This window comes from Propithecus coquereli, unplaced genomic scaffold (genome assembly GCF_000956105.1).
Source record: "Propithecus coquereli isolate 6110/MARCELLA unplaced genomic scaffold, Pcoq_1.0 Scaffold131, whole genome shotgun sequence".
In the NCBI taxonomy this organism is placed as follows: Eukaryota; Metazoa; Chordata; class Mammalia; order Primates; family Indriidae; genus Propithecus; species Propithecus coquereli.
This window is the reverse complement of record NW_012137303.1, coordinates 380,654-452,742: the sequence shown is the minus strand read 5'-3', so window position 1 is coordinate 452,742 and position 72,089 is coordinate 380,654. Positions and strand designations below refer to the sequence as shown.

Sequence of the window (72,089 nt, the reverse complement as noted above, 5' to 3'; positions counted from 1 at the left end):
TATTTCTAAGTGAAAAAATTAAATTCAAATCAATAATGTCTACAGTATATATACTCTCTTTAGTCTAAGAAAGTAGAGGACATTTAAAAAAATATGTATCTGCTTGTTTATTTTAAAAAGAGGCACAGAAAGAATAAACCAGAAACTGGTGAGATTGATTACCTATAGGGGGTAGATGGGAATGAGTTGAAAAAGATGGAGAGAAGGAAAGGGAAAGAACCAGAAAGAACCAATGAGGGGAAGTGACACTTATTTGAGTGTATCTCTTTGTGTAGTTTTGACTTTTAAAATGATGTTATGCTTCATGTACATACAAAAATAAATAAATAAAATAAACAAAATCAGGGAAAAAGTCAAGACCACCCAAACTGCTTCCCCTATGCCCAGATTAACTATTTCTAGGGAGCAGTTTATTATTTTTATATGAAGTTTTTTTCCACTCCCCCTGGAAAGGTGGTTAAGTGTTTCAGTTAATATTGGGAAAGGATAATTAACGAAGAAGGCCGTGCTTTTTGTCCATTTTGGCTTTTATGTTATTTCCCCCTACTCCCAAGATGTTCCTAAATGGGACCTGCTATCCTGCCCTACCTGAAGTAAAACTACTACCGCGACGCCTGAACAGGGACTTGAACCCTGGACCCTCAGATTAAAAGTCTGATGCTCTACCAACTGAGCTATCCAGGCCCCGTGATACACCGTTTTAATTCACAATAAAAAATGACTAATTGATCACCAAGATGTGCTCTTGAAGTTCATAATTTTGAGAATTACTGTGGTTTTCCAAGGGTTCTGGTCACGTGCCCCATGTCTCAGTGTTGCAGCCGAGCTTTAGTATATTAAGCCTCCATTTAACCCCCAAATCGCTTATGCGTTACACAATTACTATGTGGTATTTATTGCAAGATTAATGACGAAGACAGTAGGGCTCAGAATAGAGTGGGACTATTCCCACAAACAGGAAGGAACTCTTAGAGGTAGCATCTGCTCGTTAGAGGCAGCTTTATAGTGGACTCCACCGGCTTACCAGAGGACTGGAGGTCGGAGGTATCGATTTCACCAATGACTTCAGTAAGTGGGAAGAAACTTCAGCAGAATCAAAATTAGGTAAGGAAGGATAAAGGTTATGGCACAAGGCAGTTGATTCAATTCCCATTGTTTCCTCCGGCGTTTTCCTAGCTTTCTCAGAGTTGGAGTTTCCTGGATATTTTTTTTTTTTTTTGAGAGAGAGAGTTTTGCGCTGTCGCCCCAGCTAGAGTGCAGTGGTGTGATCATAGCTCACAGCAACCTCAAATTCCTTGCCTCAAGCGATACCCCTGCCTCGGCCTCCCCAGCAGCTGGGACTACAGGCGCGCGCCACGACACTCGGCTAATTTTTCTATTTTTAGTAGAGACGGGTCTCGCTCTTGCTCAGGCTGGTCTTCAAATCCTGATCTGAAGGGATCCCCCTCCCTACACCGCCCCCCCCACACACAGCGTCGCGGCCTTCCTGGAATCTTAAAGCCAGAGAAACCAACAAATGTGACAACCGCTTCTGTCCAATCTCGCCCAACCTAGTCCACACCTTTTTTCGCTCTGCTTTTCTTCACCTCCTCCCCAGTCTCTTCTCCCCTCTTTCTCCACGCTCCGCTCTGCTCCTCTAGCCCTAAAGTCTCCTACCTCCCATTTGCAGAATCAGCCATTTCTCCGCCTATGCTTCGGTCCTTTAATGAAGGTGGAACCACTAGGTAATTCACTGCCCCGCTCCTCACTGACAGGCGGAGAGCCCACATTTTCCCTTGTCCTATTCTATTTTCTAATTCCAGATTTTATTTTGAGCTCTATCTTGTTTAAAAACCGGCAGTTAAAAGAGTTTTAGCTGCCTCGGTCACAGTAGGTCTTCAAAGATTCACGATGTGTTCAGGCACTTCACCAGAGAAGCAGTGCAGAGAATTAATTAGTTGTGCGCAGATCTATTACTGCGGAGAAAAAGGAGAACACCAACTTAGCAGAGGATGGTTTCGATCCATCGACCTCTGGGTTATGGGCCCAGCACGCTTCCGCTGCGCCACTCTGCTGCTCGGAGAAGCACCTCTCCTTGTTAGTAATTTATACGTCTCTTAACACAGCTGTACCTTTAGTCTGTCACTATTTCCTTCTTTCTTCCATTCATCTCCTCGGTCTTTCATCCTGGATCTGCTGCATCTTTCCTTCTCAAAATTGTCGCCTACAAACAATCTCTAAGACATTGTCTTTACAACTTACTTCAGAAAGCCGAAACTCTGAAACCTTTTCTCAGTAACTTAATATTCAACCCGTTAGGGTCTCATATGCTGATTTGTAGGGACGGATTTAGGACTCAGATTTTTTTTTTCTTTTCCCCTGCGCCTTTCATACTGCACTTAGTCTGCAGTTGGAAAGCCTTGACTCTTCCGCGTCCTTGGTAAGACCGAAGACAGGGTGGGGACATTGTGTGGTTGTGTGGTTGTGTGGTCTTGTCCTCGGCCAGGCTGGAACCACCAAGGAAAAACTGAAGATGTAGCTAGCAGAAGAGAAGGAGGAAAGGCAAACTCCTGAAAATCGTCGCACGCAAAATTGAGGGAGACGTGGAGATTACATGCTGACTCGAGTGGTTCAGTTCTCCGTGCCCCTCACCACAATGAAACTTCTTTCACAAAGATTGTAATGGGTTTTCCTATTTACAAGACTGAGTGTGTGTGTGTTGAACACTTGGTCTTTGGACGCTGGATGAGAAAACTGGGGCTCAGATCGCTTTCTAGTTATGTCTGTGGACCCGTTTTTGTCAGCGAGACTTGCTTCTTCCAGACAAGAAAGCGCTCAAAGCCGTTTTAAAGCTTGTCCATCTTGCCATTTTTTAGGCAGCACCTCTCTCTCTTCTTTCTCCCACATTTCACGGATGCTCATAGGCGCATCCTTAAAAAAGCTGCTACCTCTTACTCAGACGTACTTGAAGCCTCCTCTCATTTCTCGCTGGAAGGTTAAAGCCCAAGCATAAAGCCTGAGGCGCTACTGAAGAGCTGAAACTTTTTACTGACGTTTTACAAAGACAGGTTATCAATACTCCAAAATGCTTAAGGAACCAGATTTTTTTTCGAGGGCAGAGAGAACGCCAGTTTCTTGAGATGAATCTGGCCACCAATATTCTGGATCCAGAAGAGTGCTGATTTTTGATGTATAAAGTCCAAAAGTCCAACTTCAGGATATGTCGACTGATCCTTTTTTTTTTTTTTAACACTGTAATTTCACTGTAACTTTGAACTCCTGGACTCAAGAGATCCTCCTGCCTCCAGAGTAGCTTGGAGTAGCTTTTTTTTTTTTTTTTTTTTTTTTTTTTGGTAGAGACCGGTCGGTGCGGGAGGGTCTCACTGTATTGCTCAGGCTGGTCTCGAATTCCTGGCCTCCAGCTATCCTCCCGTCTCCAAAGAGTGCTTGAATTGCAGGGGTGAGCCACCACTCCCCGGCCTGATCTCTTTTCTGAGCTGTTTTTCCTTCTCAATTTCGTCTAGAATTCTGCAGGTGATGGTTCTACGCTTTCTTACCTCTGCTGCAGAAGCTGTAGACTTTGTGTTGACCTACTGGTCATGGGAGTCATCAATTCCCCAGCTGGTTTTACTCACAGTAACCTACCCGTTGCATTAATAGAATAACATTTTCACTTTCCCAAAAAAGAATCGCTGATCTCTGGTCTCCTAAGCCAGTAACTTTTAGACCTAAGTGAGTGCTTCCCCAGGAAAACCTTAAGAGAAGCATTTGGAAATGTGATGAGGTATAGTTGTGGGCCCGGTCTTTGCGTTGTTAGTGCTATAAAATTTCTTAAAAGCTCAATGTAAATATTCTTATTCCAGCAAAACTAATCTGAGTCTGGTGTGTTGCTCCCTCCTTGTGGGCATTTATTTAGCTTTGATTTCCAGAGGATATGGCATTCCAGATGTAATTTCATTTCTATCACTCACTCCTTACTGTCTCATCTTTAGCTTCAAAATTATCTCTCAATTTCTACCCGGCTGCCTAAGAGTTCATATCTAGAAGCCCCATGTTGCAGTTGCAGTTCAGCCACAGCTTGTAGGTGCTAGAGGAACTGCTGATGACATTTTTCATCATCAGAGGAACCACGCCAGTATGTTCCATGAGATTCTGAGTATGATTTAAGCTTCCCGGCAGGGTAGGCTTCATGGGCCTGCGGTCTATGCAGTTGCACAGCTTATCACACCCCCACCCACACACACACTTAGAAGGGCCCTGTTCTTGGAGTTTAATGCTTGGCCATTGCTCTCTTGAAATTAGTAATAGTTTTATCTTTTAAACTTGTATTTTGTAAGTGAAGTCCATGTGGGACAATAGAGCATGCACAGGCATGGGGGTTAGTTGGAGCCTTGGCTCCTAAGGTCAGGACTCCCCAGGGGGGTTTTCAGCAACCAAATTGCCCTGCCCCTAACGCCCTGCCCCACTCTTTTTCACCCCAACTCCTCTACCCCACTTGCCTTCAGTAATAAGCCCCCAAGAGCTGCGGTCCCCAACTCCTGGGCTGCAGCCCGGTACCTGTCCGTAGCCTGTTAGGAACCCGGCCTTACATCACCGCCTGAGCTCCATCTCTCCTCTTCGTGCCCCACCTCCCACAAGTCATGTGGAAAATTGTCTTCCATGAAACTTAGGAACTAAGCCACAGCAGGCGGTGAGCGATGGTGCGCGGGCAAAGTTTCATCTGTATTTACAGCCTCTCCCTAAGCTCCTCTTCCTGTCAGATCCGCGGGGGCATTAGATTCTTACAGGACCATGAACCCTACTGTAAACTGCGCATGCGAGGGATCTAGGTTGAGAGCTCCTTCGGAGAATCTAATGCCTGAGGATCTGAGGTGCAGCTGAGACAGTGGTGCTAGCGCTGGGGAGCGGCAGCAAATACAGATTATCATTAGCAGAGAGGTTTGACTGCACAATAAATGTAATGCCCTTAAATCATCCCAAATCACCCTCCCCCACCAACGTCCGTGGAAAAATTGTCTTCCATGACACTTGTCCCTGGTGCCAAAAAGGCTGGGGACCGCTGCTCTAGCCCACACCTATCGGTATACAGCCATAATTTTAACAGCACTTTCTCCCTGTTTTTTGAACAAGTGCTTCCCCATTTTCATTTTTCACTGGGGCCCACAAAGTACATAGCTGGTCCTGCTCCGCAAATTCTGTTAGTGTTTGGTTCCCTTTCCTGGGCTCCCCCACAACCCGCCCCCCCCCCCACACACACTGTTTACTATGTTGCTCTAACTTGAAAAATCAGGCACTGGATTCTCAAAGGTGGAGCTTGGGGTCCTCAAGGGGAGAATTCAGAGCCCTTACTTTGGTATCCCAATGCTTAACACTGCTGTAAGTTTCTATTTTTACATTATCTAGATTTTATAAAATTCAAGTCAGCAAAGATGCCAATCCATTTTAAATTATTAACACATTTATATAACATATCAACTAGCGTCTAATAACTTGATTAGTTATCAGATATTTTTTGACCAATGACAAAGAGTCTCTCCATGACACAACTCTAGTCAGGTTCCTCCAAACTCTCTTCCTGACTAAGCCCTGACTTTTGAGCTGACAAATTTGTCTCTGCATTGCCCACTTTTAGCAAGAATCCCCCTTTCTTTATATCTGATCATTCTAGATATCCAATTAGGTTCCTCATCCTCCACTATGCCCCAGGTGATGTGATCACCCTGGCCTACCTTCAAGAATCCTGTCAGGTCCTTTTAGCCAGAATCCCCTTACCAGTGATTCCTCTTAGTAATTTTCCATCCACTGATCTCGTTCCCGCCCCCTCCCCCATGTGTGGCTATAAAATCTCACTTTCCCTTGTAGTATTTGGAGTTGAGCCTGGTCTCTCTCACCTATTGCAAAACACCATTGTAGTAACCCCCCTTAAATAAAGTCTTCCTTACCATCTTCAACAAATGACATGAATAATTTTTTCTTAACCTCAACATCACATATTCTGCTTTCTGCATATGAATGACATAATTTAATAAATTTGAGCTATGAAAGATGTCACTGAAAATATTCATATTTTTATAAGACCATTTTAACCACACATTTTGGCATTCTGTGGTGACTACAGGATGTGGAGGAGAAACACGGTTATCTTAATTATTGTTACAGGGAAGTGTTAAATATGATTTATGCTATATGATGAGGGGTTTTCTTTGCACTATAAAAGCTGATTTTGATTTTTTATATATCATGAAAAACAGTGAGCATGTAAGTAGCATAATTGGAGTAATCAATGACACAAAAATGGCCTAGAGCAGTGGTTCTCAAACTTTGCACATTAGAATTACTTCAGGATCTTTACAAATATAGTTGTCCCTTGGTATCCATAAGGGATCGGTTCCAGGACCCCCCATGGATACCAAAATCCATGAATGCTTAAGTCCCTCATATAAAATGATATTGTATTTACATATAACCTATACATATCCTCCCTCATACTTTAAATCATCTCTAGATTACATATAATACCTAATAGAATGTAAATTCTATGTAAATAGTTGGTATACTGTATTGTTTGAGGAATAATAACAAGAAAATCAAAGTCTGTACATACACAGATGCAACCATCCTTTTCTTAAAAAAGACATTTTTGATCTGCAGTTGGGTTAATCAACAAATGTGAAAACTGCAGATATGGAGGGCCAACTGTACTAATTTTCGTAGGCTCCCACCCTTCAGACAATCTGATTCAATTGGTATGGGGTGCCAATAGGCATCAGAGTTTTTAAAAGCTCCCCTGGTGATGCTAATGTGCAGCAAAATGTGGGAACCATTAAGAGCTTTCAGTTCCAAGTGTGGTTCCTGTACAAGCAACATCTACATCACCAGAAAGCTTGTTAGAAGTACAGAATCTCCAGATATACCCAAGATCTACTGACAGAGAATCTGCATTTTAACAAAATGCCCAGGTGAAGTGCTGGTTTAGAGCAGTATTACTCAAAGGATAGTTCTCTGATCAGCAGTATCAGTGACACCCAGGAGCCAACCAAAGCTGCAATTTCTTGGGCCATATCCCAGACCTACTCAATTTGTATCTTTAGGTGGAGCCAGAAATCTATGTTTTAACAATTGCTCCAGGTGATTCTTATGCACGTTAGACATACTAAGTAAGAATCTGCACTTCAATCAGACTTCTAGGTGATTTACAAATTCATTAAAGTGAGGGAAGAACTGGCCTAGAGAGCTTAAGAACAAAAGGAATGCTAGTGCTCCATACTGCTTCAAGGAATATAACTTAGACTTGAAAATATTAATTCCATATTATTTATTTCAGAAAATGCTCTCCTTCCAAGCCAATTTCTAATGACTTTGAGTAAGTAGAAATCACTTACAGAAGAATTTTTATTCCATTGACCTCCAGCTTATGAGACAATTATGTGATTTTTCTGTAAAGAGCTGCCATCACAAACTACGTTCCTTATGGTCTAAGGGATGTCTGTTCATGTGCTCTTAGAACAACTTCTTTCAAGTGCATATATGTAGTTTGTGGAAAATCTATTGTTACTGTTCTCTATCTTAAAAGACATATTTACAAGTCAAAACTTCAAAAAATTCCCAGAAGAGATTAATATGCAGTTAGTTACTTCAATAAAATTGTGTAGTCTTTCATGACCTTGGCTATATCTTTGGTGTGCCAGATTTTGACCATCTCAACTGACAGGCCTATTGTATCAATACCAGGCATAAGAAACAAAAATAACATGCTTCTTCAGACCTTGCTGACTTGGGGATTCCTTCACACTATGTATGTCTGACAGTTGAAATAATCAAGTAGGGAGGTATAGAAGAAAGATTCAGAATAAAAGTGAAATAATACATTTGTTTTTATTCATGTTGGAAACATAAGAAGAATCCATTAGAAAGAATGTAAACCAAGGAAAGCAAAAAAGATTCTAAAATGTTTCACCTGACCACAGACTAAAATTAAATATATACAACCCCAGTGTTATAAATGGGCACACTGAAGACCAGGGTCAGAACTAAATGACCTCATCAAATATGACTCCATCTCCATTAACACCCTTCCATGTTTCCTTTTAAACCACTTATAAAAGGTATTATTTGTGTCAGGAAAAATTACCAAACATTTAAATATTGACAACATAAATTACTGGGTCTGTCCTTTCAGTGAAGTGCTGGGCATTGTCTGGCAGATCCTCTAGGAATTATCTGATTTTGCAATGGTAGACAACTTTGACTGAGTTTCTACTCACTAGGCTATTCTAGAACTCTGTGACAGTAGACGTTAACTTACAGAAAAGTGATAATAAGGTGAGTAATTTTTGTCTATATCAGTGCAAAGAATTTTGTTAAGTTGAGATACAATATTGCCCAGTAGAAGAGATAACCTCAAATATTAAGTTTTATTGTCCTATAGGATATAAATCAGTTTTGCATCTGTTAGCAAATTTAGCCTTTTCATTATGTGTTGTCTGTTCTTCAAATTCACCTTTGAAGCAATTTTCTCAGTTTACTCATTAATTGGTGAAATATATGAAATCTTTGACACTGTGTTCATGTTATATTTGTATGAAAATCAGGTTTTCAGCTTTTCATGTGACTGATAACACCAATATGTTTGGGGAGTTCAAAAGAGGGAGAGAGAAGTCCTAACAGTGATGTCATGAGCTGAATGGTGGAGCACTTTGAAAGATTTTAATTGTCAGGAAAGGACTTGGAGTACATTTTTGTGGGGAACATGGCCAGTGTTCCCTGCAAAAAACCGGTTCCCTCTGGTAGAGTTACAAGGGATAAGAAAATAATAGAGAGAAATGGAAAATGGAAGAAATAAAAGAATACACTGAGACAAAGATATAGTTTTATAAGTTTATAAAGATTATAGGCAAAGCGGGAGCTCAGGGGGCTTAGACCTCTCCGTTGGTCTCAAAAGCCCCGAATGAGGTCTTACATGGTAACTTATAGGAAATAGTGAACAATTGTCAGGGGTAACAGATTTACATAACAACAGGTAGTTCCTCTCAGGTTAACAGATTTTCAAAAGGCTTCTACAGATTCTTTAACTAATTCTATTTACGTGAGCAAACGGTTACAAACTCTTTCAAAGGTTAATTTCTAAATTCTAAGGTAAGGTTATCGTTTAAACAGAGAGGTTAAACAGAGATATGTAAGCTCCATGTTTATTAGGTTATTGTGAATGGAGACAGGTAGTCTAGAGTGGTTTAAACAAAAGCTTTGCTTTTAGCCATTCGGGAAGCTGTCGTTTCTGGGAAGCTGTTTGTTCCGGAGGGCACTCCATTGTCAGCTCTCAGTCTATAGTTTTTAACAGATTCGCTTGTGCTTTACAAAGCAAATCCAATTCTTTAGGTCTGAGAAATGCGGCGCCTCATGGGATACAGCCGCTACTGCCTTTCAGAGATGCCCTTCCAAGTGTAACAGCATTCGAAATGCAAACCAACGCGTTCACATATTCTTTCAGGGCAAAGCTCTGTAAAACTCTTAAGACAAATCCTGTCCCAAAACACATTTAATACTAATTCATGGAGCGACACATTTTCTAAAGAGTTTGGAAGGTAGAACACCATAGTCCAGGAATAATGGAGCAGGGAATTTCAGTTTTCGTGAAACCATCCAAATGTCAGAGGCAGTAAATAGTCCTGTGAAGGTGAATGATCTCTTGAACAACCCCTACTTGTCAGGAGGTTTGCTGAAAGTAAAGTATCTGCATAAATTCTTTTTAATCCTTAAAGAATCTTGGGATAGGATTTTTTTCCCCTAAATTTGCAGATGAAGAAAAGGTTCACAGATGGTCAAAATAATATAAAACATCACACATTTCACTTCTGTAAGTTATGGAGCTTGAATTCAAGCACACATATCTGATTCAAGATCTTCATGTTTTCTACTATTCTACATTGCCTTTAAAACAGAATTGAAGTTCTCTATTAAAGACCGAAAGCAAAAACAAAAACAAAACAAAAGAACAACTCATGCTTGATTGTTGAGTGCACAAAATTGGATTTTGCAACAGCTGTCTACTGGTGTACATGTGCATATGTTTGGATTGTCTTTGCAGGAAAGAAAACGTTTCTGAAAGCTGTTAATTCAGAGTAGTAACTGAAAAAGTTACTATAGGATAGAATGGAAAGTAAACATTGAATGAATACCTCTCACCTTCACCAAAGAAGGAGGGATTATTATTTTTTTTTTTTTAACTCAGCAGAGGTTTTAAACTAAGGGAAGATCTATCTTCCTGTTAGTCCTCCATGTTCTCATATTTCTCTTTTATATGTCCCATCATAATGAACCACATCCTGTCTTCTTCATTTCACATCCCTTCTCCAAAGGCCTGCAGGAAGGATTGAAAGAGTTAGATGAACCAGGGAGAGGAAAAACAAGGAACCGCGAGGCTATAAGGTGGGAAGAGGGGGTGATGGTGGGACCCTGGGGAAGGAAACTGGAGGATTGTGCAATAATAGTCAAGCCTGCCTCATGCCCTTGCAGGAACCGTTGAGATGCTGAAAATAATTGTACAGAGAATATTTAAGTCCCAGTCACGGGCCCAGTCCCCACTAATAAAACTCAAATAATAAAAGATAAAATGTGGATGAGAGAGACTATGAACATTGGGGGAAACTCCTGAAAGACAGTAGGTGCACAATGATGTGGATAAAAATCTACGTCCCACGTCCCCTATAAGGTCGGTGGTGTAACTCATGGCCAGCAGGAGTGGGCTAGGGCGAGGTCAGTAGGAGAAAAAGACCTCAGGTGGGTGGCGCGTGCTCCCCGTCTTCAGAGATGTAGTCATTCTGTCTCCCAGTACAGCTCCTGGATTCACAGTAAAACTCATCCTTTCCTGCCGTTCGGTTTTGCGGATAGTGCCGAATAATTGTTTGTTCCGGCAACTTCTATAAAGAATTTTTCCTCTTTTTCCTGGATCGAACTGTCTTCAGTCTTTGACACGGCTGTTACCTTTTACAAACCTTACTGGCAGTGTCAGGATGGTCGCGGGGTCTAAGGTTCCAGATTCAAGCCTTAACTTTCTGGGTTTTGGCTCTGCGGTCTCCGGACGGACACGGGTTCCATTCCCACTTCCGGCCTCAGCTAATTTTTTTCCTTCCATACTCGACTGAAATTTTCACCTTTTGGTCTTCTCTAGTCCCCTCAACTCTCCTCCCGCTCTTGCAATCACAATCTCTTGCCCTGGCTCCGGTACAGTACTTCGTAGTTAGGTCTTTTCTGCCCCCAAAACTCCCTCCCACCCCCAGCCCAGTTGCCAACGCCCCGAGAGCCTGAAATACACTACAGAAAACACAGGCGTCTCTCGCACCTTCGACCAGGCACTTGACAAATGGAAGTTACCAATTAGAGATCCTGGAGTGTTACTAGAGTCAACTGGACAAATTTAAATCCCGACGCCATCGGTGACCCCCTCTCCCAGCGAGAAGGCGGAACTGGGTTTCCATGAGAAGGACATGCCTTGTTCCCACAGCCTGTTGACTGTAACGAAACCCGGGAACTTGCCTTAAAAACAAATAAAACAAAAACAAAATACAAACTAGCCAGAAAGACACCACCACCATCACCACCACCACCACCACCCCTTTTCCGGGGAGAAACCTCCAGATTGCTGTGAACAGGAAGAAAATACTATGTTGCCTGCCTCTCTTGACCCGCAGGGACACTCTAAGACTTTCCTTAGTGGTAGCTCAGCTGAAGGGGCTCCCACACATCTGTACTGGGCTTTTCCAGTGGAGGAATTACTGGGAAATTCACTGCATTTCTCAATTGAATTGAAAGAAAGAAAATGAAAGCAATAACACAATTGTTCAAATAGATTTGCAACCACTGTATATTTTTGTATTAGTGAGAAATATATACCATCAGAGTAAATACATACATATTCTGCTTTTGCCTTTACATTTAAAAATGCCTTATGATGCCATCTTCCAAGTTAAGTAAGAAATGAAAAAATGAGGAAAGTGGCAAATACTCAGATCACTGCTCCCTAAGTTTCTACCAAGCTCCCTAACAGTTTCTGAGCTAGAGAGATGCTCGGAGCTCAGTACTCAGCATCCCGAGCAGGTACTGGGGACTTTGTAGAGAGAAACAAACCTGGTAAAACGTTTTTTTTTTTTTAATTTTACTTTTCAGGGTTACCTACTTAGCCCAAAATATACTCTGCATGCTTTGAAGCAGAAAATAAATTCAGTAACAGAAAATTGAACAGTCCTGAATCAAAAGAATGGTTGGAAAAGATGAAAGTAGAAAATGGAGAAAAATAATTCAGAATTTGATTTCAAGGGGAAATTTAGAGCAAGAAAGAGTGATAGGTGCTTATGATGATGTAAGGGTGAAAAGGAGGGTAGAAAAAGTGGAATTAATCATGGGGGCAGAAAGAGAGGAAGGGGAAACTTTGGGTTCAAAGAGGTGTGAATCACATTGGCTGCCCCCATGGCTCAGTCTCTCTCTCTCTCTCTCCCCTCTCTCCCTTTCACTGTTTCATTGTTTTTCTCTGTCATGCCTGGTATACAGCCCTTTTCTTTCTTCCAACACATATAATAGATATCCTCTCTAAAGTATTTAAAATTATTCTTTAGAAAATAAACTATCCATGAAAAATGTGTTGTTGACTTGTGTAGTTTTAATCTTGACTTTTTTTTTCTTTTACTCAACAGAATTTGACAAATCTACCCATCTTTCTACATTTGTACCTGCTTGGTTACTTGTGACTACTGCATAGTACAAAAATCACAGGTAGCCACTGCAGTACACTTAATGAACATCTAGATTGCCTCTAACAATCTTCTACCTCAAAATGCCACAAAGACTGTACTAGGTAAGGCCAACCATGGACCTGAGCTGGAATTTCACTGAGGTAGATTCCTAGGAGGGGAACTGCTGGGTAGTAATTTAAAAGCTATATAGGAAGAAAACTCATTTAATGCAAATCCTGCAAAAATGGAAGAGACCTTAAGACCAAGATTTTAAGACCAAAATTTCAGTCTATGTAGAACTTTATAGAATGCTATTTTCACCTTCAAAAATTAAGAGACAGAAAGGACATCCAAATCTCATAATTCTGAGAAGAAATCTCAGAGGGAGATTTTACTTTTTTAAAAATTTTAACAGCGTGAGCATTTCTTTGCTATTGATGACTCAAACACGTTTTCAGTAGTGTCATAATCTTGAGAGGGCCTTTCCTCCTAGGGTTTAGAGGCAACATAGGAAACTTTCTGATAGAATTTTATAATATATTCTTTTCCATATGTGGAAAAGCAGTGAAAATTGTAGTAATTTCCTCCACAGTAAAAACCCAGTACTTGACGTGTGAATGACTGATCAGTTGAATGACTAAGGATAGAAGAACAGGTTGTTAACAGTTTGTACAGCGGTAGGTGTTCGTGTGGATTGTTGGTTGGATTAATTCCCCTATCAAAGAGACAGATGATATTCAAGGAATCAGCAATCTTCCTGAAGGGATTTCTCTAAGAACAGAGACTATTTTCTTGGTCTCTGAGAATGGAGATCTGCCTGCCTTCCTGCCCTTTTCCCCTTTCATATCAGTTGGCTCAAGGAGCAAGTGATGACCTTCTGATGGAAATCTACTGCTTGCTTTCTTCTGAGAGAAAGTGATCCCTCATGGCGCCGAGGACTGTGTCCAAATGACACTGAAAATACCCAGGCATTCTCTAAATCAGGAATTTTCGTTCGCTGGCTGGTTTGAGGTGCGAGGTACCTCTTACCGTTTGTTTCAGGAGGGTCGAGTTGTTGAAGAGCTTCGGTGGGGGCGGGAAATCTTTGGGGTATAAAGGGTTGGACTATCATGAGTGGTTCGAAAAAAACTCGCGTTATGTCAGAAATGGGATTCGAACCCACACCTGACTTTGGAGGCCAGAAACCCCTAGGAAGGGAAGCCAAAGCTTCAGTCTGGCACCTTAGACCACTTGGCCATCCTGACACAGGTGCAACCACTTTTGAAAGTGTTTACTGTAGGCTCTGATACATTGCAGATTAGCATTTAGCTCAACATAAACAAAAAAAATTATCTCTGGAATTTGACAAATTAAAAGGGAGCTCTGAATTCACAGAATGGAAAGGTAGGAGAGCACAAGTGTTAAGGCAGAACTGAATAATTCTTACATCCCTGGAGACCGGGGTTGCGGTGGGAGAGCAGGCCATTGAGGGACGCTCCCTCATCGTTTCTCCTCTTCCCTGACTAACTCCAGGCTCAGTGCTCTGCCCTAGGCCCTGTCCTCTCCCATAACCCGGGCCTCCCACCCCACATAGATCTCTTCCTATGGCCCTGACCCTACCTACAACCCAGACCCCGGGCTCACTCTGGTCTTTGTTTACTTAAGTCCTGATTCAGCAGTTCTAGCTCGATGTGGCCCCTGGGGCCGGTGGAAATTTTCGGTGGACAAATGACCATCCCTATTGCTCTGGACAAGAGGTGGTGATACCAGGACAGTGGGGCTGTTCTTTACATGGATTTCTAGGCATTTGCCCTTATTCTCAACCTATCCAGATTTATTTCACGGCCAGAAGTCATCCTTACATCTTTCATTTCACTACATAATTCAGTAGACTTCACTGTCTTTTACCCTGCCAGGTCACATGTGCTCTGTAGCAGTAATCTTGTCTTTCCTCTCTTCTAGAGCTCTCACATGCTTTTCAGCAAATGTTACCCACCTTGGGTGGTAGTATTTTTTCAATATCTTTTCAGCTGTGCTGAAAGATAATGTTTACCTTTTATGACTGAAAAATACGTTTCAATGACTGTGAAAATGAAATAGCCAAAAAAAAGAAAGAAAGAAAGAAAGAAAAGAAAGAACTTTGTTGGAATGAATATTCTAGGATTAAACTGTTAAGGAGAGAAACAATTTAAAATTCTGGTGGAGTAATCCTAGCACTCTGGGAGGCCAAGGCAAGAGGATCGTTTGAGCTCAGGAGTTCGAGACCAGCCTGAACAAGAGCGAGACCCCGTCTCTACTAAAAATACCAAGAAATTAGCTGGACAACTAAAAATATGTAGAAAAAATTAGCCGGGCATGGTGGCTCATGCCTGTAGTCCCAGCTACTCGGGGGGGCTGAGGCAGAAGGATTGCTTGAGCCCAGGAGTTTGAGGTTGCTGTGAGCTAAACTGACGCCACAGCACTCTAGCTCCGGCAGCAGAACGAGACTCTGTCTCAAAAAAATAAATAAATAAAAATAAAATAAAAATAAAATAAAATTCTGGTGGAGAGCAGCCCACTGAGTTTCCATAATTACATTGTAAGGGCCTAAATTCTCAGTACACTTAAATTTGGAGAGTTACCACTCTAAAATCTGTAATTCCTCATCTATTACTCTAAATTTAAATGGGAAACATCTGTTTTTAAAGTTAGGCTACTATTTGTAGATTTTATCTTTTTAATGCAACTATATTTTTCTGTATACTAACAGTACAATTACAACCATATGCAAAATTAGCAGTGTATGTTTTTACATATGTTGAATTTTGGCATTAATAACTTCCTATACCTATTGAAGTCTATATTTATGTTTTCTGTAGAAATGAAAACCTCTAAATATGAGTTAAAAATATTTGGGATATGTGGGCATTATCAAAAGGCAATGTGAATACAGAATTGCAACTGAAAAATATCTTAACTCTATCTTTTATAGTATAGATTGGCTCTTTTGGGGCACAGCACAGTCAATATTTCATGAACTTCTGGGTAGCATATTTCCTAGACACTTCCTTAGTATTAATTTATTTTATTTTCTCAAATTTTTCTTTATAAGTTTGGGGGAAATTGGATAAGTGGAATCTGAGGTAATAGAGGCTTCTGAGTGGTTAGAATTCAACCACAAAAAATGCCTGTGACAGACAGTATTTTCCAAAGATGGTCACACCAATATATTTTATTACATGTGCTCTTCTTTTAATATAATGTTGACACATTTCCTTCCAGAGGTGAGGGTCTACATTCCCTCCCCTTGAATTGGCCCGTGGCTAGGATGAAAGTGATACTTACTCCAAGACTTCCAATGCTAGGTCATAAAAAGTAATAGAAACTTCTACCAGCTTTCTCTCAATACATTTGCCCACAGAATCCAGCCATCATGCTGTGAGGAAGCCCAAACTAGGCCACAGGGACAGATCACATGGAGAAGAATTGAGGCCTCTATTCCACAGCCAGCAGCAACTGTCAGGCATGTGAGTGAACGAGTCTTCAGATAAACCAAGAAATCTGTGTGAGAGAATATATGATAATTGTTGTTTAAGTTAAGCCATTACATTTTAGTATGATTTGTTATGCAGCAATCATTAGATATGTATCAGTCTTGGTCCAATCAGAAGAGAAATAACAGTAATTTGAACAGGGAAAGTTTAATATGAAGCATTATGGGGTTGGGGATGGTGACTCACAACTGTAATCCTAGCACTTTAGAAGGCAGAGGCGGAAGGATCACTTGAGGCCAAGAGCTCAAGACCAGCTTCAGCAATATAGTGAGACCTATGTCTCTACAAAAAAACAGAAAACTTAGCTGGGCATGGTGGGACACACCTATAGTGTCACCTACTTGGAAGCCTGAGGCAGGAGGATTGCTTGATCCCAGGAGTTTGAAGTTAGAGTGAGCTACAATGATGGCATTGTACTCTAGCCTGTGCAACAGAGCAAGACCCTGCCTGAAAAACAAAACAAAATAAACAAAAACAAAACAACCACAAAAACAAATGAAAGAATTATTAGCTAAACAGGGGACTGGAAAAATAAGAAATCGGCTAGTTAAAAAGTAAAGAGAATTCTAAAGAACACAGAAATAGCAGATATCAGAGATAAGAAACAGTCACTACCAACGAGGGCTGAGATAGAGCACCAAAGGAAGTGACCTCCCCCAGGGCTGATAGGAAGCACTGAAGGAATAGCCCTCTACCTCTCACCCCATCCTGAACTAAAATCAGAACCTTGTTGAAGACAGCATGGCTGTGGCACACCTGGTCTGAATAGCAGAGAAAGGGCTGTGGTGCTGTGACAGCAGAACTTGCTTGAAATCTGCCCTGCTGGAACTTGCTGGAATGCAGGAAATCCACCTTCTAGGGTTTCTTGGAAAGGTCTTCCTTTCCTTTGCACTCTACTACAAAACACTCAAGGAAGTTGCCAGGGAAAATTAGTGGCTGCTGGGCTGCAGGAGTCCGATGCAGGGAAAAGCCATGGGCATTGGGGAAGCAGCAGGCCAAGTGATACATGAGAACCAGAAAACAGAACCCACTTCCTCCTACAATTCTCCTCAGCACCCGCTACTGACAAAGTTTCAGTGCCAACTGGCAAAAGAAAACCATTTAAGGACTCAGATCCATTTCCACAGAGCAGGCAGACAGGGTGAATTTGGAACTGAGAGGCAATAAATCCATAATGGATACAAACTAATGCAACTTTTGTTACCTAAATATGGGATACTGCTGTAATAAGTTCTCAATCGTGTCACTTTGGGACTGGACAGCAGGTGGGAACTGGAAAGAACTTGAGGAGAATATGAGTAAAAAGACCTAAAAACAGTTTCTGCTTCTCACCCAGTCCCAAAGTCAGTGAGGCTTAAAGGAGAGTGTAGAATATGTTACTAGAAGCTGGAGGAAAGTGGACGTTTGTTATCTAGTGGCAGGAAGTTTAGCAACACTGTTGCTGTGATAATGAGGAAAGTAGAAAATATACTTAATGAATTTGGTGATTTAGCTAAGGTTATTTTCAGGCAATGTATTGGAGGGTTCACCTGGCTTTTTCCAGCTGCCTATTGTAATATAAGAGAGTAAAGAGATACACTAAAGAAAGAATAGTTAATTATAAAGGAACCAGGACTTGCTGGATATTAAAAAATAAAACTGTTTCTCATTACCAGCCTCTTGAGATGATGACAATGCCACAATTAAGAAAAGCCTTCTGGGAAAACATCAGACCCAAGGTATTTTCAGGAAAACATGGTCTAAAGATGAAACCAAGGGCATGACTTTATTGCTCTATTCTGTTCTGTATATTTTATTCTGGATTCACTGACAACTTTGGATTCTTTGTTGTTCTTCTGGAGTAGTGTGGGATATAAACCTGGGCTTTAGAGATCTACAGAAAGCAGAGAGCTGGGCATACTTTCTTCCACCGTAGTCTTATGCAGAAGGCTCCATCACCATTCTCTTTGCACGCTGGTGTACTTCTTTCCCTTTCTTTTCCGAAGTGAGTGATAAAAACAAACTCTTTCCCACACAGGTGAGCTTCATGGCCTGATGAGCTCCTCTGTTCTGAATCTTCTTGGAATTGGAATAAAATGGCTCATTTATAGAATCCCTGACATTCTTGCCAATGGAATTCCCTAACCACCTTACTTCTTAAGCTCTGTGAGCCCAGTTGCAGTTACTTATGCCTGGCTAGCAATGTGTCTATGCCTTTTCAGCTCCTGCTGCCTCCTTCCCCTCCTACAAAGGAAGAGAGGCAAGAACGTTTATTTCATAAAGAATTACCTGTTAGGTATTTCAAAGGCCAACATCTGCTAGGACCACAGCAGCCACATTGGGCATTAGCTTTAAGGAAAAATGTTACAAATTCCAGTTGAGCCCTGTTTATCAGGCTCTTGTCTGTAAAAGAAAATATTACAAAACCAGAATCTTTTCTTTGCTTTCTATATAAACTTTAGTCCAACAGAACCAGCTAGCTACCTACTGATCCAAGATCATACCAATGTGTGTGGATGCCGTCAGTGGATACTTTATTTGGGGGTAATTGACTATGAGGACATTAAACTGTGTATCACACAGCCACTCAATGTGTGGTCTGCAGCCCAGTGCTAATTCCAAATGTTTGTTACAAGTCTGCTCTGTTTCAAAGTCTGAAGCTTGTGCTGAATGCAAATCAACCAAATCACTAACCTTCTTTAGTTCCGTTGATTGATTGATTGATTGATTGTAGGAAGAGTTCCTCAGTGAAGGCAGCAATGCATTTCATTATATTATGGTGCAAATTTCTCTCTCTGCAGGCCAGTTTCCTGACTGGCGACTTCGCACAGAATTAGTATTAGAGGGGCATTCCCACACTTGTGTATGGTCAGTATTATGTATTTTAAAAAGATAATTCATTCTATGAGTATAATTAGAAAAAGATTTATAAAACAGTATTTATGTAGCTCTAAAGTTCCCAAGAGAAACAGACTGGGTGACCCCTCCAACAGAAATAATGGAGCCAGGAAATACCATGGTAGCCTTAGCAGACTGCTTAGAATAAACCTATTGCTTGAAGCCAAAGCTCCACCAAAGCCCTGGACCAGATAGATATCTCCTCACCCTTTTTTGGCAGAAGGTGTGCCTTCCACAAACCAGTCTTACTGAGGTGCATCTGTTGGAAAGTACCTATACTTCACATCTGTGTCCTTGCTTCATAATACTTTATGGCAAACTTATTCATGTTCCTCCTTGCAATGGCTGTGCTCCCAGTGTAAGAAAATAAAAAATGTCTAGAGGTTTGGTGTCATTGCATAGGTTTTTGTCCACAGTTCCTTGCTTATAACTTCCATAGCCCTTGTTAGAGTCTTTTGTTACAATGTTGGCTGCTTTAGGCCTCAGGAAACAGAATCTCTTTGGTCTTCTCCTGCCTTTCTTTCACCTGCCTCAAGGCAGGAATCTAATCTTCCTGGCCTTTCTGTTGAGTCATAAGATCCTTATTCCAGGCTGGGCATGGTGGCTCATGCCTGTAATCCTAGCACTCTGGCAGGCCGAGGCAGGAGAATCATTTGAGCTCAGGAGTTCAAGACCAGCCTGAGCAAGAGTGAGACCCCCATCCTAGAAAAAACAGAAAAAATTAGCCGGGCATGGTGGCGCATGCCTGTAGTCCCAGCTACTTGGGAGGCTGAGGCAGAAGGATTGCTTGAGCCCAGGAGTTTGAGGTTGCTGTGAGCTAGGCTGATGTCACGACACTCTAGCCCGGGCAATAGAGTGAGATTCCGTCTCAAAAAAAAAAAAAAAAAAAAAGACCCTTATTCCAGAGAGGGTCCTGCCCCATGCCCTGGAGGAAGGATTGCTGATATAATGAAGCTTCCATAAAAACCCAAGAGGACTGAGTTCAGGGAGCTTCCGGATAACTGTACTCATGGACATTCCTGGAGGGTGGGACACCCAGGGAGGGCATGGAAGCTCCACACTCCTTCCCTCTTATTTTGCCCTATACATTTCTGCATTTGTATCCTTTGTAATATCCTTTATATTATAATAAGCTGGTAAATGTAAATAAGTGTTTTTCTGAGTTCTGTGAGCTGCTCTAGCATATTAATCAAACCCAAAGAGGGGGTTGTGGGAACCTCAACTTGAAGCCAGTTGGTCAGAAGTTCCAGAGTCCTGGACTTGCAACTGGAGTCTGAAGGGGGCTGCAGTTTGGGGGACTGAGCCCTCAACTACCTCTAGGTGTCCACTGTAGAATTGATTGCTTGCTTGGTAGTGGGGAGAAATCCCTCCCCTCACCATGTGGTCACAGAAGTCTTCTGTATTGATGATTATTGTGGGGTTTGAAAAACATTTGAATTTTTCTTAAACAAAAGGCAAATACTATTTCTCATCAGCTGCTTAAGCTCCAACTTATCCTATCATCCTAGGTTTAAACAGGATAGAAATTCATGACCCAACAAACTCCCAGAAAGTATCACTGTAATTATAGCAATAGCGGTATGTTGATTATTCTCTAGTTGCCCTTCTAGATTCATTCTCTACCGTAATTTCTCCCTGGAAGGCTGCATCACTTGGACTCTCCTGGCTCCTGGCTCCTGTTTGCACTCAGCCAATGGAGGGTGCTGGTAGGAGATGAGATGGCAGGAAGAGAGAGAGGCAGATGCATATGTAATATTTCCTCCACTTTCTCCCTGACAGGCTGTGTGCCTCTCATGGGCACAGCAGCCAGGCTGCCATTCCTCTCCCATAGCTGGAATTCTTTTCACCTCTCACGAAAATGTGCACCTCTCATCTCTGAGGGTCATCAACTCAAACACAAGACTGACACAGGACCTGCAGTCCCCACCTCTAATGAAAAACGGTTCCAACAAGGGATTCATCCAATAATGGTGAAATATCCAGTTAGCAGGGCCTCAGCATAGATTTGCCTGACAAAACCCTTTCTTGCTAAGAGATGATGACACAAATCACATTGAAATGATGGGGAAAAGTGCTACAGTCCCTTAAAATGGTGAAATACTGGTGAAATAATTCTTAAAATCACGCTTATTTCAAAATTTTCCTACCTCCTCCTTGGAAATCTCCAGTCTCCTGGGGCGAAACATAGATTTGTCTGCCAGAAACTATCTCCATCAAAACAGCCGTTTGGGCATTCGGCTCAGACAAGCGACAACTGTAATGTAAGGAGGCTGGGGTAAAAAAGAAAACTAAACCACAAATCATAGGTATCCTGGCCCAAGTTGGGGGTCCTGTGCTCATAAAGAAACAGTAGATATTAATTTTTAAATAAAAATCCTCTATTGTTAAGGAATATAAACAACTTTTAAAACAACTCAGAAAAATAAGAGCCTCGGGTTGGGAAATGGGAAATCCAGGCTCTGTGCATCTGTCCCATCCATGGGATACAGCTCTCCCACCTTCCAGAAGAAGGGCCACAGGCCCTTCTCTAGCCCACTGGCCAAGCAGCATGGGTAGCATAAAGTCCAGAAAGTGACCTAGAACCCACAGGAGTAGTTAAGGCTCAGGTCATGTGACTTCCAACTGTCTAATCAAAGAGGTTCTGTGATGACCTCTGAACCATGAGGAAGGTCTTTATCCAGGCAATATAAAATAAGATGCAGACCATAGTCAATCTCTCTCTTTTGCACCCTTCCTTCTACTCTCCCTTTGCTGTGACAATGGGCCCATTCATCATCTGTGGAGTACGTACCATGCTCTGTAAACCGTCTTGCTCTTGCCCTGTAATTCTATCTTTCTTTCCTCAATAAACCTCATTTTTGTGCTTGCCTAACTTTGGTGTGTCTGGTCATTCATTGGCCATGGGTGCTCCAAGAACCAACATTTGACTGAAACCTGACAATGTCTTATTTGATATTGTGTCTTAGAGCCTTGTAGAGTATGAACTCTAGTCCCTTCTAAGTAACAGTTTGTTGAATGAAGCACAGCTTAAGAAATACAAATAGATTGTAATGAGTTTGTAAATACCATAGCAGGTAGAAAAATTACCTGGAAACCAAGAAACCAAAGTCAACAAATGGAGAAGAGCAAAGAAAGTATTAGCAACACGGAAAGTCCTGACAAAGACTCTTCCTAAATATTAGGCAGCCAATATTCCTGGTCTCAATTTATCACATCATAATTGGAATTGAACTGCCCACAAAAACAATCACCCAATGATAACATCTGAATGGCTTACATAAATTGTTAAAATCAATAATCTATAACAAAGATTTTAAATAATGGGTTTTTTTCTCTACCACATTTGTACCAAACACTAAATAATACAGTATGTCTACAAGCCACCAATAGACTTCTCAAAAAAGTACTTTGGATTCTCAAAAAAATCTGAAACATCTACATTGTACCAAGTCTGAAAAATCTACTTTACACTGCTTAAGAACCAGGACAGGTGCCGGTAATTCATTTCCACTAAAATCAGCCAGAGCAGCTTTCTGTTGCTTGCAATTTAGCACTGTGGTTGTTCCTGAAAGCCCTCAGGGTACTTTATGCTTCCATGACTTCATGGATACTGCTCTCTCTGCATGAACTATATCATCATTTCTTCTTCTAGTTGAGTCCTACCACTTAAGAATTCAAGTCGTGTATCTCTTTGCCCTCAAATCTAGGTGAGAGGTGCTTTTTCATAGCACCATATGCACACCTTTATTATAGCATATGCTACATAATATCTAGTAAATAATGATGTCTTTTTTCTCTTTTTCTTACTAAAATTACTACTTGAGAGTAGGAACTCAGCTTCCTTTAAGACTAAATCACTACAGGCATTCGAATATGCATGATGAATAATTTCTTTTTTAAATGAATGAATGCTACATTTCCAAACCTACGTGTACTCCATAGGCAGCTGAAGTTATTAGAAAATTATTTAGCCTGGTGTTAAAGAAAATAATCTGGAAATTATAACTATCTTTGCAATAATTTCAGGGGACTTAATAAAGGATATGTTTAATAAAGGTGTGGGCAGGAGGGGATAACAAGAGGGCAGTAGCCCAGGGCTATTGACAATAGAGTGGTCACCACTCCTAGGCCTGAAGGAGAGAGGAAAGAGCCATTACTGGAATTTAAAGGAAAGGTCTCCTTTGATGAATTAGCCAGAGTCAACCCACAGAAAGGAAGTCAGATAAATAAGTACTCCAACTTTTCTGTCCTCTGTCATTCTGATCTCGTGCTAGTGTTCCCACTTAAGAAATTCAACTTGAAGCCAGAGGCAGGGGAGCCCACTCCTGTAGTCCAAACAGGACGGCCTTCCATTACACAGTGGCTGGAAATCAGAAGATGGTCATTTTTTAAGCATCAACAACTCAAAACATTTAGCTTTCTGTCTACTTTTTTCTCCATGATCATAATCTTATGCTTATAAAGCCTATGTTGTATCACTGACCTGCCTTCCTGATGAATCATTTAATATCCAGTGACATATGTGAGCCTTGTAAGTTTTCATCCCTTAAGAACAATAATTCCTGAGTGTTGGCTTTTCTTACCTAGGCCAGGACTTGAAACACAGCACCATGAGTATTGTTATGAGGTTTATGTAAACCACTTAGAACTGTGTCTGACCCATATGTCCTAGTCCATTAGGGCTACTATAACAAAATATCATAGACTGGGTAATCTATAAAGATATTCCCTCCAGTTTTGGAGGCTGGGAAGTCCAAGATCAAGGCTCCAGCAGATTAGGTGTCCAGTGAGGGCTGCTCTGTTTCAAAGATGGCGCTCATTTGCTGTGTCCTCACATGGCAGAAAAGATGGGAGGGCCAAGCAGCTCTGAAGTCTCTTTAATAAAGGCATTAATTCCATTCAGGAGGGCAGAGCCCTCACAACTTAATCACTTCCCAAAAGGCCCCACCTCTTTATGTCACAATGGGGATTAAGTTTTGATATGAACTTTGAAGAAATACAAACATTCAAACCATAGCACCAAAGTAACTGTTAGGGGCTATTGTTATTTAGATGGAGCAGTCTCCAGAGGTTCAAGGAGAGAGAATCTTTCCCTCTGGGACTTTGTGGTAAAATGTAGGAGATTCTCTGGTGAGACGGTCCTCTACCAAAGAGCCTGTGCTGCTTCTCAGTATTCGTCACTTTATGGTATTTTTAAAAACACATGTAACGATCCCCAAACAGCAATGCAATAGACATGGAGAAGTGGAAGCACTTCCTTCCACCACCCACCCCTCCAGTGTGTCATGTTTTTTTTTTTTTTTTTCTTTTAAGTACGGAGAAATTTGATCACTGGTCTATTACTTTCAGTCCTGTTTGCTAGGTGTTATGTGGTCAGGAATAGGTGGACTATTCCTTTTACACAATTCTTCTTCTCATTGACAAAAATTATTTTATAAATGCCAAAAGACTTCGTATTTTGTGTGTATGTATACTGTGACAATTGTAGTTTTCCCAGACGGAAAACAAGCAAGCAAACAAACAAAATTGGCCTTTATAATTAGAGGCCCCAGAGAGAAGGGTACTGGGTGGCCATATATCACAGAGGCAAACTATCTGCAATGAACTGCTAAAGAAGGACAAGACAGGGGAAGCAGAGCTGGGGGTGCACTTCGCCTGTAACGCGCTGCACAACACAAATAAGGAGTGGTCACTATATCAGTTTTCCCTGAAGAGGTGCCCAATCAGGTGGCTCTGTGACTTCGAATGGGGTTTTCAGGCAGGTTCGGGGAGGGTTTTAGGGAATGTGGATGGACAGCCCAGAGATACTACGGTGCGAATGCAGGCGCCCTGAAGGCGAGGCCGGGTGTGCGGCCAGGAGCGTGCCGGTGTCTGGAGGCGCGCAGCGAGAAAGTCGCGCGGGGCTCGGCTTCTCCGCGTCCTCGGTCTGGTAGTAAGGTCACGGGCCAGCAGGGTGGTGTGCGGCGAAGCTGCAATTTAGCCAAAGAGTTCTCATCTTCCACAAAAATCGTTCTCTTTCTGGAGTGAAAGTGAGGAGAAGCCGAAGTCTCTCCTCTTTCTCCTCAGCTTTTTCTCGGAGCTTCTGAAAGGAGCACCCCCACCCCCATCTCCGGAAATGCTGGCCCCTGGTGGCAAAGGGTGTGGGTCATATACATAGTTCCAGGAGAGATGGAAATATCTTGATCAAAGTGCGTTTTATGCGCGAGGCGAGCCGAGCCGATGTGGGAGGGAAAGTCCCTTGCAGCCCAGCGCGCTCCCGCTCCGGCGCGAGGTCGTGGTCGAAAGCACGCGTCGCTCATGGCTCTGTAGAGTGCCCATGGAAAAACCAGAGAAAGCATGCTCCAGTGGCGCAATCGGTTAGCGCGCGGTACTTATACAACAGTATATGTGCGGGTGATGCCGAGGTTGTGAGTTCGAGCCTCACCTGGAGCATGTTTTCTTCCCTTTGTGATCTCAAGCTATTTCATTATGATCCCTTTTTCCTTTCACCTTAAGGAAAAAGCTAAAATGATTATATTTTCCAGGGTGAGACCACAGAGATTCCTTTGATTAAGGAGGACATTTTGTGGATTTCAAACATGAGAAGAAAACGACAAACCAGAAGGAGACAAATTTAACTCACCCAGCAGATTCTTTTCTCTTTAATCAGGAGACCTCACAGCCAGGTAGTACAGCTTCAGAGGAACCTCCCTCATCCTTCCCTCCACCTCGCCCCCCGCCGCCCCTTTTAAAAAACGATTCTTGAGCTCTTTGAGGACTGAGCAACGAAGCGGAAAAACTGGTTTATGCTCTGCGATTTCGTGCAGCTGTCGCTGGGATTCAGGGATGTGCAGAAGCTGCTCCCAGGTATCTTAGCGTTGACGTCCAAAAGTTTCGCACCTGAGGTTGTTGCACTTCCACCTGCGAAACCTAAATGTGCTCTGAGTGCAGCTCTGCCGCCTACTTTACAAAAAACGTGACTGGGAAACAAGAAATGCTAATTTTCCCCCAGCAGTGAAACATGGGGCGTAGATATGTATTTCTTCCTACTTTCCTCAAAAGTAAGCAGCCTTGTTTGGAAAAATGCATTCGTCCTGATGCTTGTGTTTGAAATAAATGATTCCAGTTTGCTCCGCTTTTATCCAGTCTCTTCAGGATTTCATTTGGTCTCACAGGACCTTCCTTCTCTTCTGAGCTCTTTATACTCCTCCTGTTCCTTAAATATGAATATTCCTCACAGTTCTGTCCTCAGTTTTCCTCGTATATAATGATATTCTGTGATAGTGAGGGTTCTCTAGAGAAACAGAACCAATAGGGTAGAGAGAGACAAATAAGAGGTGATTTATTATGAGAATTGGCTCAGACGATTATGGAGGTGAGAAATCCCAAGATACGCTGTATGCAAGCTGGAGAACCGGGAAAGCCAGTGGTGTAATTTAGGCCTGAGGCCTGAGGCCTGAGGAAGGGGTGAAGGGGAGGAGGACTGCTGCTGGTGTAAGTCCCAGACTCTGAAGGCCTGAGAGAACCTGAAGCTCTGATATGCCAAGAGCAAAGATACCACCTGTGCATCTTTCAAGTCCTTGATGGTGGCACTAATCTCTGCCATCCTTCCAGAAATGCAATATTGCTTTTTTGAGACAGAGTCTCACTCTGTTGCCCTAGGTAGAGTACAGTGGCATCATCATAGCTCACTGTAACCTCAAACTCCTGAGCTCAAGCAATCCTCTTGCCTCAACTTCCCAAGTAGCTGGGACTACAGGTGCGCAATACACTTGGCTAATTTTTCTATTTTTAGTAAAGATGGGGTCTCACTTTTCCTCAGGCTGCAATACTGCTTTTGATTTACTATTTTTCCAGGTAGAGATAGTTCTAATGGCTTCCATTGGGCCTTTCCCACCTTACTAGCCCTCATTCTGTAGGTCAGGGAACCAATGTGAGGATCCTGTTAGAGGCTAAGTATGTCTATTACAGTAATGCTTTCTGAAACTGGGGAAATAACCACAGGATGGATTCAGGCGTCTGGACTGCACCGTGAATCAGATCTGAACTAAAATTTCATTGGTCACCTGACTTCTATAAGCCCCTACTCTGGAGTACCACAGTAATGTCTGGGGTTTCCTGTCAATTCAGACCAGTAGTACCCCCACAGAGGTCAGATTATTTCCTTTTTCCCAAAGCACAGTTACTCTGGTAAAAGGTGGTAGGTTCCTTTGAGGAAGGCTAGAAGAATGATTAATAGTATAAATTTTTGGTAGTGTACCAGAGTCCTTCTTCACAGGGACTCTGCTGACACTTCATTCAAAGGGTTCTGAGTCTGTAAACTGGCTCATGCCTGAGAATTGACTGAGAAGCCATGACTTTGTTTTTATGATTTGAGTTAGACTTTTGTTCACTTGACATGGAAGTTTTCTACTTATACAGATCAAGTAAAATTTAATAGGCTTCCTGTCTATTTTACTTCTGGGAACACCATGATTAACTAGCTGACACTATATGTCTGTGAGAGTCAGACTATTCTGATTGTTTCTCTGACTCTTCAGTCTATTAGGGTAACTACGCTGACCTTCCTTTGGCAACTGAGTGTCACCACTTGGTCCCTGCCACCCTGATACAATTACTCCCATTGCATTTAGACTTTCTAATTGAGTGGTTGTGGTTTCTACTGTAAAGTCTCACATACAGAGAAGAGTGATCACAGAGCTCTTCAAGGATGCTGGGGCTTCTCCAGCAATTTTATTTCTCAAAGTAATGGCGAAAGGTATATCCTCTGGACCCTCCAAGTGTAGGTAATTAGGTTTTAAATGACAAATCCACACTGTAACATTCCAATCTCCCTAAAGCCTTGAATCCCTTCCTCTACATTAAACCAAGGGAGATTCAGCATCTCCAGTTTGCTCACGGTGGGCCATCTTTTGATCCATGTTTCAGCCAACCAATCAACCAAGCCATTAAAGCCCTTTCTAATCCGATAAGATGCAACATTGAATGCAGAATCTCTGCTTAGTGGATCAATATCAATAAATTCAGCCTGATCCAACTTTATGTTCCTTCTACCATTATCCCTTAATATCTAATTCCACACATGTTCACCAGATTTCTGCTTATATAAGTTAGAAAACTCAAGGAGTTCTTTAAAAGTTCTTTTGGAGTATAATACACTTCCTCATGGGTCATAATTTGTACCTCACCTCTAGGGGTCTGCTGGGATTTGAGTCTAGTTATAGGTCTAGAAGCAAAGAGGTGGTGGAGGCAGGTCTTGAGAAGAATCAGTGCCATCTTGCCTCAGGGGAGGCCATTACTGTTGCCTCAGGCAGTGCAGAGTTAATCCCCTAAAACAGAGGTGGAAAGGCTGACTGATACCACCAAGTTTGGGAAGGCCACTTAGACTATAGTTGGGAGGGGGACCTTTGATGGAGTTTGAGGGACCTCTTTCACTGGTGAAGAAGACTCATCAGAATCTGAGGGCTCAATGTCCCTAGCTTCATGAGGGTCTTCCTGTACATCTCCATTCCAACTTACAGAACCCCATTTTTTCCCCAATTGATGCCCTCACTTTAACAGGAGACATCCTATGGGGCTGGGTGTTCAAACTTGTGTTGTAATTCAGTCAATCAAAAGATGATTATTTGTGTTTAATTTTCAGCAATTTCAGCACCCCCCCCCTGCCCCCCGCCCAGCTATAAGAAATAAGACTCTCCTCCTGGGCACACATATTTATTCACATTTAAGGTGATTATTGATATAATGAGATTAATATCTACCACAGTTGTAACTATTTTCTATTCATTTTCTTTGTTTTTTGCCTTTCACTCTGTTTCTGCCTTCTCTGGGCTCAGTTGAACATTTTATATTATTTCTTTTCTGTTCTCTTAGCACAGCACTTACATTTCTTTCTAAAAAATGTTTAGTAGTTGTGTCAGAGTTTGCAATATACATTTATAGCTAATCTAAATCCACTTTTAAATAATGCTACACCATTTCATGGGCAGCACAAGTACCTTAGTAACAGAATGTTTCCAATTCCTTCCTCTCACCCATTATAACATTACTGTCATTCATTTTATTTATCTATAAGCTATAATTATTGAATAGATTGTGGCTATAATTATTTTGAACAAACATCTGGCAGTTAAATTTTTATTTTATTTTATTTTATTTTATTTTTATTTTTTGAGACAGAGTCTCATTCTGTTGCCCAGGCTAGAGTGCTGTGGCATCAGCCTAGCTCACAGCAATTTCAAACTCCTGGGCTTAAGCGATCCTCCTGCCTCAGCCTCCTGAGTAGTTGGGACTACAGGCATGCATCACAACACCTGGCTAACTTTTCTATTTTTAGTAGAGATGGGGTCTCACTTTTGCTAAGGCTAGTCTCAAACTCCTGACCTCAAGTGATCCTCCTGCCTCAGCCTCCCAGCGTGCTAGTATTATAGTCATGAGCCACAATGCCTGACATTGTTAGTTCCATTTTAAAAAAGAAAAATAAAAGGTTTTACTTTCACTTATTACTCTCATTATGAGTTGGACTGTGTTTCCAAAATATTTTAGCTAAATGAAAATGAAAATACAACTCATTGAAAGTTGTGAAATGCAGAATAAAAAGTGTTTAAAGAGAAATTTATGGCATTGAATGCACATATGAGAAAAGAAGAAATACCTAAAATCAATAACCTGAGGTTGCACCTGGGGAAACCAGAAACGAAGAGCAAATTAAATCTGAATCAAGAAAAAAAATAATTGAAAAAATTGAAAATTGGAGCAAATATTAATCAAATTAAAAACTGGAAATAGAGGCCAGGTGCAGTGGCTCACACCTAAAATCCGGTGCATGCCTGCAGTCCCAGCTACTTGGGAGGTTGAGGCAGGAGGATTGCTTCACCCTAGGAGTTTGAGGCTGCAGTGAGCTACGACGATGCCATTGCACTCTACCCAGGGCAACAGAGTGAGACTCTGTATCAAAAAAATAAAAAAATAAATAAAATAAAATAAAAATCAAAAACAGGAAATAGAGAAAATTTTAAAAGCCAAAAACTGGTTCCAAAAAGATTAATGAAATTAATAAACCTCTATACAAGAATGGTTCACATAAAAAAATCAATTGATGTGATAAACTAGATTAACAGAATAATGGATAAAAATTACACAATCATCTCAATCGATGCAAAAAAAGCATTTCACAAACTTCAGCACCATTTTATGATAAACACTCTCGACAAATTAGGTACAGAATGAATGTAACTCAACATAATAAAGGCCATAGATGACAAGCTTACACCTAACATCATACCGAATGGTGAAAACTAAAGGCTTTTCCTCCAAGATCAGGAACATGGCAAAGATGCTCATTTTCACCACTTTTATTCAACATAGTACTGGAAGTCCTAGACAGAGCCGTTAGGCAAGAAGAAGAAATAAAGAACATCCAAATTTGAAAGGGAGAAATAAATTGTGCCTGTTTGCCTGAAAGACTCTATTAAAAAGAATTGTTAAACCTAATAAGCAAATAGGCTGAGCAAGGTGGCTCGCACCTGTAATCCTAGCACTTTGGGAGGCAGAGGCAGAAGTTCTTGACTGGCCTGAGCAAGAGCGAGATTCTGTCTCTACAAAAAATAGAAAAATTACATGGGTGTGGTCATACATGCCTGTAGTCCCAGCTACTCAGGAAAGCTGAGGCAGGAAGATCACTTCAGCTCAAGAGTTTGAGGTTGCAGTGAGCTATGACAACGCCACTGCACTCTAGCCCGGGTGATAAAGTGAGACCCTATCTCAAAAAAAACTAATAAGCAAATTCAGCATAATTGCAGGATACAAAATCAACACACAGACATCACTTGCATTTCTATACGGTAACTACACACTATATGAAAGAAAAATTAAGAAGACAATCTCATTTATTGTAGCACCAAAAAAATAAAAAAAAAAAAAGGAGTTAGACTTAACCATGGAGACAAAACACCGTACACTGAAGAAAGAAAAATTAAAGAAAATACAAACAAATGGAAAAACATCCTTTATACATCCTTTGGAAATTTTAATACTGTTAAAATTTTCATATTACCCAAGCGATCTGCAGATTCAATTCAGTCTTTATTGAAAATCTCTCTGGCATTTTTACAGAAACAGAAAAAAAGATTATAAAGTTCATATAAGACCATCAAGAATCCCCAAATTACCAAGTCAATCTTGAGAAATAACAAAGCTGGAGGCATCACACTTACAGATTTCAAAATATATTACAAAGCTCCAATTATTAAAACAGTTTGGTACTATTAATGGCATAAAGACAGGTATATAGGTCAACAAAACAGAATAGAGAGCCCAGAGACTAATCCATGAATATATGGTCAACTGATCTTTGGCAAGGGTGCCAAGAACACACAATGGAAAAAGAAAAGTCTCTTCAACAAAGGATGTTGAGAAAACTAGATATCCACATGCAAAAGAATGAAATTGGACCCTTATATTACACCATTCACAAAAATTAACTAAAATGGATTAATGATTTAAATCTAAGACATGAAACTATAAAACTCCTAGAAGAAAATATAGGATGAAAGCTTTAGGACATTGGTTTTGGTAATGACTTCATGAATATGAAATCAAAATCTTGGGAACAAAAGCAAAAATAGATAAATGGGATTACATCAAACAAAAGAGTTTCTGCACAGCAAAAAAATAATAATAATCAACAGAGTAAAAAGGCAACCTATGAAATGGGAGAAAATATTTGCAAACCATATATATGATAAGGAGTTAATTTCCAAAATATATAAGGAACTCCTACAACTCAATAGCACACCCCCCTTCCCCCTGAAAAAAAACCCCAAACCGAAAAACCTGATTAGAAAATGGGCTAAAGACCTGCACTGCCATTTCTTCAAAGAAGATATACAAATAGCAAACAAGTATATGAAAAGATGCTCAATGTTACTAATCATGAAATGCAAATCAAACCAACAGTGAGCTATCGCATAACACCTGTTAAGATCACTATTATTCAAAAAACATAAGACAACAAATATTGGTGAGGATGTGGAGAAATTGGAATCTTTCTACCCTGTTAGAATGCAAAATGGTGCAGCCACTATGGAAAAGTATGAAGGTTCTTCAAAAAATTAAAAATAGAACTACTATATGATTCAGCAATCCTACTTTTGGTTATTTATCCAAAAGAATTGAACTCAGGATCTCAAAGACATTAGTACTCCTATATTTATTGCAGAATTATTCATCATATCCCAGATGCGGAAACAACCTAAATATCCATCAGTGGATGAATGAATAAAAAAAATGTGGCATATACATACAATGGAATATTATTCAGCCTTTAAAAAGAAGGACATTATACTATATGTAACAAACAATATGGATATACCTTGAGGACATTATGCTAAGTGAAATAAATCTCTTACAAATGGACAAATACTGCTTGATTCCACTTAACATATCTAAAGTGATCAAACTCACAGAATCAGAGATTAGAATGGTAGTTGCCAGTGGCTGGGGAAGGGGGAAATGGGGAGTTGCTAATCAATAGACATAAAGTTTGTTATACAAGATGAATAAATTCTAGAGATCTTCTGTACAACATCATACCTATAGTTAACAATACTGTATTGTACTCTTAAGAATTTGTTAAGAGGGTAAATTTCATAACAAGTATTCTCTCCACAAGAGAATAAAATTTTTTAAAAAATTAAAAGAAAAATTGACTTATCTTTACTCTCTCTAGCCAAATGTGAGATAAGACTCACATCATCAAATAACTAAAACTTAAAATCATTTTTTTCTTTTTCCTCAATTCCAATAAATTCTACCATGGGCCCCACAAATCCAGTGCATACAGGCACCATTTCAACTCCAGGAAGGGTTGAGGACAGGGTGGTGAACCCGGGGCCTCGGGGCTACATGTGGCCTTCTGGATCCTTCAGTGCAGCCTTTTGACTGAATCCAAATTTTACAGAACAAATCTTTTTAATAAAGAATTCAATCCACTACAGAAGAGCTTTCCAATAAGCACTAGACAGCTCCTGGCAGTGACAGCTCCTAACAGGACCCTGTGGCTAGAGATCTGGATCTGACTCCAGTACCCAGCCCAGTGTCCCAGAGAGACACAGGCCAACACTGACCCTGAGTAAAAATATGTCTGGAGCAGAAGACATGTAGATCAAGCCCATATAAGATCTAAGTCTCTGGAGGTCTTTTGGGGGATGGGGTTGGAGGGATGGGGGAAACTGAAAGAGAAGGTGGGGAGTGGTGGTCAGGAGGATCAGATTAAGCAGCCACTTCTGCAGGACAGACATTCCCGAATATGCTGAGGGCAGAAACCTTGTCTTACTATCTCCTTTATCTGCAACCCACCCCAAACCACATCTCCACCCCTAGACAAACACAACCTTCACAGAAGAGTTTTGAAAAGATTTCTCACAAGAAAATAAAGTTGCCAGAGATAATTGAGGTCCTTTGTCCAATAGTTGTTGCTGCTGGTTAAAACAGACAAATAAGCAAATTTTGCATTGATATCACAAGTTGTGCTCGTGTGCTCATTAGTCATTGACATATTCTATTTTGGAAGTGCCTGTTCAGATCTTTTCCTCTTATTCCTAAAAATGAAAGATAAATAATTAAGTTACTAATGGGGGAAAAAAAGCATAGAATATTTCTGTGACCTTGAGGAAACAAAGATTTCTTAGACACAAAAATAACTAAACATAAATGTTAAATTGGACTTCATGAAAATTAAGAATTTTATCACAAGACACTATAAAGGTGTTTCCTAGACACAAGTAGGAAGATTTTTGCAATACAAACATGTGGCAAAGAACACTTAATTAGGTGATATAAAGTCAATAATAAGAAGACAAAGAGCTTAATAAAATTCGTGCCACTATGATTTAAAGGGAGCTCTTTTTTGTTTCCTAAATCATGAGAGCTTCACATCTGCCAGATTGTGAAGGTAGGCCAGGCCCACTGGGCAGGTGGGACAAGTGCTGCAAGTGGCGCCTCAGCCTACTAACCCCGGTCAGAAGCTGCACAGGTATAGAGACCAAAGTTAGGGCCCCACAGTGATACCCTGCTTGGGACAAATTTCAGCATTGCCACCCTTGACTGGGGTGGAATTTAGTGAAAAGAGGTAAACAGGTGAAGCTGAAGTAGAGAGAAAAGTAAAAACAATACTGGCAAGAGGTATATCCATCCAATTTCAGGCCAAGGGTATGGCAAATGTGAGAAATGAGAACCACTACACTATGGACGGTGCCGCGAATTCAAAAGTTATCTCTGAAAATTAAAATAGATGTTTCTTGGATGTCCTATGTTAAGTATTGTGAAATTTGTTTTTTCCTTTAGATCATTTTCATATTTGCAGTACATTTTTTCCTTTCCTTATATTTTCCATTTATTAAAACCAACAACATCAAAACTCTGCGACTCAAGATCTAGGAAGGCTTTTGCCCGGTGACCCAAATTTTTCATAAACACTAGGGCAGGAGACTTCAGGCAGAATATGGAGAAAATGGATTTCAATTTCAAATCTGTTGTAGATACTGTCCTATCAATGCACCCAGACATTCACTTCTTAATTGCAAATAACAACTCTTTAGAAACCAATATCACAAGAAAGAGAACTTCGAGACCACCAGTAGTTTGTGGCAGGGAAATGCTTGGCCAGAAGAGACTGTACAGTGAGACCAGACGAGGGGGAAGCCAATGATCACTTATCTTTCAGGCCAGCATGAGAGCAGGGGACAACAGGTGTATCCAGCTATCTTCCAAGAGGTAAGCTTCAGATCACTTGATTCAGCTCCTTATCCTCACACAATTTCCCTCGATTCCTCTAGGCCTTTGTCATTCAGCTGTCTTACTCATAAGTTTTTTGCATATTTCCATGTTTAAAACTTTGATACTGTGCTGTAGATTCCATCTGTTGTTTGTTAGAGTTTACCTGACACTGAAAAATCTACCCATCTTGATACATATGTATCTACTTCATTAGTTGTGACTGCTGCATAGTATGAAATTTATAGCCACTGCAGAACTTAACCATTCTGGTGATAGACATGCAGGTTACCTAAATTCTCTAATTCAAATTGCTATAATGACTAATCTGGGTGAAGCCACTATAGAGCTAAGCTGGAATTTCACTGAGGAACATTCCCAGAAACAGGATTGCTGGATACTACACAAAAAGGCTATACAGAAATAAATAGTTGTTTAATGGCCATGCAGCAAGATCTAAGATCTTACCTTTATTATATGTATAATACAAATGCATACCTGTAAAATTTTTACCATGACAAATCAAAACACAGGAAGGACATTTAACTGACATTGGCCTGACAAAAAGTCTCGGGGGAAGGTGACCTTTTAGGTATATCTAAAATAATGAGTAAACTTGTAATGAAGAAGGAAAGAAGGCATTTTGAGCAGAGAAAATTTTAAGGTGAATGACTTCTTTTTTATTAATAAATATTTTTTGGCTGGACAGGTGGCTCATACCTGTAATCCCAGCACTTCAGAAAGCTGAGGCAGGAGGATCCCTTGAGGCCAGGAATTCAAGACCCTGTCTCTAGTCTCTACCAAAAAAAAAAAAAAAAAGAAGAAGAAGAAGAAGAAAACTTACCCAGGCATTGCAGCACATGCCTGTAGCCCAGCTATGTGGGAGTATCACACAGGAGTATTTCTTGAGACCAGGAGTTCAAGGCTGCAGTGAGCTATTAACTCGCCACTGCACTGTAGCCTAGGCAACAGAGTGAGACCTTGTCTCAAAAAAGAAAAAAGAAAACAAAAACCACAAACATTTTTTGCCTTTAATGATATAAACATATTTTCAACAATGTAGTAATATTTTGTGTTGCTGTCATTTTCAGAGTTTCAGAGTAATGTAGGCAAAGCCATTTCATATAATCTTATAACAGATTCTTTTGTATGTGTGGAAGATCAGTGAATTTCTCAGTAATTCTCTCCCAAGAAAAAGCCCAAGGCCCCAACAGTGGATGTCCCATTATTGAGAATCTTTGCTTGTCATCAAGTCTTTCTCGTTAATGTTAGTGTTAGTACAGTTTTAAATCAGTAGTCCTCTGACCGGTGGGGAATATGTTCTACGCCCCCCAGTGGATGCCTGAGACCAAAGATATTACCAAACCCTACATATACTGTTTTTTTTCTAATATCCATACCTATGATAAAGTTTCACTTACAAAATAGGCACAGGAAGTGATTAATTGCAATAACTAATAATGAAATAGAACAAGTATAACAATATACTGTAATAAAAGTTATGTGAATATCCCCCCCAAATATCTCATTAATATTATTTTCAGACCACAGTTCACCATGGGCAACCGAAACCATACAAAGGGAAAAAGCAGATAAGGGGAGAATACTCTATCCTCTGTCTTCTTTGAGGCTTGGGTTGGAGGACCTGACATGGGTGCAGAAGAGTCATATTTGTCTTAGGCTTATAGCAATCTAGGCTGATCCAAGAAAGAGAGCTGTTTTGTTTGTATAGTGTGATCTTTCAATCCAGTTCATAGATATTGGTCTGTTAATGGATTATATGCAAGTGATGGCCTTCTGATGAAAATTCAACATTCCAACATCACAAGATTCCTTGCCGCTCATTCTTCTACAGTCTTCATGGATTTCCTGGTTTTGCTTCATAGTTGTAGCAGGGAATCTAGTATTGTGCAGTTGTGATATTGAATGTGGCCAAAATCCTATTCAATTGTGCTCACCACAAAGAAATAAACTGCTTAGCCCCTACAGAAGGCAATTTGGCAGGACCTATCAACATTGCAAATGCATGTATCCCTTGATGTGCATTTCCATAAGAATGCAAAGCATGCCTGCACAGGTAACAAATTATTATGTTCAAATTATTCACTGCAGCATTATTTGTAATAGAAAGATTAGAAAAAGGTTATTTATTCTCATAATACAATTTTGTTAAATTATGACACTCTACAATGAAATAGTAAGTATAACATAATTGAAAGAACATAAGGAGGATTTTTATGTACTTATTTGTGCAGATCTATAAAGATATTGTCAGGTGAAAAAAGCAAAGTGCAGAACAAATTGTCTAGAATGCTACCATGGGGGATCGGGCGGGAGAGAATATATATTTGTATTAGATTGTATGTGCACGTTAAAAAATCTTCAGAAACAAAGCAGAAAATTCATGACAATAGTGACCTGTTCACAGCCTGATTCTGGCCTTTTGGGGAGCAGCCTTAATTTGCTGAAGGGCTTCCTAAGGAATGCTAAAGAAATTTCTCACCCTAGCAACTTCTTTGTGGATTATCTGGGCCAAATCCATAGAAGTGAAAGAAGAGAAACTTCCTCCTTCAAGTCTAAGAATTCAGTTTAAAATATTGGTGATGTTTCAGTCAGGGAGCTTGTCTCTGTTTTCATTTAGGCATAGGTACAAGGTGGGAAAGGACTCTTTCCCCTATTTTTCAAAAACATGTAAGAATGAGCTCAGGCATTCTCTATACCAAGTTTTCTCTACTCACGCAGTTTTTGTTTTTGCTCTTTAGTTTCATTGTTAAAGAAGTAATTCGCAAACATTTGGTTGGAGAGTTTATTGAAAAAATGAATGAAGTGCGACAGGTGGATTATGGAAGCATATATAGAAAGAGAAAACTGCTTTGTTACAGTGGAACTTTGACAACGCTGGTTTAGCACACACTTAAGTTTAAAAGAGAAAAGAAATGATTAATAGTTACTAATCAGTTCAGTAGATTAGTTCATCATGCTAGTAATGCAGACATCAAGGCTAGGATCTAATTTTTTTTAAACTCTTGACAGCTTCTAAGTGTTGGTCCACATACTCACATGAAATTGCCACTTATCCATTTCGTGAAAATTTCTCTCTATGCTTAGGGGTAAAGGTCAGACAATGGAATGTCCAGTTCCCCAGGGGGGTCAAAGAGGAGCCATGTTCCCTCTTAGAAATCCCTGAAGAAACTCTTTCTGTGGAAAACCCATACAACTAGCTCTCAACACTTTAAGGAAGCCAATCTTACCTGAGCGACACAGGCGGGATCCTGCACCATAGGATTCTACCCGCTTGACACCATCCAGGCCCCAGAGCTTTAGTTGAGGGAGAGGGGACTACAACATGCTAGAGCGCAGGGAGATGGCTCAAGACAAAGGAGGGAAGACGTGACTTCCTTCAGTTTAGGTGCTTGAGGATATACAGATTCTATCTGGCTCAAATGGAGATTCTCAGAAATGACATTAAAAGGTAGCTTCCTGTTTCCGCCTGGTTTCGAACCAGGGACCTTTCGCGTGTGAGGCGAACGTGATAACCACTACACTACGGAAACGCTTAGTCTGCATTCACTAGGGGGTGGCTATGCCTGGGATATTTTCTACTTTTTTTTTTTTTTGCTGGTAGTCTTTTTATCTTTCCGACTTTCCACTTATTAACATACATCTGATAGTTGGTATTTGCCTAACACAAATTAGTACCAAATTTATATTTACCAATATATTTACCAAAATGCCCAAACTATTCATAATACTAAAAGAAAAAACTGGAAACTTCCTAAATACCCATCAACACTGCGGTCCCCAACCCCCCGCCGCGGCCTGGTACCTGTTCGTGGCCTGATACGAACCGGGCCGCGAGTCACCTCCTGAGCTCCCCACCCCACCACCATCCCCTCCATCCGTGGAAAAATTGTCTTCCATGAAACTTTAGGAACCCAGCCGCACAGCAGGAGGTGAGCAGCGGGCGAGCTCGCATCACCGCCTGAGCTCCTCCCCCCAACCCCCCCCCCACCTGCACACCCACCGCTACCCCCAGTGGAAAAATTGTCTTCCATGAAACCGGCCAAAAAGGTTGGGGACCACTGCCAACAGATTCATTAATAAATTCGCATGAAATAATTTATTGCAACAAGAAAAAACAATCTATAAGTATATGGATGAATCTTACAGACATGTTGATGTTTGCCAAAAGAAACCACACACAAAAAAGGATGTACTCTGTGGCTCCACTGATTTAAATTACAAATTCCCTTCTGTTGTTAGAAGTCACAATAGTTGTTCCTTCTGGGGAGAGTGGGTAGGAACTGGAAAAGAAATGGGGATGTTCTCTGGTTTTCTGGGTGTGTGTATTTTGCATAGAATGATCAGGATAAATATTTGTGTGTGTGTGTGTGTGTGTGTGTGTGTGTGTGTGCATATGAGAGAGAGAGAAAGGGAGGGTGGCAGGGAAAGAAAGACTGATTTATTGAGAAGGATTTGGCTTATGCAATTGTGGGCTTGGCTAGTAAGTGCCAAGGTAATCCACAGGGCAGGCTATCAGAAAAGGCTGGCAATATATTAATACAAACAATATATTAATACAAACAATATATTAATAGAAAATCAAGAAAGCCAAAAGTTTGTTCTTTGAAAAGTTCAGCAACATTGACAAACATTTAGCTAGATTGACCAAGGAAAAGAAAAGAAAGGAAACTCAACTTACTAAAATTAGAAATGAGTGGGAACATTACCACCAATTTTACAGAAATATAAAAGATTATAAGAGAATACTAACAACAGTTATATGCCAGCAAATTGGATAATTTAGATGAAATGGAAAAACTCCTAGAAACACAATCTATTAAGACTGAATCATGAAGAATCAGAAATCTGAATAAACCTATAACTAGTAAGGATATTGAAGCAGCAATCAAAAACCTGTCAAGAAAAGAAGCCCTGAACCAGATGGCCTCACTGGTGAATTCCACCAAACATTTAATGAATAATTATGCAATAAGGATTAAGTACACACTCTTCCACAAAACTGAACAGGAGGGAACAATTTTTAACTCATTCTGTGAGGCCAGCTTTACTCTGATACCGAAACCATACAAAGCCATTACAAGAAGAGAAAGCTACAGACCAATATCTTTTATGAAAATTGACACAAAATTCCTCAACAAAATACCAGCAAACTGAATTTAGGAACATATTAAAAGGATTATACACATATGATTCAGCATATAAAAAATCAGTTAATGTAATATACACTACATTAAGAGAATGAAAGAAAAAAGCACATAATCATTTGAGTTGATGCAAAAATGCATTTGACAACCTTCAAAATTCTTTCATGATAAAAAACACTTAATGAACTAGAAATAGAAGGAAACTTCCTCAACCTGATAAAGACCATTTATGAAAATACTCAATAGTTAAAGACCGAAAGTTTTTTTCTCTAAGATTAGGAACAAGACATGGATGCCTACTTTCACCACTCTACTTAGCATAATATTGGCAGTTCTATTAATAGCAGCACCAATAAAGCAAGAAAAAAAGTTAAGAGGCATCCAAAAGGAACAGGTAAAATTATCTGGCACAGATGACATGATCTTATATGAGGAAAATACTGAAGATTCTACAAAAGAAAAGTTATAGCTAAAAAACAAATTCGCCCAAACTGAAAGATACAAAACTCATTTGTGTCTCTATACTCTATCAATAAACAACCCGAAAAGAAAATTAAAAAAAAAAACAAAAAACCATTTACAATAGCATCAATAAGAAAAAAAATACTTAGGAATAAACTTAATCAAGGAGGAGGAAGACTTATACATTAAAAACTACAAAATGTCACTGAAAGAAATTAAAGATGACACCAATAAACGAAAAGACATTAGTGTTTGGGTATATATTTAATACTACCCATAGCTATCTACAGATCCAATGAAAAGCCTATCAAAAAATCTCAATGATTTTTTTTACAGAAATAGAAAAATCTATCTTAAAATTCATACTGAATCTCAAGGGATCCTAAGTAGCCAAATTATTCTTAAAAAAGAACAAACTTGGGCCAGGCGCAGTGGCTCACGCTTGTAATCCTAGCACTCTGGGAGGCCAAGGGGGGCGGATTGTTTGAGCTCAGGAGTTCGAAACCAGCCTGAGCAAGAGCGAGATCCTGTCTCTACTAAAAATAGAAAGAAATTCATCGGACAACTAAAAATACATAGAAAAAATTAGCCAGTCATGGTGGCGCATGCCTGTAGTCCCAGCTACTCGGGAGGCTGAGGCAGAAGGATTGCTTGAGCCCAGGAGTTTGAAGTTGCTGTGAGCTAGGATGACGCCATGGCACTCTAGCCCGGGCAACACAGTGAGACTCTGTCTCAAAAAAAAAAAAGAACAAACTTGGAGGCTTCATACTGCCTGATCTCAAAATTTACTATAAAGCTATAGTAATCAAAACATTATGGTACTGGCATAAGGACAGACATATAGACCAATGGAATAGAATAGAGAGCCCAGAAGTAAACTCTTAAATTGTGACAAGGGTGCCAAGACCATTCAAATGGAGAAAGGACAGACTTTTCAACAAATGGTGCTGAGAAAATTGGATACATGCAAAAGAATGAACTTGGATGCTCACCTTATAACACATATAAAAACATAACTCGAAATGGATCAAAGACCTAACTATAAGAGCTAAAACCATAAACTCCTAGAGAAAAATATTGGGGGAAATCTTTATGACATTGAGTTTAGCAATGATTTCTTGGATATCATGCCAAAAGCACAGACAACAGCAACAAAAATAGATGAATAAGACATAAAAACTTTTGTATATTCAAGGACACTATCAAGAGAGTGAAAAGACAAACCATGGAATGGAAGAAAATATTTATAAAGCATATGTCTGATAAATGGTTAATATTCAGAACATATAAAGAACTTCTACAACTCAAAAATAGAACAACCCAATTCAAATTGGACAAAGCACTTGAATAGACATTATTCCATAGAAGATATACAAATAACCAATAAGCACATAAGAAAATGTGCAACCATTTTTTTAACCATTAGAAAAATGCAAATCAAAACCACAATGAGATACCATCTCAGATCCCTTAGGATGGCTATTAGAAAAAAGAAAGGAAGAAACTGAAAAGCCAAATAAATATCAGAGAGGATATGAAAAATTAACATCCTTGTGCATTGTTGGTGGAAATACAAAATGGTGTAGTCACTGTGGAAAACAATATGGCAGTTCCTCAAAAAATTAAACATATTGCCATATGATCTAACAATTCCACTTCTAGGTGTTTACCCAAAAGAATTGAAAGCAGCAGCTCAAACAGATACTTGTACACCAGTATCCATGGGAGCATTATTGACAATAGCCAAAAGATGGATTCAACATACAATGGAATATTTTTCAGCCTTAGAAAGGAATGAAATTCTGATACATGCTACAACATGAATAAACCTGGAGAATATTATGGTAAGTGAAATAAACCAAACAGGACAAATATTGTATGATCCACTTGTATTAGGTATACAGAAAAGTAAATTCATAGAGACAGAGAGTGGTTAACAATGGCTGAAGAGCTGGGGAGGGGGATTTTTGTTTTTTGGGAACAGAGTTTCAGTTTGGGATGTCAAAAAGTTCTGGAAGTAGAGAATGATGACGATTCCACAATATACTTAATTTTAATGAATATACTTAATTTTATTGAAATGTACTCTTAAAAATGATTAAAATGGCAAATTTTATATTGTGTATATTTTACCACTATAAAAAATTCCATGGGGAAAATATACATAAGGATGTAAAGTATATGGTCTAGAAAAGTAAAAGGTATAGAAAAATATGAAACACAAAGGCTAACCATAAAAAAAGTTGGTGTAGCTGTACTAACATGAAATTATATAGAATTTAATACATGGGGTATTAACATAAAGACATTTCATAACAATAAAAGAGAGGCATTCATAGTGATAAGAGACATTTTATAAAAGATACATAACAATTCTAAATGTGTATGCATCTAATAACATAGTTTCCAAATGTATAAATCAAAAATGACATGAAAACTCATGTCCACACAAACATATGTACACAATTGTTCATAGCAACGTTATCTATGAAGTCAAAACATCGTAAACTACAAAAATGTCTTTCAATAGGTGAATGCCTAAATAAACTGTGGTTTATCCATACCATGGAATACTATTTACTCAACAGTAAAAAGGCAGGCACTATTAATACTACCAATTACGTAGATCTCAAGAGCACTAGGCTATGAAAAATGCTCATTTTAAAAGGTCAACTACTGTATGATTCCATTTATATAACATTCTCAAAATGAAAAAAAATCATAAGAGACTAAGAACATATTAGTAGTTGTCAAGGGGAGAGGGGGATGGGTGTGACTAAGGAAGGAGTAGCAACCAGAGGGAGATTCTTGTGGTGATAGAATTGTTTTGTATCTAGTTCCTAGCAATAGTTACACGAATCTACACATGTAATGAAAATGACCTAGAACTATACATATACATTGTAGCAATGTCAAATTCCTGGGTTTGATAGTATACTGTAGTTATATAAGATGTAAGCATTGGGGAAACTGGATTAAGGGTACAGGGGACTTCTCTGTACTTTCTTTGTAACTTCTTGTAAATTTGTGATTATTTCAAAATTAAAAGTTCATAAAATATGATGGAACTAAAAATAGAGAAATCCACACTGGTGGCTGGAGGTTTTAACATACTCCCTCCAGTAATAGAACAAGCAGATAAATAATACAATCAGTAAGGATATAAAAGATTTTAACTATATTCTTAACCAAACAACTTGACCTCTTAGATTTGTGTAAGACACGATACCAAACAACTGCCAAATACACTTACAAGTTCACATAGAAAATTCACAAAAAGTGGACAATTAAGAAAACCTCTCTAAATATTAAAGGGCCAAAATAATAAAATGTTATCTAATCAATATAGAATTAAAGTAGAAATCAGTAACACAAAAAAATGAGAATATCTCCAAATGTCGAAGGATTAACATCACATTCCTAAATAACCTATGGGTCAAAGACAAATCACAACGGAAATTAGAACTAGTTTGAACTAAAAAATAATGAAGTACAACATATCCAAATTTGTGGATAGGTCCTAAAACAGTTTTTGTAAAGAAAATTATAGATTTAAATGCATATGTTATCTGATTTAGCATGTAAGAAGCTAGAAATGGCCTCTCTATCTTAAAAACAAGTAAAAAGCTCAACCAAAAAATCAACAACTCCTCTTAGATCTGTCAGAGAAGTGAGGTCACAGGGCAAACCACTTCTCCCAAAAGTGGAGAGACAGGTAAATACAGAGAATCACAACTTAGCAGAGCAGAAACCCAGAGAGAAGCTTCCTTGTGAACCAGTTTTGGAGTAGGGAAACCTGAACTGTATTTAATTAATTGCTGGAGGCTTTCTGTGGACCAGTATGAGAGAAAAAAAATCTCTAGGATCCAGTTATCTGGGCCCCACAATTTTGTGAATTTGACCTCAGGAGCTCAACCTGGTTCTCAAAGTGAATATGAGAGAAAAATCCCCTCTGCTTCTGGCGGAGAAGGGGAAAAAGAATATTTTTGAAATATGGCAGAGCATTCTGTTTTTCCTGACAAGGTCTTCCCTCAGCAGAAACTGTTTAACCTAATCTGCTGGCGTTTTGTCAGAGCTTGAATGACTTGGGAAAAGGGAAATAACCAACTCCAGCCTACTCTATCCCTCTAGTCCCACCTAAAATGGGGAAAAAACCTGACAAGTATGTTTCAGGTTCACAGTCTAGAAGCATAGGGTCACTAAAATACTGAGACTTACTCATAGGAATATAGAACACTTTTCTTTTCCCTACACCTTGCCACCACATTACTAAAGGCCTATTTCTAGTAGTCCCTTTTACCCAGTACAGCATGTTTGGCCATGAAGAAAAAAAATAATAATAAGACATACTAAAAGGCAAAATACACAGTTCGAAGAGAGAGAACCAGACTCAGATATGGCAGGGATGTTGGAATTATCAGACCAGGAATTTGAAACAACTATGCTTAATAAGCTAAGGGCTCTAACGGATAAAGTAGATGACATTCAAGAAGAAATGGGCAATGTAAGCAGAGAGATGGACTTTCTAAGAGGAACTAATAAGAAATACTAGAGATTAAAAAAAAATGAAGGGAATGAAAAGACAAGTCACAAACTGAGAAGATATTTGCAAGGGACATATCAGATAAAGTACTGTTATTCAAAATATACAAAGAACTGTTAAAACTCAGCAGTAAGAACACAACCCAATCAAAAAATGGGTCAAAGACCTTAACAGTCACCTCATCAAAGAAGTAATGCAGATGGCAAATAGCATTTGGAATGATGTTCCACATCATATGTTCAGGGAAATGCACATTAAAAACTGAGATACCACTACCATACCATACATGACCCATTAGAATGGCCAAAATTGAGAACACTGACAACACCAGATACTGGAAAAGATGTGGAGCAACAGGAACTCTCATTCATTGCTTGTGGGAATGCAAAATGATACAGCCTCTTTGGAAGACAATTTGGCAGTTTCTTTAAAAATTAAACATATTTTTATCATGTGATCCAACAATTGCACTCCTTGATATTTTTACCCAATGAATTTGAAAGTGTATGTCCACAAAAGACCTGCACATGAATGTTTATCACAGTTTCATTCATAAGTTTCAAAACTTGGAAGCAACTAAGATATTTTTAAATAGGTGAATGGATAAACAAACTGTGGTATATCCATACAATGAAATATTATTCAGTGATAAAAAGAAACGAGCTATAAAGCCATGGAAAAACCTTACATGCATATTGTTAAGTGAAAGAAGATAATCTGAAGGTCTATATACTGTATGATTCCAACTATTTGACATTCTGGAAAAGGCTATAGAGACATTAAAAAAGATCGACGGTTGACAGGGGGTTGGGAAAGGTGAGGTATGAATAGGTGGAACAAAGGGTGTTTCTTAGGGCGGTGAAATTATTTTATGTGATGCGTGAGGCTATAGTGGTGAATATGTGACCTTATGCATTTGTCAAAATCCATAGACCTGTACAACACGGAGTGAACCCTAATGTAAACTACTGACTTTAGCTAGCATCAATATTGTATCGCTATTGTATAAATATCGGTTCACTCATTGTAACAAATGTACCACATTAATGCAAGATGTTAATAATGTTAATAAGGGCCGGGGGCGGTGGCTCACACCTGTAATCCCAGCACTTTGGGAGGCTGAGGCGGGAGGATCCTTTGAGCTCAGGAGTTTTAGATCAGCCTGAGCAAGAGCGAGACTCCTGTCTATACTAAAAATAGAAAGAAAATTAGCTGGATAACCAAAAAATATATAGAAAACAAAAATTAGCCGGGCATGGTGGCACATGCCTGTAGTCCCAGCTACTCAGGAGGCTGAGGCAGGAGGATCACTTGAGCCCAGGAGTTTGAGGTTTCTGTGAGCTAGGCTGATGCCACGGCACTCTAGCCCGGGCAACACAGTGAGACTCTGTCTCAAAAAAAAAAGGCAAACATGGGGGTAACATATTGTAAATAATTTTTGCTGTTTAAAAATGGAAAGATTTTGTTATCTTAAATAATCAAAGAATTAGAAAAAGAGATAGTCCTAGCAGTTAAATTCTGCCATTTTGGGAGATAATGAACTGAATTATTACCACAATGGCACAGCATGGGGGCTTTTGAAAGGGGTTGCAGGTTGGGTTTAGAGTTACCCATAACCCCAAGGTTAAACAAAAGCCAGCAACAAAACCAAAGGATCACTAAAAGAGAATCAAAATTGAATCTTTATTGTGCTACCACAGATAAATGTCTAGAGCTCAGAGATCAGGAGCTGGACTTGCTGTGGGATCCGGAAGTTGCCAGTCGGGGAAGGACCACAACAAGCTTGAAAGGATTCAGTGCCTGGGAGGGGAAGACAAGTGTCTTAGGTGGGCTTTTACTCCTAAGTGACTCATGGCACCAAACCGTCAAAGACAAAACTGGATAAGTGAGGAGGTTGATTTTATTCAGGCTATTGCCATCAGAAAAGCACTCTGGATCTGAAGATCAGAGTATCTCTTGTGGGGTGGTTGCCTTAGAATTTTATAATAAAGAGGGGTAGACAGTTACAGATGAGGTTATTTACATTTGGAATTACTTGCAATCAGGAGACAGACAGATGACAATCAGACAGATGAATAAGAAATGCTTATCTCTGTGTCTTGCTAATTTCAAGGACATTGCAGAAAACAGCTAACATAGCTGGCCTGAGACTGCTACCCTTAGAAAAACCTGCTTGCAAGATTGGCCCTTGGCTGGCATCTGGGAACTTATCTGAGGAGGGTTTCCACCATTTCCTAAGTGATATGAGTAGCTCCCTATGACTAAACTGTTTGCGTAAACAATACAGTTTATGCTCTGGACATCTGCTTTCTTTTTGAAAGTCTGGAGTTCTGGTACATGCTAGGCAGAGTGTGCCTAGCAATAAATATCCTGGGTGCTGAGTTAAATGAACTCTCCTGGTGGATTTTTCACGTGTTGTCACAATTTATGGCTGGGAATTAAGCACATTCTATGTGATTTGCCTGTGGTTTGCTGTGCACTTTTGTCCATGTGCAATTTCCCTTTGCTGAATTTGCTTTGTATTCTTTTGCTTTAACCAATCATAGTCGTGAGTATGACTATATGTTGAATCCTGTGCGTCCTTCTAGCCAACCATTGAACTTGGGAGTGGTCTTGGAGACCCACAAAACAGGGACACACAGTTCTACTTTTAGCTAATCACTCATGAAACAAAGAATGGGAAGTTGGCTAGGAGCTAAAGGGGAAAAATTTGTGTATGGCCTTATCAGCAGGTTCAGGCAAATGAGAAGAGGTTTGTATTTGGCTTTGTCAGTAATTAAGTAGTACAAAGTTTTACGTTATGTAGGAGATAAGGTTTGTTGACTTCAAATATCTCATGAATTTTTTGATATGGGATTTGCTAAATTATTATTCTTTCAATTACCCAAATAATGGACACTTTCTTAATATAAATATTCTATACAATACAGGGAAAACACCAAAAATATCTCCCCCTCCCCCGAAATGTCACACCTTTTCCCAGAAATAATCACTATTCCTAGACCGGAGTCTTTAGTTTGTATCATAGAGAATTTGACAAAACCAAATTTATAGTCTTCAGTAAATATTACGCATGTGCCTAATTCTTAATTTTTCCAATATTTATGCAAGCCTTCATAGACCCTCTAGATTTTTTAAAAGCCATCTTCTTGAAATTAAATTAATATTTTGTATCGTTCCAAATGGGTTTGAGTCCCGTTTCAGACCCTAATTATTAGAAGCTATTTAGATTAAATTAAATCAATCCAACTATATATATATTTTTCTGCTAACTTGCTTTCTCAAAGTTTCTGAGACCAGGAATGAGAGAACCAGAATTCATGGTGAAATTTTAAACTCCAACCAGGAGCATGTAGCAGATGTAGAATTAAAAAAAAAAAAAAAGTTTAGTTTATTGTACTGTACTTAAAGCATAATTAATTGAGCACCATGAATAATGAGAAATCCCAAAGTCAGTTCCTATCCCACCATTTTACAACATTTTAATCTATGAACAGGAAGCATTCATTTTATGCATAATAGCAAAGAGGTTATTTCATTGTATTTTAGTATTCAAATACCACGTTTTTTTTCTCTGTGAAACAGTGTAGGAAATGATTTTGTTAGGATCAGTGGGTTCCAATAATATCCTTATCAAGTGTCTGAACTCTTTCTTAACAAAAAACAAAGACTTTAGTGGTTAATGTGGGTAGCACACCGAGTTCTGCCTAATTCTTTTAAGATGAGGTCCTAAATTCAAGCTCTTCACATCTTGATCACCTCTATTTTGTCCTTGTTTCTTGAATTTTCCTAAGCTTAACTTCTGCTTCTGAGTAAAATTATGTAGGATATAGAATCCCAGTACTCCCACCACAAAAAAAGAAAGTTAGGTGAATTAGAATTATAAAAATCCTATTTGTAAAGACATTGGAGTGTTATGGAAATAATGATAAGTATATGAATCGGAATTCCAGAGAATGGGGCATCCTTCTGTGGTGAGCTGATAATCATTCGATTTTTGATTTTGTTTTGTAACATACTGAGATTGGCTTGGCTCATGTAGAAAGACTACTGGAAGAAAGAGCAAACCGGTAAGTACTTGGGTAGTTAAAGGAGCTGACATTACAGATTAGAAACTAGAGGAGCCCCAAGTAAGATTAATTTTCCTGATGAGACAATTGGTAGATTTGGGGATTACACATGGGACCTGGGGAGTTTGGTTCAAGGCTTCTAAAGATAGAATAAAATCTTACTTTTACGGTGTTGAAACACAAAGTCCCAGCAGAGAAAGGCAGCTACCACATATACACAGCTGGTCTCCCTTTCAAGTCATTTGCCTGATTTGAACTGTGGGAGACTGGAGACAAAAGCTCAAAATATTCGAGGGACAGAATTGCATTCCCTACATGCTTCCAGAGCTGAAGAGACAGACATCTGGTAGGCTCTCAAAAAATAAAATGCTCAGGAAAAGTCAAGAAACAGGAACAAACTAAAGGTGATAAAGACGTGAAGATTTAAGCAGCATGATTAGCGAACCTTATCTAATTATCTAAAACAATACATAAAACAATGGCAGAATGTATGCTATTTACAAATGCACATGAAACATGTATCAAGATAGACCATATGTTGAGCCATAAATCAAATTTCAACAGATTTCCAAAGGTTTAAGTTATGTAGACTGTACTCTCATATCATAATGAAATTAAATTATAAAGCAATGAAAATATTTATCCAGAAAATCTCCAAATGTTTGGAAATTAGGCAACAAACAGACTTCTAAGTAACCCTTAGTAAACAAATAAATAATCAAATGGAAAATGAAAATATGTAGAACTGAATGATAATGAAATTATGACATTAAAAGTAGTGGGATGTTGTTAAAACAATGCTGAGAGGAAAATTTATGTCTCTAAATGTGTATGTTAGAAAGAAAAGCTTGAAAATGAAATATTTAACCTCCCATTTCAAGAAGCTAGATAAAGAAGAGCAAATTAATCCTAAGAAAGTAAAAGAAAGGAAATCCTAAAAATAAGAGCAGAAATCTATTAAAATGAAAGCAAATGTAAAATAGAAAAAAATCAATAAAACAAGAAAGTTCTTTGAAAGATGAATAGAATTAATAAATTATGAGCAAATGATAAAATGGAGAAAATATAAATTACCAATATTAGAACAAAAAATATAAGATTATATTATTCACACCTTTATGGCAATGAAGTTAACAGTTTAGGTGAAATTTAGATGAAAAACACAATTTGTCATAGCTGACACAAGAAAAAATAGAAAATCTGATCTGTCTTATATTCATTCGTTAAAGATATGGAATCTCTACTTTGACATTTTCCTGCAAAGAAACTTTAGGTTCACATAGATTCACTGGTGAATTCTTCCAAATATTTAAGAAAGAGATCATATAAATTGTACATGAAGTCTTCCAGATAATATGAAAAGAGAGAAAGATTCCCAGCTGATTTAATGAAATTAGTAGGATACTGATATTAAAACCCGAGTAGGTCCATGCAAAGCTGGGGCCCTAAAACAAAAACAAAAATAAAAACAGAAACAAACAAACAAAACCTGAGTATGACATTACAAAATAAGAAAACTACAGGTCAATATATCTCAGAAAAGTAGATGAAAAATCCTAAATAAGGTATTAGCAAATGAAATCCAGCCACATATTTTAAGAATAATCTATTATGATCACATGGAGCTTATTCTATAAATATAAGATTGGTTTAATATATAAAAATTAGTATAGTTTACCACACTAAACACTAGAAAAGAAAAATTACATGTACATCTCAATAGATGCAGAAAATAATTTATTAAAGTTCAAACCTCATTTATAATTACAGTTCATGCAAACTAGGGAAAAGAAGATTTTCTTCAATCTAATAGAGATTATCTAGAAAAAACCCTACAGTTAACCTTATACTCAATAGTGAAATATTGAAATCTTTTTTTTGAGATTAGGAACAAAACAGGGGTGTCCACTATCACAACCTCTATTTAGCATTGTGCTGGAGGGTCTAAACAGTGGAATGAGGCAAGAAAAGAAAGAATATAAAAACTAGAAAGAAAGAAGTAAAATCACCACTAACTACACATGACATGGTTGTATACATAAAAATCCAAATTATCAAAAAACAATTAGTATTAATAAGTACATTTAATAAATGTACAGCATATAAAGTAGATATACAAAAATAAATAGTATGTCTCTACACTAACAATAACAATTAGAAAATGAGATTTAAAAAGAAATACCATTTACAAACATCAAATACAGAGAAGTTAATCTTTTCAGTTAACACTTTGAAAACTACCAAACATTGTTGAAAGAAATTAAAGGAGACCTAAAGGAATAAAGAAATGATCCTGGCAAGAAGATTCAATCTTACTAGTATATCAATTCTCCCCAAATTGACCTATAGATTCCATGCAACTACAAACAAAATACCAGCAGGGATTTTTTTGGGGGGTGGCTAGAGATTGACAGTTGGTTCTAAAATTTATATTGAAATAGTAATTTTTAAAATTCCAGAATAGACAAAGCAATCTGGAGTCAGAAAAATAATACTGAGGCCCTTTATTATCAGGTATTATTACTTATTTTAAAGCTATGGAAATTAAGACAGTGTGGTATTGGTTTAAAGACAGACATATACACCAATTGGACAGAATAGAGTTTAGAGAAGAAAAAAAAACCCAACCACACAAACATACTGTTTTATGACAAAGTAGACATTTCAGTTCAGTGGGAAACAATTAACTTTTCAATAAATAATGTTGGGTTAATTGAAATCATATGGGAAAAATGAATTAGATCTCCGTCTCACACCATACATATATTCAAAAGGGAACATAGACTTAACTGTTAAAGTAAAACAATAAAACTTCTAGAGAAAAACAGAAGAGAATGGCTTTATGATCTTGGTTTAGGCAAATATTTTGGAAACAGAATACAGAAAGCACTGACATAAGATTGATAAATTATGAGCTTAACTTCATTAAAATTTAAAACTTCAAAGGATCTGAATAGACATTTCTCAAAAGAAGACATACAAATGGGCAACAGATATATGAAAAAATGCTCAACATTATTCATCAGAGAAATGCAAATCAAAACTAGAATGAGATATCATCTCACCCTAGTTAAATGGCTTTTATCAAAAAGACAGGCAATAACAAATGCTGGCAAGGATGTGGAGAAAGGGGAACCCTTTTATACTGTTGATGGGAATGTAAATTAGTGCAACCACTATGGAGGTTCCTCAAAAAACTAAAAATAGAACTATCATATGACCCAGGAATCCCACTGCTAGGTATATATCCAAAAGAAAGGAAATCAGTATATCAAAAAGATATCTGCACTCCCATGTTTATTGCAGTGCTATTAATAATACCCAAGATTCAGAATCAACCTAAGTGTCTATCAGTGGATGAATAGATAAAAAAACTGTAATATTATGCAATATTATATATATATATACATTATATATCCACAAACAAGAATGAAATCCTACCATTTGAAACAACATGGATGGGACTGTAAAAATTATGTTAAGTCAAATGAGCCAAGCACAGAAAGGCAAATCTAGCACGTTCTCATTCATATGTGGAAGTTAAATATTAAAACAATTGATCTCATGGAGACAGAGAGTAGAATGATGGTCACCAGAGGCTGGGAAGGGGGGGGTGCAGATAAAGCGGAGATGGTTAATGGGTGCAAAAATATAGTTAGACAGTTAGATCAAATGAATAATATTTGATAGCACAACAAAGTGACTATAATCAACAAGTTAGGGTATACTTTAAAATAACTAAAAGAGTGGAATTGGAATGTTCCTAACACAAAGAAATAATAAATGCCTGAGGCGATAAAAAAAAAAATTTTAAACTTCCAACTACAAAATTAGGAGAGCTAAAGGCATTCCATAAACTGGAAGAAGATATTTGCAATAAATATATCTGACAAAGGACTGTAGTCACAATATATAATGAATTCCTACAAATCAATAAAGAGAGATTGGCAATCAACCCAATTTATTTATTGATTTATTTTTAATTTTTTTGAGACAGAGTTTCACTCTACTGCCCAAGCTAGAGTCAGTGGTTCTATCATAGCTCACTGCTGCCTCAAACTCCTGGGCTCAAGTGATCCTCCTCCGTCAGCCTCCCAAGTAGCTGAAACTACAGGAACATGTCACCAACCTGGCTAATTTTTAAATTTTTCGTTGAGACAGGATCTTACTATGTTGCCCAGACTGGCCTCAAATTCCTGGACTCGAACAATCCTCCCTTCTCACCCTGCCAAAGTGCTGGGATTACAGGCGCTGAGCCACAGCACCTTGCGCAATCCAAATTTTTAAATGAAAGAAAAAACATATGGAAAGGTATAAAATATCATTAATCATCAAAAATTCAAGTTAAAATCACAAAGAGCTATCACTACATCTTAGATCAAATGGCTAAAATGAAAATGACTGACAATATCAAGTTCTGGCTAGGCTGTGAAGCAACCAGAAGCCCCATACATTGTTGTCAGTACTGTAAACTGGCACATTCATTTTGGAAAACTGTTTAGCAGTGTAAAATAAAGTTAAACATACATATATCCTATGACCCAGCAATTCTATCTATCCGTCTATCTATGTATCTATCTATCTATCCATCCATCCATCTATCTGATAAATGAATGCTTATATTCACCTAAATCCATGTACAAGAAGGTTCAGGGAAGTGCTTTTTATATTAACCCCAATTTGGAAACAGTTCAAATACCTACCAATACTAGAATGAATAAGTAAATTGTGGTATATCTGTAAAATATAAGTCGATGAAAAGAAACAGACTGCTTTTCCAGGTAAAAACATAGATCAATTTCAAAGACAATATTGAGCAAAAGAAGTCAGACATAAAAATGAGATTCAATTTGAATCAATATATATGAAGTAAAAAAAAAAAAAGGCAATACTTATCTGAAAGAGTTCAGGACAGTGGTTAACTTTGGAAGGGTGCAAAATAAAAGGGAGCATGAGAGAGCTAATGATGTGTTACCAAACAGGAATGTTAACTTGTAAAGTTTATCAAGCTGTACACTTAAGATTTGTGGAAGGACCGCCCTGGGCCTAGAAGAATCTCTCTCCCCCATCTCGTCATCACCTCTATGTCCAGTCACTTCTCGATTATGGGCGGGTTTCTTTTGCCAAGACTTAAGGGCTAACCTGGTGCCTGGGCATTGTCCTGCAGGGCAGTTGAGCAGATGTAAGATTTGAGTCCAATTTCTGTATCTTCCTACCGACTTGAGCTTGTGTCAGCAAGTAATTATAATAGGAGCGGGGGAGAGAAATGGTGTCTAGTCATTCAATTGGGGCTGATTTTATGCAATGAGACTGCAGCTTATTTCTACTTAAGATCATTTTTGCTAAAGATGTAGATAAACTAAGGCATACTCACCCCATTCGAGACCCGAAAATTTTAACCTTTGCTTGGGAACCCAGTGCTTCTTTCTCTTCCTCCACCTCCCTTCCTGCTCCTTTCTCTCTCTGCATCCCTACCAGTCATCTTAGCAATTCTCACTCATACTTTGATCCCATTTTCTATTTGTTGTACTTGCTCATTCAATCCTCAGACAACCACTGGCTTTCTCCCTCTCCTGATCTTGGGTTATCTGATGAGTCATGAAACCAGACAGATTGGTTCCACCACAAATTAAGGCTTGAGTTGGGCATCACTCAGCAATGCTTTTATTCCTTCTTGATGCACTTTCTTGAATGTTTACCTAGGCTTTCGTTCCATCCTTTTTCCTCGGCCGGGATTCTACCCCCTGACTTTATTGACAGTCTGGATGACCTTGGCTACTGCTGTGTTGAGAATCGGACACGAGGTTCAGCAACATCTCCCTTTCTCCTTCTTTGAATACCTGTCAATCTATTCCTTTATTTTTATTCTCATCAGTTAGTAACTCAACTCAGATGACTGTATGATAATTGCCTCCAAACTGCTGTCTCTGTCTCCAGTATCATTTACCCATCCGTCTAAAAAAAAAAAAAAAAAAAAAAAGAAAAAAATTAAAAAAAAAAAGATTTGTGTACTTTATGTAACTTACAGTACTTTAATAGAATAGAGGAGGACAATTGAAAGAATAAGATAGTTGAGCGCCAAGTTAGAAATCATCCCAGAGGGTGTCTTGAATTCTAGGAAGTCTCCCATTTCAGCAGGAAGCTTTGAACCACCAAATCCTTACGCCTACCCAATTCATATCCTTAGGAACCACAAATTTTCTTACTTTCTCTGAAATGCAACATCCAAAAAGGAAACTAGTAGTAGGGTTACGACTATCTGAAAGGAACTGACAAAAGTGTGGTTACTACTAATGGCCAAAATAGTTCAGTTGGGATTGAGTGTCAGACTGAAGATCTAAAGGTCCCTGGTTCTAATCCTGGGTTTCGGTGGGTGTTTTCTTTCCGTTTTGCACGAGGTGTTCACGTATGGGCTGTGTAAACCGAAATATAGATCCAATACCAAATCTCTGTCATTTGCAAGTATTTAAGTGCACAGTGCCATTTATAGGCTACATATTCTTACCCTTATCATGAAATAGGCTTTTGTAAATCTTTTCACAAAATACAGTTCCACGTCTGTACATACATATACGTTCCTCTGCAGCTTCCAGTAATTCCTTGAGGAAAAGGAATAAAACTTATTCACTCTCTTTTTTAGTGTGCATTTAGATGTTGTATTTAAATAAGATGCATATATAAAAATTAGGGTATAAGCACTTTCAACTCTCCCTTTAACTTCTTCTGTTTCTGAATTCACTTAGAATTTGGTCTGATAAATCCTTATATTATTGTCAGCACTTTGAATCTTATAAAAAGGTTTGCTTATTTTATACAGCATTTTAGTCATTTTCAGTCAGTTGCAGGGACAGTTCCTGTGCCTGGCTAGTCATTTTATTGTGCAGAGAAGCAAGAGATAGCATCTTAAACATAAATTGAATTGAGTAGTATTAAGATTATATGTGATTACATACACACACACACACACACACACACACACACACACACACCAAACACATATATACTGTAAAATAAAATAAACCAAGCAAAGTTTCACCCGCCTGTAAGTCTCAGCAGCTTGGGAAACAGATGCCGGAGGATCACTTGAGCTAAGGAGCGGGAGGCCAGCTTAGCCAATTTTGTGAGATCACGTCTGTCTCTAAAAAATGAGGAAAGAAGAAAGGAAAGAAAGAAAGAAAGAAAGAAAGAAAGAAAGAAAGAAAGAAAGAAAGAAAGAAAGAAAACAAAAGAAAGAAAGAAAAGGAAGGAAAGAAAGAAAAGGAAGGAAGGAAAGAAAGAAAAGAAAGATCATTGTTCATTAATATTGATTTGATATTTGATATTTTTTCTGAGGCACTGTTAGATAATGAAAATAATCTAATCTGGAATATAACAAATATTTTGAAATTATCTTACAAGATACTTGTGGCAGATGTTCTGTTGTGCATTGCCAACAACGTAGGTGGCTATATTGAAGAAATGCTTGATTATACATAGAATATTTTGGGGAAGATAAGAAAATGAGAGCTTCGGCAATCTCGAAGGAGGATATGGGGGTAGTTGGGATCTGAGATCAATAGATTTGCTTATTCTATACCATAGTGTATTGTTAAGAAAGGAAAAAGGAGTTTTTATTGAGCCCTTCTTTTGGTCTGGAATCACTGCTAGTAACGTTAACACACAACATTTCATTTAAGGCAGGGTAAAGAATAATACGGTTTTGGGATCTAGGACCTTCACTCCACCAGAAAACACAATTGAAAGTGGAAGTGGATTGAGGAGAATAAATCTAAATCTTAGGTTTTACCAGCAGGAAATGTGCTGATTTTTCTAGTCTGGTGCAAGATTCCCCTCCACAGTGATTGGTTTTATTCACAAAAGAGTCAGTGCTCAGGCTTGTCCTGTTGAAGAGCCCTGCCTGCCCATAAACCTCAGGGCAGAGTTCAGGAAAGTCAGGGAGATTGGTCACCCTTTTGTCCGAAGGAGGAAAAAGGGTAATCCTTTCGGTGTTGAAGGCACATAAAACAAGCTCATTCTCTCGCGATGGCTTGATATGTGACAGTAGGGGTCTACAAACACGTGTTGGAACGTGCAAGAGGATCCTCAAAAGCTAGAGTGTAGTTCTGCGAAGCGGACATGTGCCTGCAGAAGCCTTAGTAGATACTTTCCCTTTATGTGTTTTGAACAATTGGAAGCCTTAGCTCTTGAAATCTAGGATAAGAGTTCTTTAAGACCAGAAGAATAAAACATCGAAGCCCTTGGTGGTACTTGAGTCCGCAACCGTTGAATACTTTTAGAGTACACTAGAATCCCAATACTTCTTCCTCGCGCCAGCGTCAGGTTTAGAATCAACAAAATCATTACTTGTTGATTCATTTAACTGTTAAGTTTATTATGTGTCAGTCAGCATGAAAATTCGAAAAACGCAAAAGAAATAATACAACCCCAGGTACACGTAAAGGGAGATTTCCCGAGGCTGCAGGAGATTCCTTTCAAGTCCCCTCCATGTGATAAAACCAATAGCCTGACCAAGGACCAAAAAGCACATCTCACATTCTCCCCAATCTGGTGCTTGAATCCTGCGGTTCGCAAGATGAAATTTGAGAGACACAGCATGTGCCATTAAATGAGAATGTTAATACGTAGCCGGGTGGTACCGTAATTTTGCCCTTCTGCAAACCACTGTAACTGTTCTACCACCCTCAAAAAACATACCATATTTACTATGTAACTCCAGTATTGTTAGGCTGCCCCAATTCCAACCCTGGATATCATCGCCTTGTCAATCATGTCAATGCTTATGTTTTCAACTCCAGAGACGCTGAGAAGACGCGGCTCCTTTCCTCAACGCCACTTGCCTTCCTTTCGGCGCCGTTGTCTTGAAAGAACTTGAAAATAATAGGTCATTAAACTACAAGTCATTAAAGAGAAGTTTGCAATTTGCCATCCAGTACACCGACATTCCTCTAAAAAGGGGAGGCTCCCTTTCACTACAGTGCTTTCTCTACAAATAAGCTAGACTTAGCCTCTGTCAAAAGTTCTTCGTGGTTTTTCTAGTCTAAATTCAGAGTTAAAATAGTTTAGATTCCCTCGTTAAAGTCTGTGAATATGGTTTAAAGGTCTCTTTTGAGGGCGATGAAGGGGGAAAAGAAGAATTTCCTTTACTTTTATATAAACAAATACAAAATTGTTAATGGACTTATTCATTATTTTCTTTAAAAAACGTTGTCTCCGGATGGCCGGTTAGCTCAGTTGGTTAGAGCGTGGTGCTAATAACGCCAAGGTCGCGGGTTCGAGCCCCGTACGGGCCAGCGTGTGATTTTTTTTTTTTTTTTTGGCAACTACTATTTAAATGGATACTTCTAATTCGAAAAATGGAAGTTTCCAACTCAAATCACTGTCAACCCCCAGGTTCGTACTTTCTCCGTCTCTTCAAGTGAAAACTTTTTTTACTTTCGTTTCTCTTTGTCTTTTCAAAATAAAAGGTAATACGCAAGTATTAAAACTTATTGAAGAAAATAGTGTGGGAGCAAGATTTATGTGTTTTAGGGAAGGGGGAATTAAGAGGAGGTAAGAAATTTGCCTGCTAACTTTTTAGTGAAACTTCAGGAAATATTATTTTGGAACATTAAACGAGTTTCAGTACAGAAAGTGAAGCAGACTGGGCGTGGCCAGTGATTTAGCTGGTGAGCGCGAGGTACTGATAGTAGCAAGACACGGGGTTTGTTTCCGGTAACGTCTGTGCTTCGTTCTTTTTTGTTATCCCAGGTAATTTCGAAGGGAAATAAATGTCCGCTCCATGTGAGGTTGCCACTTGTCTTTCACATAAAATCTCTCCCCTTACATGTAAAGAAAGAGCAGGGAAGTAAATGCAGCCAGCTCTGTAAGGATTGCCAGTTCTTTCTATCTCTTCACAGCCCAACAGACCGGGACTGCCAGGTCTGTGGTTTCATTCGTTTAACCACAGCGCCCCTGACAGCGCACACTGGTAACTTCAGTAAACTTATCTGCGATGCAGAACGAGGATCCAAGTTAAACATTCGGAAGTCGATTCACATACTAAGATGCTCTTTTGGTTTAGTCTGAAGAATTTTTCCCCGCTTGACAATGATTGCCTTCCAGCCTCTCTCTCCACGATGCCTGTGGCTGAGAAAGGAGTCCGGTCTGTTCAAAGAGACATCGACAAAGTTGCCAATTCCCACGTCTTCTTTACACACTCAACTTCTGGGATGTTTACTTTTCTTTTTTTTTCCAAGGAATCCCTGTCCGTTCTCCAGTTTCCTGAGAGCAGGTTTCTCTGCTCCTGCCACTCTCTCGAAGATGGGGGGCCGAGGGATAAGGGTAGGGACTCGGAGGTGGGGAAGAGGCCGGGGCGGGAGTGCGGGATGGACGTGGAGGTCTCCCAGCTTCAGGTTTGGGCTGTCTAGGGGGCCCAACTGAGGCAAAGAGCTGCTTGCATACTGCATTTCCACAGCCGTGGCTTTCTTGGCCCAACATGTCTTCAGGAGATGTCCCTTTTCTTTTGACAGTAGGCATGCCCAGGGAAAGAGCTGTGCCAGAGAGACGCCATGAGTGAGAACTCTTCCCAATGGAAAAAATTACTGATGAAAATACGAGTAGAAAAAAATATTCTGTTTATTTTTCTTTAAAGCTTCTTCGATTTTACAGCCTTCCTTCTAATGAACTTTTTCAGCCAGCTCCCTCCTCAAGTTGAGGAGATGAAAGGTAGAAAGAAGAAAATTTTACACCACGGCCCCTTTTACGCTTCTGAAGTCTTTCTCGGTCTCAAATCCCTGCGCCACGATCAATTCTAGGAAAATATATATGAAGGCTTGTTTCAGCACGACTTTGAGAAGGTATTCAGAAGAAAAGAAACAGTGAAGCGAGCCAGCCAGGAGTCGAACCTAGAATCTTCTGATCCGTAGTCAGACGCGTTATCCATTGCGCCACTGGCCCACACCTTGGGAAGCAGCCCAGGTGTTAATATTTTCATTACTGTATTTATTACACTGTTGGTGCCCAGAACAAATGATTATTTATGTAGGGAATAGAACAAAAAACCGCACTGATTCTAGGAAGGCATTATTTATTTTGTGGTTTGTTTGCATCATATTCATTCGGATAAAATATCTTTATTGAAAACAATGACCAATTTTTATCTCGAGACATTATTTATGTGATTAAGATGAATGTTCTTCCTTGAAAGCAATATATGTGTGTGTATCTTCTCTTTTGTGCCTAGTTTTGAGCTCTTCATTACTTTTTTCAGGCCTATCATCTTCCCTCACCTGAATTTCATTTTTTATATATTTACATTGGGCACTGATGATGTATGTGGATCAGTAATGAACAATCTGTATTATTTTAAATTTAGATAGTGCAAAAAAAAAATAAATGTTTTGAAATGCATTTCTGGAGGCATTAATCATAGTTTTTCCCTCTTCTCGTCCAAAAAGGGAAAAAAGAGTAATTACTCACTATGGAGAAATTTATTGTAAAATGGTACTATATAACTCAGCGAAGCAGACAAAGGCACGCAACCAAAAACATGTAACGAGTCAAGAATTCAATAGAAGTATATATTTTTAAGAATCGCATTTGACATACAAAGTTAGAGACTAGGAACTTATTCATTAACAAACATAAACTGGCTTCAAATATGCTTAGCTGTTTAAAGTAGGCAAAATAGCTGAAAATGCAGAACTGTTGATAAGAGAGGGACTTTTCCGTTAAGGAGAAGAAGTTTCGTATGAGTTTGAAAAGGCAGTCTGAAGCCAAAATGTATCTTCTTTGTGCCTAGGTTTCCTCGTTTGTATAAAGGGCTTTGAAGAGCAACTAACACGTTTGATGGGTTATTATCATTCTAAATTTTTTGGTTCCCACCGGCCTGTGATGCCAGGACAAACACTAAAGATTGCTGCCTGAGAATGCTTTAAGTTGTCAGCCATACTATACTGCAATCTGAAAGGGAACTCGTATTCCCAATATTTTTAGTTCCTCCTCTCTCTCCTTACAGTTGTGATTAGAAGTTCTCACAGATTTAACAACCAGTATTTACACCCACTGTTCCATGTGGACAGTTGGTATGGGGGGCGGGGAATTAGACTGAATTAGGAATTGACTATCATGCGGTTCACGGATGCCCACTCAATGAAAGAAACTCGCCAGGATACTCATGAAAAATTCAGGCTATAAGCTGAAGTTGCTCTCTAATAAATTTCTCTCTGTACTGGCGCAGCGAATCGCGAAAGCTGCAAACTGGAATCTGGACAGAAAACTGGAACGCTGTAAACAGGATTTGAACCTGTGGGGTCAGTCCCCAGTACATATCAAGTCCAACGCCCTTAACCACTCAGCCATCACAGCCACAGATCAAACCAGTCCACCTTAAAGATAAACATAGATTATTTGCTATATGGTATAGAAGAAGAGATGGGACCATGTTCCACCCCATAGGGCACTGTTTTCGGAGAAAGGATCTCTTCAACAGTCGACGCCCAGCTTCATGCACCTCACGTAATGTATTTGGTCGTCCTGCTGTATGCCAGGCACTGTACTAGACACTGTGAATACAATGATGGCCAAAATAAATAAATAAATAACAAAAAAGGCATGGCTCCTTCTATAACAAAAGTCAGAATGTAGTGGAAAATAAATCCATTGTTTCCATCTGGAGATGTTAAAGTATTAGCTAGATATAATAACCACAGCATCATGGACAATCACTTGAGAGAGTGTCCCTTTTTGTTAAGCTTCCTCTGCAGCAGGCTAGTGCCAGCTTACTAGCTGCTTGGAGTCCCTTTTTCCCAGATAGACAAGTGAAGATGTGAATGACAAGTGGTCTCCAGTCAAGTGAATGTTGAAGCACCTTCCTTCATTTCCAAGAGTCTTTTCTTCAATTCCCTCTTTAATCCTGAGCCATATGGTGGCTCTTTGAGATTCTGCCCTTCTGTTCATAGAAGGCCTCATTAGGGTCTTTCTGCCGCTCTCCTTAAGGTTCCCAGAGCAGGTTATTGCCTCCATCTTTGTCACTTTTTGTATACTTGTTTCTCCATTTCAAACAGGAGCTCCTGGGAGACATGATAGTGTCTTAATTGTTACTTAATCACTGGCTTTCTATACACTGGAAACTTGTTTGGTGCTTAGCAGTTATTTTTGTTGCTTGCACAGTTATCTCCTGCTTAGACAAATGTCTGTGGGCTCAATTATCTGTTCCCTGTTCCTTACTCCCTTTCATGTCTTTTCTTCCCTCCTTACCCGGCATATATTAGAGTCACACTGTTGCTACACTCTCAACTTCCCTGCCTCTCTAATTTTGTACTCCTTTGGCAAAGCCACATCCTGGGCAGATGAACATGGGTAGAGAAAAACACACAATCAGTTGACAGGTCTCACCTTAAATTCATAACAGTGAGTCTCAAGTAGGTCCTCAAGGCTGCCAGGCAATTGAACCATAAGGCATGAGATTAGTCCATCCCAATTCCCACTGTTCTAGATCACTATTTCACACCTTCTCTCATCCCAAAACTCCAACACTTCCTCTCCAGTCCTCATATTCAACTGGTGGCTTTGCTTCCTAGTTCACTGAGGAAATTAAAGCAATCAAAAGAGACCTTCCACAAACATCTACCATCACATCTATTCACCTATCAGCCTCTATAGGACTGTCAGTGATTCTATATTCTCTTGACAAGGTCACCAATGACCTCCACATGGCTAAAATCCCTTCCCAGCCCTCATCTTACTTTGTATAGCAGCAGCTTTTAATACATTCTCCTTCTTACAACACTTTCTTCAAGTGACATTAGGGTAAAAATTCTCCTGGTTGTCTTTCGCTTAGTAATATGCATTTAAGTTTTCTCCATGTCTTTTCATGTTTTCATAGCTCATTTCTTTTTAAGCACTGAATAATATTTCATTGTCCAGATGTACCATAACTTATATATCCATTCACCTACTGAAGGACATATTGGTTGCTTCCAACTTTTGGCAATTACAAATAAAGCTGTGTGCAGGTTTTTGTGTAGACATGTTTTCAACTCCTTTGGATCGATGTCAAGGAGTGCGGTTGCTGAATGGTATGGTAAAAGTATGTTTGGTTTTGTAAGAAACCACCAAACTGTGTTCCAAAGAGGCTGTACCATTTTACATTCCTACCAGCAAAGAAAGAGAGTTCCTGTTACTTCACATCTTCACTGGCATTTGGTGTTGTCAGTGTTCTGGTTGTTGGCCATTCTAATGGGTATGTATGTAGTGGTATCTCATTGTTGTTTTAGTACAAACATTTAATTAAAAAAACAATGCATTTCTCTGATGACATATGATGGGGAACATCTTTTCATATGCTTATTTGCCATCTGTATATCTTCTTTACTTTGGCTCATTTTTTAATTGGGTTGTTTGTGTTCTTACTCCTGACTTTTAAGAGTTCTTTGTATATTTTGAATAGCATTTCTTTATTAGATGTGTCTTTTGCAAATATTTTCTTTAGTCTGTGGCTTTTCTTTTTATTCTCTTGACATTGTCTTTAGCAGAGCAGAAGTTCTAAATTTTAATGAAGCTTATTAATTATTTCTTTCATGGATTGTGCCTTTGGTGTTGTATCTAAAATGTCATTGCCATACCTGTGGTCATCTAGGTTTCCTCCTGTTATTTTCTAGTTTTGCATTTTACATTTAAGTCTATGATCCATTTTGAGTTAATTTTTGTGAAAGATGCAAGGTCCGTGTCTAAATTCACTTTTTTGCAATGTGGATGTCTAGTTGTTCCAGCACTATTTGTTGAAAAGACTGTCTTTGCTCCATTGTATTGCCTTTACTCCTTTGTCAATGATCAGTTGATGACTATATGTGAATCTGTTTCTAGGCTCTCTATTCTGTTCTACTGATCTATTTGTCTGTTTTTTCACCACTCATTTTCTTCCCACTTCCATTTTCTTTTTAGTCTTCTTTAGCCAGAAAAGACTGCTGTCCTCCATCCTTCTATCAGGATTTCTCAGAGCTTAGTCTTTGATCTCCTTCCCTTCTATATTTATGCCCATCACCCAGTTAATGTCACATAGTCTCACAGTTTAAATAACATGCATCTGCTGAAAACTTATTACTTTGTATTTTTAGCCTGAATCTCTTCCCTAAATTCCAGACTGGCATATCCAACTTCCAGTTTAATATCTCAAATTGTGTATTTTAAAATAGACATTTCAAACTTAATATGTTAAACTGATTCCTGAGTTTCCCAAAGAAAACCTACTCTGATCCCAGGCTTGTATATTTTAGGTAATGGCAATTTCAACTTTTCAGACTGTGAAGGTTGCAGATACAGGGATGAAATCACTTTCGTCAGACCCACACAAAATAGGAAGGGGAAGGTCCAAATGAGGGGAGGCTCATGCTTACATGTCTGAGATAAGAGCTATTTCCAAGGACTTTCTAAAAACCCTTTCCCATCCTTCACACATCTCAAGCTTTGCTAAGGTTTATCACTAGACATTCTTAAGGACTGCAGTAATTTGGAAGAATACTTGCCCAGTAACATCATCTCCACCAAAGAATTGACAGCTCTGGCTTTGAATCTCTGGAACTAATGAACTATTTCTAAGCAGGTTCTGTAAATAAATCCCTTTTGTTTGCTAATAAAAGCTTTCCTTACCCTTCTCTCATGGAATGCACTACTGGCTTACCATTTCATGTATTCTGGAATACAATCCTTATTTCTATTTCCTCAGTAAGCCTGACATATTTAGAGATCATTTTCTCTGGTGTCTTTTATTATTTTTTTATTTGACAAGACATTTAGGTAAAAATTTTGGCAACATTCTTAACTCCAATGATTCTCTCATTCTACATATATGAGAGAATTTTCTTTGTTCTAACCTCTGAATGTATCCAGATCTGACAAACTTCTCATCAACTTAACTGCTACCATCCTAGTCCAAGAGACCTTCATCTCTAACATGGAATATTGCAAAAATCTCTTAACAGAATTCCCTTCTTCCATGCTTTCCAGTCCTACAAAATATTCTATGCTACACAGTCAGAGAGATCATTTTGAACCACTTTATACCCTTTGTGGTACAGATTTGCTCAAAATTCAATATCTCCTCATTTCATCAGAGTAAATGTCATAATCTTCACTGAACCCACAGGGTTGTCCATGGTTTCACTTCTCCAGCTGCACTCCTTGCTCAATCTGCTGCACTTACCATTGGCTTTCTTGTACTTCCTCATATATTTCAGGCACATCATTGCCTCAGGGCCATTGCGCTGACAGTTCCCTTTGCTAGAAATACTCTTGCTTGAATATATGTATGACTCAGTCCCTTATCTACTTCAGGTCTTTTCTCAGATATCACCTTGTCAACAAAACACACCCTGAACATTATACATAACACTATAAACCCCCTTTATTCCAGCACTTTTCCTCCTGATTCTTTGCTTTATTTTTCTCCATATCATTTGTGATCATTTTTCAAACACGCTATATAACTTATTTATTTTGTATATTGTCTGTCTCCCCCATGTGAATACAAACTTTACAAGGGCAGGGATTTTTGTTTACTGCGAGATTCCTAGTACCTAGAAGAGAGTCAGGCATATGGTTAATAATAAATATTTGTTGAAAATACATGAAATAGATTTCATTATTCCATTTTGCAGATAAAGAAATGAGGTCAAGATCATTGAGTTTCACAGGATCACAACATAATAACCAAGACTGAAACCCAGGTATTCAGATTTCCTGCCTAGAGATCTTTTACTCTTCCAGGGATGCTTTGGGGGAAGGGAGGTTGAAGGGGAGGGCAAGGAGGCAAAGTTGGCTGAAGTGCAAAAAGAGAGAGGGCTGTAGGGGAAGTAGGATGTTCTCACTACCAAACCAAACAGCTTCTACCAAAAAAATCTGACTAGAAATTTTTTGATGTCCACATTCCAGAGCAGCAATATATTTAATTTGCCTTAGGGAACATTGCCTGGACATCATACCCATTCTCTTAAATGAAAAACTTTGACCCTCCTTTTGTTCTGAAATATGCATTTCCCCATTTTCTCCAGGGGAGCAGTACCAATAACAAGCATGATGTTTGTGAGAGTTATCTCTGGTTACCCTCAATGTCCTCAGTCTCTTGATACTGAGCTTTCTCTGCCTCTTCCTGCAGTATTGAAATGACTTTCATATTATATGCTAAGTTTCACTCTCTTTAATATCAGTGTCTTTCTGTAGAACCTTTCTTCTTCCAGAAAACTGTAATAGTGAGGAACTTCAACCTCAGACACACGTGGATACAAATACTGGCTCCAAATTCTACAATTTGTGTGAACTTGAGCAAGTTATTTATGTTATTTAACCTCTCCACTCCTCAGCTTCTACATTTATAAAACAGGTAAATGATTGTAAATAGCAATAGCACCTACCCCTTAGGCTTGTTTTGCTAGTTTATATAAGAAAATTCATTACACACTTGGTTTAATAGGTGGTAGTAAATGGTAGCTATTACTACTGTTGTAGTGATTTCGTTCCCATTATTGGTTTCAACAAAATGATGTGGAAATTGCAAGGATCGAGGCTTTGAGAATTTGAAAAAATATATACCCACATCCAATAGGATATTAAGGAATGAGCAAGTACTTACTGTAAAGCCAGAAATATCCAAGTTTGAATCATAACTCACATAGTAGCTCTACACTTAGGCAAGATAAGTAATCACTGCAAGCCTCAGTGTCTCAACTTAAAATTAGGAAACTAACACTTTCCTCAGATAATCATGGCAAGGGTCCAGTCTTACATTAGGTGGTAATTATTGAGTGCCTATTATGAAGTAGGTACTGTGCAAGGCAGTGTGGATTCGTTGATGAGCAAGAACAGATACTGCTCCTGGCCTCGTGCAACTTACATTACAGGGAGACAGACATTAATCTATTACACTGATAAATGTAAAATGTGCAAGCAAAGAAAGGTCATGGTGCTATGAGGAATATGGGATTTTCACTTAGGGAGTTTAAGGAAGCCCTTCCGAAAGAAAGAAATAGTTTGAGATCTAATGACGACCAAGAGATAACTAGGCAAAGGCAAACACAAGGCATTTCAGCTTTCAGCTGGAGGGGACCTCATATGCACAGCCCAGTGGTGAGAGAGAGATTTATTGTACGGACAAATTCCAAGTATGGAGCACATACTGCAAGAGAGAGAGCAAGCTGTGACTTCCGAGTGAAGTACTTAAGGGTTGGATACACAGGGCATTTCAGGCAGTTCTATGTAATGAGTGCTGTAGAAGATAACACCTATAAAATGTGTAGTATATATCAAACTCTTTAAAGGCTAGTTTCTGCCTCCTCTTCCCTTTATCCTGTCAAAATACCCAGAATCTGAGATCTAGTGTGACTTAATCTATAAGGAAATCAGGTAAATTCCCTCCAATAAGTTTGAAAGAATTCATATTATCAGAAGATCTTGAGAGTTCTCTTAGTCCACTGAGGATGAGGGGTGGAGTGATCTTGGCAAATTCTGAGCTCTGGCTCCCCATTCGGAGATCCCAGTCTCTGCCACCTCCGGTGGTCACTTAGAGCAGGCGTGGATGTTAACTGAGTTTACCACTAGGAGGCAAAACGATGAAATAATTTCTCTGAATGTGGGTTAGGAAAGTGGAAGCACCCTCCTTCTAGTGTATGTCTATTCCAGAAGAAAAACTGTCTTCCCCAAATTCATGATTTTTAGCAAAATATGTGATGAAACACATAAACAAGTAGCTAAACTTTTAAACTCTTTCCTCTTTTCCATTCTTATTTCCGAGAAACCCCACAAACGGCTCCAACCCTAAACTGATTCCAGAGATAGTCAGGTTCCCTCCTTTCACTCTGAATGGTCTTCGCCTCTGGGAGCCCACTTGAGCAGAGCTGAATGTCCCTGCCGAGTCCTGGGAGAACTTCGCGTTGACGCCTCGAGGAGGCTCCAGCAGCGAGCGAGAGCGGGAGTCCGCCCAGTGCCCCCAGAGGCGCTCGCCGCGTTTCCCCCGCGGCAGGAAAGCACTTGTTTTGCAGAGTCTGACGGGAAATCAGCTGCAGATCAAGTCCCAGAGCGTCTTCCCGGGGATGGTGGGAACCAGGGAGGAAAGGCGGTCACGAAATCAAGGTAAGGGTCTCCTATGTCCCATACAGATATCCAGGAATGTGTTCTTATGTATCCCTCCACCCTTCTCCACTCACAACTTTTCCTTCCCGTCCTCGCCGGAGAATTTCCAGAAATATTGTGTGGTACTAACAGTAATAATAGTACTACAAATAATAACTGCCAGAGACGTCTGCTATCCTTTAACTCTGAGGTCTCCAACCCCCGGGCTGCAGACCAGTACCAGTCCGTGGCCTGTCCGGAACCGGGCCGCAGAGCTCCGCCGGCGTCCCCTCCCCGTCCGTGGAAAAACTTTTTAACAATTTAAAAAAAAAACTTCTATAAAACTTTTTAAAAACGGGGGTGGGAGGGCACACAGCAGGAGGTGAGCGGCGGGCAAGTGAAGCTTCATCTATATTTACAGCCGCTCACCATTGCTGGTATCACCGCCTGAGCTCCCTCTTCCCCAACCCTGTCCGTGGAAAAACTGTCTTCCATGAAACCTGTCCCTGGTGCCAAAAAGGCTGGGGACCGTCGGGCAACACTCAATGGCAGTGAACCAAAAAGGTTGGCGCCCACTGCTGGTACTGACACGAGGTGGCGGTCGCTGCTAAATTCCGAAGCAGAGCTCTTTTCTCTCTTAGAAGTTCTTGAGAAAGTCACTGCGGAAAATCCGCACGTCGTACTCTCAGAGTTCCGAGGAAGCCAGTATCACCAGTGTAGCATAGGCCGAGTCCTGGGCCACACGGGACTCTTGGGATTGACACCTCCTGGGTCTCTGACGCCAAGAAGAGGGAAAAGGTTAGGGGGCTTGCTGGGGCGGGAGAAGAAACAGAACAGTACATCAAACTTATTTCCACCTGGTTTCAAACCCGGGACCTTTCTAGTGGTAGGCAAACGTGACACCCACTACACTACGGAAGCTAAATGCTTCAAGCCTCTTCCTTCTGAAAATACGAGTAAATATTCCTTGACTCCCTAGGTTTAAAAATTTTCAATTTGTCTTTTCCTTGTAGAGAATTTTCCGGTTGTACTGCTGCTGTTCCTCTCACATTTTCCATTTATTGAAATCAACAATATCACATACCGATGGCGGATATTTACCAGCAGAAATACATTAACCTAATACATCTACTATAATGTTCAAGGAGTTCAGAGCAACCTGTTCAAATAGCCAAAAATTTGGAAACTACCACGGTGCCCATCAAGGAAGACTTCCTAGAGAAAATTACACCAGATCTAAGATTTGGTAGATGAAAAGAAGTATGACAGTTGTAGAGAGATTAGAAAGGGAGATTTTTGTCATAAAACTGGATGGAGTGGTTGTGGTCTTTGGGAGGAAATCCAGAGATTTGAAGCAGGGCATGGAAAGAAATCAGATAAAATGGGACTATTTGGGGTGGATCAGAGAAGAAGGCTAAAGAGAAGAAGGTATATTTTAGTCTGAATGTGATGAGAAAGATCAAAGAGATTGTAGACTAACCTTTAATTTTTGGAATGTAGATGTCATCCGGTGAAGAGTTTTTTTTTTTTTTTTTAATCAGGATGTAACTTACATACATTAAAATACACAAATCTTAAGTGTACTGATCAAGGAACAAAATATATGTGACATCAGCTCAGATTCAATTGCTTCAGCAAATGCCAACCAAGATTATGTTAAAATGGTTGAAACCAAAAATAAAAGAAAAACCTTAAAAGCAGCTGGAAAGAAAAATATTACATTTTAGGTTAAACAAAAGTTAAATTGAATAATAGGTATTAATTTAAAGGAAGGCAGAAAAGGAGGAAACAAGAACAAAGAACAGCTAAAACAAATAAAAAGTAAATAAAATGATGACAGACAAATCCAATATAAATAATTGCATTCAATGTAAATGGGATAAACAATTAAAAGGCAGAGATTGTCAGGCTAGCTAGTAAAATACTCAACTGTGTCTTGCTTACAGGAGACACACTTTAAAAATAAGAACACAGACAGGTTAAAAGTAAAGCAGGGGGGAAAGGGGTATCATGAAAACACCAACCATTAGAAAGCTGGTGTGAATATCAATATCAGAAAGAGTAGATGTCAAAGTAAAAAGTAAGACCAAAGATAAGAGGAATGTTACATAAGGATAAACTTAAACTCATGAGGAAGACATATTAATTCTTATATGAAGCAAATTAAGAAAACTAAAACAAGAAAACAGAAAAATCACAATTGTGGTTGGCAATTTTAAAGACACCTCTGACTGATGAGAAACTGAAAGAAAAGAGGGAAAAAGAAGTAAGAATATAGAAAACTTGAACTATGATTATTATCCAATTTACCTACAAGACACCACGCCTGAATACTGCAGAATACACATTATTTTCAAGTGCACACAGAAAATTCACTGAAGTTAGGCCATAAAACAAATTTCAATAAATTTTAAATAATTAAAGTCTTTTTAAAAATATGGTTTCTGAGGACAACAACAGAATTAAAGTAGAAGTCAATAACAAAAAGATAACTAGAAAATTCCCGGATGTTGGAAAACATAAGCAATACACTTCTAAATAAGCCCCAGGTTAAAGAAAAAGTACAATAGAAACTAGAGAATATTTTGCACTAAAAGAATGAAAATACAACATGAAACTAAAGCAGTTCTTGGAGGGATATTTATAGGTTTAAATGTATATATTAGTAAGAGAAGAATGGAAAGTTTTAAGAAAGAAATATTTTGTATTTTAAATCAGAATTTCTTTGCTCTGTTAAGAATGAATGTAGGCTACCAATCTGGAAGACAGGGAGAGCAAAAGGATGTTGTTGTAGATTGTGGTGAAGAATAAGTACTGAGGGCCCAAATAGGGACCAACAGAGGGCAAAGATGCCTCACATATATTTCTTTCTTTTTTTAAATTTTTTTTCTTTTTTTTATTTGTTTATATTTTTCCTCATGCTACCTTGTCTAAGAGACACGTCATATATGTTGAAGGTAAAATCAGCAGGACTTTGTCATGATTTGATGGTGGGGAAAATGTACGGCAGTATTTAAATTTAACCCAGGTTTCTAACAGGATTGTTGATGAGTTTAGTTTGTGGTGTGCTAGTGGTACCTGTATGAAATCCAGGTGGAAATGGAAGTATCAGTTTGAAGCTTGGGAGAGACTTCATTTAGACTTGGATATTTGGGGATGATCAGCTCCAGGCAAACAGCCAAGGCCCCTACAGTGAACAAAGAAATTCTGAGAGATGCAGGAACAATATACTCCAGAGACTCCACAATCAAGTCAAGATGTAAATGTCAGTCCTGGAAAGCACCAAAGTGCTTGAGATTTTTCCAAGTGTGATCATGGTTTACGTGCAAGGGTCAGAGAACTTAAAACTTAACGATCTGTGAGTGTTGAGCATTCCTAAGTTTGGTGTGCTGCTTTGGTGTGTGGAATTGTAGACAAAGCCTCAGCATCAAATAGTCCTAACAAAGAGGAGAAATACTATAGCAGATAACAAAAGCAGTTGATTCCAGAAGATCTCAGTTGAGTCTGCAGAGTAACAATGTGTGGAAGTCATTGTCTGTGATGTAGTTGTTATCATATTAGCCTCATATGACTAAAGTTCCCTGACTGGACACCAGGTGAAAATACCTCTCAGGACAATTTCTCTTTCCCTAACATTTTCCATCATGACCTTGCCTTACCTTTCACCTTTTTAGAAATATCCAAATCAATTCACTAAAATTTATTCAGTGCCCAATGTTGTAAATTAACAACTGGACATGAAGAAGGAAGAACAATATAGGTAGCCTAAGACAACACCAGGCCTACCTTAAGATCATAAAAGAGGAGCTGCCCATTTGAGGATCCCAGGCCAAGTGACATTTGGCCCTTGAGAAGGAGGCTCTGTTTGAAGAAAGAATACATATCTTAGGTCAGGAAAGAAATAGTATTTGAATCAGAGG

At 39.1% G+C, this 72,089-nt stretch overlaps 6 non-coding genes across 6 annotated transcripts; 2 read left to right on the top strand and 4 right to left on the bottom strand.

The window, feature by feature from the left end:
- Positions 1-611: 611 nt before the first annotated feature.
- TRNAK-UUU lies at positions 612-684 on the bottom strand. Its single transcript has one exon. It is a non-coding gene; the product is annotated as a tRNA-Lys (tRNA).
- Positions 685-1,982: 1,298 nt separating this feature from the next.
- TRNAM-CAU lies at positions 1,983-2,054 on the bottom strand. Its single transcript has one exon. It is a non-coding gene; the product is annotated as a tRNA-Met (tRNA).
- A 23,377-nt stretch (positions 2,055-25,431) lies between these two features.
- Positions 25,432-25,525, top strand: TRNAI-UAU. The gene is made up of 2 exons: positions 25,432-25,469; positions 25,490-25,525. It is a non-coding gene; the product is annotated as a tRNA-Ile (tRNA).
- A 12,802-nt stretch (positions 25,526-38,327) lies between these two features.
- Positions 38,328-38,400, bottom strand: TRNAV-CAC. The gene has a single exon. It is a non-coding gene; the product is annotated as a tRNA-Val (tRNA).
- Positions 38,401-58,305: 19,905 nt separating this feature from the next.
- Positions 58,306-58,379, top strand: TRNAI-AAU. The gene has a single exon. It is a non-coding gene; the product is annotated as a tRNA-Ile (tRNA).
- A 1,572-nt stretch (positions 58,380-59,951) lies between these two features.
- Positions 59,952-60,024, bottom strand: TRNAR-ACG. Its single transcript has one exon. It is a non-coding gene; the product is annotated as a tRNA-Arg (tRNA).
- Between the last annotated feature and the right edge of the window lie 12,065 nt (positions 60,025-72,089).